The sequence below is a fragment of the Populus alba genome, chromosome 12, assembly GCF_005239225.2.
Source record: "Populus alba chromosome 12, ASM523922v2, whole genome shotgun sequence".
Classification (NCBI taxonomy): domain Eukaryota; kingdom Viridiplantae; phylum Streptophyta; class Magnoliopsida; order Malpighiales; family Salicaceae; genus Populus; species Populus alba.
The window spans coordinates 9,596,788-9,666,652 of record NC_133295.1 but is presented as its reverse complement, the minus strand read 5'-3'; the positions used below and the strand labels follow the sequence as shown (position 1 = coordinate 9,666,652).

At 32.5% G+C, this 69,865-nt stretch overlaps 5 protein-coding genes across 6 annotated transcripts; 3 read left to right on the top strand and 2 right to left on the bottom strand.

Annotated features, from left to right (window-relative positions):
• Window positions 1–446: 446 nt before the first annotated feature.
• Window positions 447–5,733, bottom strand: LOC118044578 (coatomer subunit alpha-1). 2 transcript variants are annotated; one of them, XM_035052940.2, is made up of 4 exons: window positions 5,536–5,733; window positions 5,022–5,257; window positions 4,016–4,510; window positions 447–3,782 (listed from the first exon to the last, which is right to left on the bottom strand). In XM_035052940.2, exons 2-4 carry the CDS (start codon window positions 5,227–5,229, stop codon window positions 823–825), a joined length of 3,663 nt encoding a protein of 1,220 aa, XP_034908831.1. In that variant the 5' UTR covers window positions 5,230–5,257; window positions 5,536–5,733; the 3' UTR covers window positions 447–822. The 2 variants fall into 2 exon arrangements, with proteins under 2 accessions (XP_034908831.1, XP_034908832.1); XM_035052941.2 differs by having other exon boundaries at window positions 5,022–5,254.
• Window positions 5,734–15,252: 9,519 nt separating this feature from the next.
• On the top strand, window positions 15,253–18,008 carry LOC118044581 (protein EDS1L). The gene is made up of 3 exons (XM_035052943.2): window positions 15,253–15,764; window positions 16,131–16,907; window positions 17,136–18,008. The coding sequence occupies exons 1-3, from the start codon at window positions 15,435–15,437 to the stop codon at window positions 17,856–17,858; spliced, it is 1,830 nt and encodes a 609-aa protein (XP_034908834.1). The 5' UTR covers window positions 15,253–15,434; the 3' UTR covers window positions 17,859–18,008.
• Window positions 18,009–27,633: 9,625 nt separating this feature from the next.
• LOC118044582 (uncharacterized) lies at window positions 27,634–29,451 on the bottom strand. Its single transcript, XM_035052944.2, has 3 exons — window positions 29,184–29,451; window positions 28,997–29,063; window positions 27,634–28,859 (listed from the first exon to the last, which is right to left on the bottom strand). Exons 1-3 carry the CDS (start codon window positions 29,247–29,249, stop codon window positions 27,931–27,933), a joined length of 1,062 nt encoding a protein of 353 aa, XP_034908835.1. The 5' UTR covers window positions 29,250–29,451; the 3' UTR covers window positions 27,634–27,930.
• A 6,421-nt stretch (window positions 29,452–35,872) lies between these two features.
• On the top strand, window positions 35,873–47,382 carry LOC118044583 (uncharacterized). Its single transcript, XM_035052946.2, has 22 exons — window positions 35,873–36,098; window positions 36,394–36,447; window positions 37,511–37,572; window positions 37,675–37,747; window positions 37,849–37,971; window positions 38,226–38,395; window positions 39,452–39,601; window positions 40,194–40,334; window positions 41,149–41,209; window positions 41,622–41,902; window positions 42,310–42,441; window positions 42,721–42,840; window positions 43,048–43,134; window positions 43,232–43,354; window positions 43,495–43,594; window positions 43,693–43,818; window positions 44,425–44,559; window positions 44,649–44,800; window positions 45,006–45,146; window positions 45,841–46,164; window positions 46,653–46,775; window positions 46,987–47,382. The coding sequence occupies exons 3-21, from the start codon at window positions 37,516–37,518 to the stop codon at window positions 46,746–46,748; spliced, it is 2,592 nt and encodes an 863-aa protein (XP_034908837.1). The 5' UTR covers window positions 35,873–36,098; window positions 36,394–36,447; window positions 37,511–37,515; the 3' UTR covers window positions 46,749–46,775; window positions 46,987–47,382.
• Window positions 47,383–54,332: 6,950 nt separating this feature from the next.
• Window positions 54,333–58,296, top strand: LOC118044584 (TORTIFOLIA1-like protein 3). Its single transcript, XM_035052948.2, has 5 exons — window positions 54,333–55,318; window positions 55,411–55,519; window positions 55,889–56,457; window positions 56,678–57,099; window positions 57,795–58,296. The coding sequence occupies exons 1-4, from the start codon at window positions 54,533–54,535 to the stop codon at window positions 57,083–57,085; spliced, it is 1,872 nt and encodes a 623-aa protein (XP_034908839.1). The 5' UTR covers window positions 54,333–54,532; the 3' UTR covers window positions 57,086–57,099; window positions 57,795–58,296.
• Window positions 58,297–69,865: the final 11,569 nt, after the last annotated feature.

Sequence of the window (69,865 nt, the reverse complement as noted above, 5' to 3'; positions counted from 1 at the left end):
CCTATCCTCATGCTAGCTACACCCTACTGCAGCATCATTAATAACCTACACACCAGGGAGAGCACTATTTTGCAAAAGACGTGAAAATGAAGGGATGTCTTACAGGCTCTCTCTTTTTCGCATCTAACACAGTAAAGCCATCACGTCTATCAAATCAGATGGTGCTCCGACCAGTCTAGATTCGAGATAGAAGAAGCCCAAATTAAGACTCTCACCCAGATCATGACAAAGAATTAATTCCGTAGCCAGCACAAATACGTTGGACTCCATTTATCATGTGTCAGAGATGGTTTGTTCAAAACCAAGATTCCAGCAATGCTACCATGGTGACTGGTCATTCCTACAAACAACTCAGCCACCATGTAAAGTTACGGCAAAATTTCTGCAGCAACTACAGGATGAAGCAGAGATTTCACAGGGAATAATTTTAGACCACCACCATGTGGTACTGCCAAAACCAAATTCAACAATATAAATAAGCAAATTTGCCGAATGGCATCTGACATGTAATTTGTCCTGCCTATACTAATTTAACAAAGCGCCCTTGACTATTCTTGTCTATAAACAGCTAACAAGAATAGCCCAAGTCAAAATTTTGAAGTTGTTTATTACATTTAAAAGCATAATCAACTAAACAAAGAAAACAAAGAGATAGGCAGAAAAAAAGTTGACAGCACAAGCAAATCATTCGAAGCTTAAACTCTTCTACAGTATCTCTTACCTTTTTACCTGCAACATGAAACAAAGGGCGATAATGTTTCCCGCTGCCAGTAGGATGAGGTGAAAAATGATTGAAAAAATGCTCCATTTTCAGCTTCTTGATCACCGTATCTGGGTAGGAGAACAGAGCAACCCTGAAGCATCTGCCCCAACTACTGCAAGATCACAAACAGTACACAGCTGCCCTTCATGGCTTGGTACAAATCGGGAACCACAATAGGGGCAAGAGACATCCTTTTGTCCTCGATAAATTGGTACATATGTTGCACCACATACCACAAAAGGATTTCTAAAATCATAGTTCAGCTGAGCAGCATCAGTCATATTCCTCTCTGAAGCTGCCAATACTTGCCTGGCAGACCTTGCCTGGTTCTCATTCGGGGGGTTTGTCTCCAATAGCCGTCTGGCAAAGTTAGCTGCTGTAGCAAGGTTCTTATTCTTGAAGCAGACAGTCATTGCATTTTGAAGCGCGAGCCTCAAGTGAGGAGCTTGCAGGTTGCAGTGTGTGAAGTAGGCAGCAAGCTCTTGTTGGCGTACTGGATTGTCTTTCATCTCCCTCCTCTTGAGCTCCATTTGCAGACCCAAAACATACTCTTTGACTATAATAATCAATTCCTTGACTTCATCAACTTCCCTCCTCGAGTCAACAACTATCAGAGGAATTGTGTGAAGAATGCTAAGAAAGAGTTTAAGTGCCTCGGTAAATTTCCCAGCTGTCGTGGCTTTGTAACCAGCCTTAAGCTTCTCTTCCAAGTGAGAGAAGTTGAAAACCAGAGCTGGAGGGCCCCTAACATTGGGGCTGGCAGACTTGTTCCATCCCCGTTCAACAGCCAGTGAAATCACTGGGGTAGATGAAAATGCACGTAAATAGGTATGGCTGCCTGAGTGAAGATCGAGAAACATGGGTTTTAAAGGCACAAAGTTTTTAATTCCAAGTTGCCTGTTGAGTAGTCGCATGGCAGTGTCGAAATTGCCAGCTGCGGCATGTTCAGCAGCAAGTGAAGATCTCTGAATCCAAATCTGGCTTACAGGCATGCCAGGAGTTGGAGCAACAAAAACTGATGAGCGGGCACTCACAGAAGCCCTTGGTGTGTCTGCCTCGGGAGGTAGCTCCAGATCTTCAAGGTCCCATCCTCCCTCCTCCTCTTCATTTTCTTCAGCTGCTTCCCCATCCTCCAAAATTGCTGTGACATCCCCGTTTTGCAAACCAACCGCGTCGACCATGTCCAGTTCCTCGCCCCAATCACCATCTGCAGCTTCTTCTTCATCCTCATCAGCACCACCTCTGACCATATTATCCAGCCCACCTTCAAATATACCTTTCATGACTCTCAGAAGAGGCCAATCACCACCACACATAATAGGGGCTGGGGGCATCAGAAGGGATGGTTCTTTACCCTTGGGAAAAGATGGAATATCATCTCCCAACTCAGCTGCTAGACGTTCCACAACATCCTCCAGCCCATGGACCTTAGCTGCGGCATAAGCAAGTGGCAGATGGCCAGCATTCTCCAAGATCTTAACACGTTCTCTGACATCACCCAAGTACAAGGCATTGTGAAACTGACCCATGACATCATTCTTAACTTCAGCAATTCTAAGCATCTTGGACAGCTTTTCCAAATTACCAGTTATGAGATAAAGGAAAGATAACCTCTCAAAATTTTTTGTCCTCTGGTAGGCATATTCAACTATACCTGCATTCCCTTGGCGAAGAGCTTCAACCCCCAACCTATACCAGTGGTCTTTCTCATCAATTTCCTTTGCTGAAGCCACAGCAATCTGAATATTTCCACTCTCTAAAGCCAAATTAAACCTAGTTCTCTCATCTTTCACAAAATGCAGAGCGACTTCTGGGAACCCCTTCTGTTGCAAATAAGCAATCATTGCCTGACCACAAAGCTGTGAGTTCCTTATCATGCTCATAACATGATCATATCTCTTCTTCAGCAGAGACAGTTTAAAGATGTATTCCGTAGCATCAATAACAATAGCCCTATTCTTCCCATCCCGATCTAAGCAAAAGATAGTATTTCCAGAAATCTTAGTGATATATATTGGGACATCAAGGGTTCTAATTATACCACTATCTCCATTAGGCAGGCAGTATTTGATATGATTTAAAGTTGTGTAAATGAAAACACCATTATCATCCCAAGCTCCACTCTTTACACGGATTGTTTCATGGAGGGTGCATTGGTGGACAAGCTTCTTGCTAGCAATGATGATGGCATGTTTGCTTAGCAAGGCAACACTTTCCATGTCATTGGACCAAACAACATACTTGACAAAAGGTGTCTGCAGTTCCCCGAGAACAAGCCTCTGCTGGAGATCAAATATGACCACCCTATCCTCCGCCCTGCAAAGCAAGTTACCTGTACCAGCATAGAATATAGCATCACCACTGATAGGAAGACCACTCTTTTTGACAACTTCATTCTTGAGGTTCTTAACTAGGACTTGATTGCTGCTCTTATCAAGCACAGCAAACCTATTCCGAGCCACAAAGACAGCAGATCCACCAGCACCTCTCTTTGCCTCCGGCACAGCATCACCCCTAGCAATGCTGTCTTTAGGAATGACATATAACTCATAAGATCCTCCATCCACATCCGAGCAGATAAGAACAGCATTTTCTGTGGGACTGTATGAAAGAGTTCTTGGACTTTGATTCAGGCTTGTGGTGCCAGGTCGTCGGATGGGAATTACTTGTGTATCTCTTTGAGTTGAAAACTCAAAAAACCGTAAAAAGCGATCTTTAGTATAGAACAAAGAATCACCACTTAAAGCAAAAGCAGGCCTTTCTCTCTCTAACTTAAAGACAATCATGCCACTGTCATGACCTGCAGCCAGAAGATTCATCTCAGGATGAGATGCAAGGATCCAGAATCGATCATGTTCTCGACGGAAAGTTTGAACACCAGTTCGTTTAGTTACATCCCAGACACGAATGCTTTTATCCTCTGAATTTGATACAATTATATCCTGCTTGGCATGGAACATAACACATGACACATTGTTCATGTGTCCTCTTAACGTGTCCACTTCCCAGGCCTTTGTGTCTGAAAACAAGACAAACAAAACATCTAATTTCATGAGTTTATCCCAAGCGATGCAAAGAAAGAAAGAGAAGGAGCCAGGTGGTCACAATTTCAGCTATCAAAATAGAATTTAACTACAAATCCTCTAACCACAGCAAACTGCTTAGTAGATTGATATAGATGTCTAATAAGAATGGAAGAGATATAAATCCTGATGCGAGTAAAAAAGCAGTAATTGATAATTGATAACTTACCATTCATGCGCCACAACTTTACTTGGCGATCATCTGCTCCTGAGACAATCAAAGGTAGTGTTGGGTGGAATGCAGCCCAGTTGACTCCTCTGTCATGGCCCTCCAAAACATACTTAACAACAGCATCAACACCACCGAAAAGATCAGTGTTCATCGGCGTAAGCCTCATGATGTCATCAGCAGGGGACACCGTCTTTTTTCTCAAAGCACCAATATCCCAAACACGAACAGTCTGATCCAGAGATGCAGAAACAACAAGGTCTTCTTTAGGGTGGAATGAGGCACACATCACATAATGATTGTGTCCTGTCAACACAGAAATGCAAGTACGAGACTGCCAGTTCCAAATGCGGATGGTCTGATCATCACTGGCACTCACAATCCATGGGTATTCATGATGAAACTGCACGGTACGAATGTAATCAAGATGTCCAAGAAGTGTAAACAGACACCTATGCAATTTGTAGTTCCAAACTTTAATCTTGTAATCATCACCTGGTCATCAATTTATAGACATAAGCATCCTTTTCACAGAAGCAAAGGGAAGAACAGCAATGTCTCTCAGTCGTTCTAACACAGGACTAGGCGTTAATCCTACTTGAATCTCTGATGATAGGTTTTAAGCATATAATATCTACCCACTTTCAAATACAATCAACATATATCATTGTGAGGTGGGGAGAAGGGAAGGAAACCTGAATATAAATACCAATGCCCATTTCAGAAGGATGGAAAATCACAACTATTTTAATCTAAGATACAGCATTATACTCTATCAGTACAGAAAAATTACATCTTTCATCCAATCACAATCCTAAATCCAGTACCTGGATCTTACTTCCACCATACAGGGGGGGTATAATAATTCCATAAAATCACAAGCAGATCTATCGTAATTTAAATTAAATTAAAAAAAAAAAAAACAAACATAATTGAACCAATCATTATGATAATCAATCAAAAACACCAAGACATTGCATAAAATGAGAGAAAACGAGTTCATTACCTCCAGAGACAAAAAGAGGTTGAGATTTATGGAAATGAACACCACGAACAGGGCCATCATGCTCATCAAAACGATCGATGAGAGTGCCCATACGATAGTCCCATAGCTGGATCACGCCACTGTGGAGACTAGCAAGGATCCATGGTCTCTTACTGTGGAAACTCAGCCCCTTCACTCTATTACTCTTGGTCTCAAACTTGGTCAACATCTTCTTCAAACCACCGAAAAAACTACTACTATACACATCATCAAATCAATCAAATAAGTAACAAGCCAATGTCATCACCACCATACTCACTAAAACAATAAAAAGGAAAAACCTAATTCCAAAGTATATTTCATCAAACCAAATCAAAACAGATCTAAAGAAGAAATGAGATCCAACGGTACGATAAAGAAATTGAGTTAGATCTGATTGCGAAGTGAGAGATCACATTAAGAAATCGAATTCGAATCGAATAAAACAGAGACCTGAATGAATCGGATTAATAAATGAGATTGAAGGAATATTTACCTTTAGATCTGATCAAGAGAAGCGGAATCGCATCTGCAATTTGCAAAATTTAAGTGAGAGTGTAGATTTCTTTTGTTTCACAGGGAGAGGGAGGGAGAGGGAGATAGATCGAGAGAGAGGGTTTCTGTTTTGTCTTGCTTTGTTTTGGAGCTCTCTCTTTATTATTAGAAGGGAATTTTAGATCTGATGAGCCTCGTCGAATAGTGAGTGTGTTAAAGAGGAGAAGATATGGAGGGGATTTCCGTAATTTTGAATGGTGGAAATTTGTTGTAATATGATGATGATGCTGTTCAAGGGACTGTTCACCGTCCGATTATACTCTGTTTGCTGTGATTTTTGAGACAAGGAAATGATAGCCGTTTGATTAGAAATTTGTGGGTTCTCTTTTACTTCTTTTTTTAATAAATATAGACCTGTATATTAAGCAAGATTAAGACAGCGTCAATTGGTGGTCTGGTTCTGTTATTCTTTTAGGTAGTGTTATAATATACACTTTGACTTTTTTTAATAAAAATTGTACATAATAATTATTTTGGTTTCAAATATTATTATTAATATTAATATTAGTAAATGTTATGCATATGAATAATAATAACCAATAAAGCATACTAAAATCCCATGCAAAATGCATTTAACTGGTGATCAGCAAAAAAAGTGTTTATTTGGGCAATGTAGTATTTTTTAAAATATATATATTTTTTAATTATTTTTATATATTTTTAATGTGTTGATCAAAAATAAAATTGAAACCATGTTAGCTTGCCTAGGGCTTAGAGTAGTATAATAATAATTGGCTTGGCTTGTTTAGTAAATTCAATAATTCATCAACTTAAAATCTAACCTAGAATAAATCAGTGTTTTTAATTTAAAATAACATAATTTTATGGATTTAAAAAAAATAAAAAAAAAAATTATTAACTTAGATTTTAGGTTAGATCAAGCTCCGAGTTGATCTTGTATTTATGGTTAGAGTGAAATAAAAATAAATTTTATTTTGTAGGAATTTAATGTTAATTATCAAAAACACTCTAAAAATAATATTATACTATTTATATCAATAATGAACCACGTTAATATATTTCTTTAATTCTTTAATAACAATTCCATATCATAGTTCGGTCCATTGAGGCACACATGGCAATAGTGTAAGTCACATGATCAAATCTTATTGGGAGCAGTATTTCCTTTTAGGAGATAATGGGCAGAGGCAGACAATGCATTGTTCGCTAGTTATAAGAAAAGAAAGAAAGAAAAGGCTTAGATGAGCGAGCCTTATTTTAATGGACCCTGCAAGTTAGGCCACCCAAGTCTGCCAAGCGCATGGCCTGCTTTTACCTTCTTCTTTTTTTAATTTATATTTAGATATATTAGATATATTATTTTATTAAATTCTTAAATTAGTTAAGAATATATTTGAAATATTATTTTATTAATTCCTTTCAATTTTAGTGAATAATATTAGAAAAGTCTTCTATAATATTAGTAAATGCTTACAACACATCATAATCCTTTTTATTTATTTTATTTATTAGGTTTCTGAAAACTTTTATTTTTTATCATATAATTAAGTATTTTTTTAAAAAATAATTGGATCCATAACCTAAGTTACGAGTTTGACAAATTAATATAATTTAACCCAAGTCAATTCAAGATGTCGTCATCTTAATATATATTTTTTTAAATGGTATCTATATTAAAATACTTTTTTAAGTTAAATCAAGTTTTTATCAAACATTATCAAAAAAATAACATAATGTTTTTTATATGACAATGTTAAATAGTTCCACATTGTAGTGTTATATTTTTTTTATGTTTTTTAATATACTTGTGAAACAATTTTTAGATTTTTTTTTATATAATTTAAATTTCTTTTAGAATAATAATAAGATGTTTTCTAAAAAATTATTTTGGTAAAAAAATATTGAAAAAACATTGAGCATGTTAATTGGATAAAAAAGTTTTAATTAGAGAGATTACTTTTTATATTTATTTAGCATTCAAATTTTTTGAAGTTCGTGTTATGATTGCTTTTAAGTTTTCGCAAATGAATGATACAGAAAAAAAAAGATTTTTTTATGAGATTAAATATACTAAAAAGAAAATGAAGAATTTTTCTAGCAAATTAGCTTGTTTCAATGAAATTTAAATTATTATTCTTTTTTACAAAAGAATTATTTTCATATAATTAAATAAAAATATTAAATGCCTCTTCAAAATACAAAATCAAATATCTTAATTTGCATATATTTATTAATTTCGCAATTTAATCTTTCAATAGTATTAATAATTTTTATTTTTAACATTTATTTAAACATATAATACTTGATCTATTATATTAAAATAAACATCAAATTTTGAGTTTGCAATAAAAAAAAATTATTGTTAGAAAACACATTAGCAATACATGTACATTAATACACACACATATATTATATGTTATATGTTATATACATAATTGGTCCAAACCAAACAGATCACAAGCTAATTATCTAGTTTTCTTACTAATTATAATCACTTTCATCTAAACAATTAGTAATCATAATTACAAGTCAAATGGAATAGCACAACTTTTTCATCCCTTGAACGGGTAAATTAAGGTTTTATATACATATATATATATATATCATCCACTCTGGTTGGACAATGGATCGTGATTTATTACATTTCTATGTTTAGTTGTGCAATTTTTTAAATTATAATGTACAAGTACAGTATAAAAAAAGGTTATGTGATGAATCATTACATGATTAGGAGTAATCATGTAAGGATTTAATTACAATAAAAAAAATTATAATAAGGGATAAACTGTAATTTTTATAAAATACAAGGATCAAAAAAATCAAAGAAGGCCCAATTTATACATAAAAATAAAATACAAGGACTAGAATAATTTTTAAGATATAAGGACTAAAATGAAACTTTGTCAAAGCCTTTGATGCACTATTAAAAGTCTAAAAGTTATGGAAACAAACAAAATAAGGTAACGAAGTCTTCTCATTACATAACATTACATACTTAATTACATTATGTTACGCTAAACATCCTATTAATGTCGGGATTGAAGATATGGTTACCAATGATGAACATGACATTCTTTGTGCATGCTTATGTCCATGAAATGGGAGAAATAATGATTTATTTCTTGAAATTTTAGACTAATAAATTCTTCTACTCTATTTATGCAGTGTAGTAGGGTGCAGTTTGTATTTTATCCCAATTTTAAATTTAAAAATATTTTATTAATCAACATATATCATAGTTTTACATGAATCCCATTTAAAACTCTATCTTGAAACCTTGATTAAAATAAAGCTATAATTTTATACTTTTAATTTTTTTTTTAAATTATAACTATAAAAACTACTATAGTATCAAATAAAGAACTATATCCCTTATAATCAGTAGGGGCTATTTTGTAAAGACACCCTCAAAATATCAACTAGTTTATAGTGGACAAGCTTTCAAACTCGTGCTATGCCAGGGTAGGATGTAAAATTAATTTTTAAAATAAGAATTTACCAATATCATGGATGAGTTTTATTGTATCATTTTTTTAATTGAGATATATGAAGATGCTATATATTTAACAAAATAAATTTAAAAAATAGATAAATTGATCAACCATTAAAGAGTTGTTCATCCTAACACTGAATTGTTGAGCCATTTTTTTTTTTTAAAAAAAGCAAAAGACATGTGTGTATGCAAATATTTAACAACTATTTTTCTTTTGAATTTATGCATTTTTTTATCTTATAGGTTATTTTTTTATCAAGAATAAATTATTATTTTTAAATACATTATACATATATAGTTTATTTATATCAAACAAAAAATATAAATATAAATTACAATAATTTCTTTGAAACATTATAAAAATACAAAATAATTAAAAAATAATTTCTATTAAAAAAAGTTGAACAAAACAATTTAAAAAAATTAGAGAGAGATGATATTAATTTAAATTAAAATAAAAGTTAATGTAAACTAAAAAAATACATACAAAAGGGAGGATATTTTACAAAAAGGTTGTGCATGCTGATGATTTCAACATCAACTATAGAAATGTGTTTCATTGACGATTTGTAAGTTGGCAACGACTCAGTTTTTGTCAACAACTTTTGATTCAGTAGTAACCTATTATGCGCTGACGATTTCTGTATGTTACTAGTGAATCAGTTTCGCTATCGAATTCTGTATGTAACCAGCAAACCCATTTTTGCTAACGAATTATATGCCACTAGCGAATCAGTTTCGGTGTCAAGTTCTATATGTCACCAATGAATTAGTTTCGTTGTCGAATTATGTGTAACCAGCAAATTAGTTCTCGCTGATGAATTGTATGTCATTAACGAATCATTTTCATTGTCGAATTTTGTATGTCACCATCAAATTAGTTTTGCTGTCGAGTTTTGTGTAACCAATGAATTTGTTTTCACTGATGAATTGTATGCCACAAGCGAATCAATTTCACTGACGAACTGTATGTCACCAGCGAATCAATTTCGCTGCTGAATTTTGTATGTAACTAGTGAATCAATTTTCGCTGATGAACTGTATGTCACCAGCGAATTAGTTTTGCTACCAAATTTTGTATGTAACTAGCGAATCAGTTTCGCTGCTGAATTCTGGATGTCACCAACAAATCAGTTTCGCTACTAAATTATGTGTAACCAATGAATCAGTTCTCACTGATGAATTATATGTCACCAACGAATTAGTTTCGCTGCCGAATTCTGTGTAACCAGCGAATCAATTCTCGTTGACGAATTATATGTCACCAGTGACTCAATTTTTGTTCACAACTTTCTATAATAGCAGCAGCTTAGCCGTTGATGAATTTCACGTCAGAAATGATTTAATGCTTATAACAATTTCATTATATAATTGTATAATGTGTGGAACACTGGAATGTGAACATGTGCATTTTGAAATAAGTATGACGATGAGTTATGTGTTTGTCAAATGCAAATGTGTTGATTTATGATCATTTGATGTATCAGGTGGTGCGACCAGAATCGAACCTTCGACCGGACAAGTACATCGTAGGAGGAACATGTAGGTGGTTTCCACCCCTTTCTATCGTAATGTTAGTTTTTAAAGTTAATTTATTACGAAGGATATATTGTTGTATTATTTGAAATGCTAAAATGTCATAAATGGTTATATGAGTATTACAAAGTATTTATCATTGTATTATACTAAATTTTAATTGTCACAATTGGTTATATGAGTATTACAAAGGATATACCGTTGTATTATATTGAATATTAATTGTTACGAATAGGTATAAGTATTACAAAGGATTTATTGTTGCATTATACTGAATGTTAATTGTTATGAATGATTGTATGAGTATTACGATAGATCTATCGTTATATTATGTTGAAGGGTATTTGTCACAAATGTTTATATGAGTATTGCGAATGATATATTTTTGTGTTGAACATCATGCTAAATTGTTATAATTTTTTAAATGAGTATTATGAATGATTTATTGTTGTATTGTACTGAACATTAATTGTCATGAATGGTTTGATGAGTAATACAAAGAGTTTATTGTTGTGTTATACTGAATGCTAAATTATTATAGAATGTTTGTTTAAGTATTACAAAGAATCTATTGTGGTGTATACTAAACCTTAAGCTATTACAGAACGTCTGTAAAAGTATTACGAAAGGTCTACTATTATGTTATAATGAATGCCAAATTGTTACAAATCGTTTGAATGAGCATTACAAAGGATATATTATCATGTTATAGTGATTTCATAGACCACTTATGGAACGTTTAATTGGTTAATGATTAGCTTCGACTAATGATATCCTAGAAGGATGATCGAATTGCATTTTATGATTAGCTACGGCTAATGACATCCGAGATGGATAACCGGGTTATTATTGATGATTGGCTTCGACTAATGATATCCTAAGTGGATGACCACAATAAAGAAATGACCAGGATGGATAAATGATTAGTTTCGGCTATTGGTATCCTAAGTGGATAACTGAGATGAATAAATAATTAGTTTCAACTAATAGCATTCTAAAAGGATGACTAGCATGAATAAACAATTGACTTCGACTAATGGCGTCTTAAGAGGATAACTGAGTTTGTGAGTTATGAGTTAGTTTCAAGAATTGTTGCGTTCATGTGTATTATGTTTTGTATATACCAAGTATATGAAAGAACTATGATTGTTATGCTTTAAACAAAGAATAACGTTAGTTTGGTTAACGATATTCGAAAAGGATGATCGGGTTTGAGTATTGTAATTAGTCTCGGTAATTGATGAATTATTAAGGGTGGTATTTATGTAAGTAAAGAGAAATGAGATAATTATGCTCTTTTGGCCAACAAATGAAATGTAATGTAATATTGTTTTATTATGTTTTTAAATTGCTTATAATGCTTGAAACTACCTTGTGCTGTAACAAGGACATCATACCAACATAGTGTGTAAGAAAATCCGTTTTGCAACTCACATATTTTGAAAAGAACTATATATTTGCATGTTATGGGTGATATGAATTCTATATGAACAGTGTATTAATTGCTTAATTAGTCGTCTGACTTTTTTTTGTAAAGACTTGTAATGAAAAATTGAAATGGAACACGAATGTATATGTGCGAACATGTAGATATGATGTGTATGAATATACATATATGGTATTCTTCTTATGAGGATGTTATGTTGTGAAATTACATGAGGTCAAGATAAACGAAAGTACTAGTTGTGTAACTTGCCGTTTGATACTCTTGTATGGACTTGTAATGATAACGAGACTAAAACAAGAATGTGAATTTATGAGTATGTCAATATGATGTAATGTAAACCTATGAGTATGAAAATATAATATTATGTGCATGTGTATTGAGAATCCATTTTATGAGAATGTTGATTTATATTATTCTACGTGGATTGTGTCTTGTTAATGAATTGAATGCAATTATAAATCTGCAGAATGATATGGTGAAAAACATTCAGGTCCTAACGACTTATATATAAAAAAATTTCATTAATTCTGGCTTTTAAAAGCCTGGTTGTTACAGTTAGGGGTGTTCAAAATAACCGATTAATCGAGAAAACCGATAAAACCGAAGAAAAATTAATCGAAAAAACCGAACCGAAATGAAAAACCGATTAAACCGATTGTCAAAACTATAAATTTTATCAGGTCCGGTTCGGTTTTGGTTTTGAACCAGAAACCAGCAAAAACCAAATCGGACCCATAAAAGCCAAAAGTCACAAAAATCTTTGAGATATAAATAGTTAAATTGTAACCTAACCCTAACAATTAACATAACTTCACTGCCTCTCACAAAAAATCGTTGCCTTGCCTAGAAAAATTCCCAATCTTCCTCTCAATTAATTCTCAATCTTCCTTTCCCAGTTTCCCAATCTTTTTCTCTGGTGGGTTGTTGGATGAGCTTTCAATGAGAAGATCATATTTTTCAACATCACTCTTTGCCCGCCTCCAAATGTAGAGAAAAACCAGGACAATTTGATCGTTATTGTGTCGATGCTTTTAGGTGGCTCGGTGATTGTCGTGTTCGTATTGGCTGGCCTTTTATGTTCAGGTCCTCTCTTCTATCATAAGAAGCACACAGAAAAGCATCAACAAGAAAGTTCCATGGGAATGAATTTGCGGTGTTTAACCTACAAAGAGCTAGAGGATGCTACAAATGGATTCAATACTGTAAAATCTATATTTTTTCTATGCTTGTGTTTTCTTCTTGCCATATGAAAAATCCAGTTTCCTGGTTTGAAAAGAAAATTTTAAAGCCCGATTTAATGTAAACCAATTTTAAAAAATAAAAAGAAAACACATATATAATGGGATTAGGTTTCTCGTTTTTTTGCCAAAAAACCCGGATTTAACCGAACCGGACCAGTTCGGTTTGAACCGGTTTTCGGTTCGGTTAATATTTCACAAAATTAATGTAATTCGGTTCGGTTGTTTTTTTTAGTCTAAACCGAACCGAACCGTGAACACCCCTAGTTACAGTTCATGTGATTATCATAAAAAAAAAAAAAGTTTAGTTTGTACTAGAATTCAATATGCCTACTTATTTGATATGGAACACTTGTATATGATTAGAATTACATGTTCACCTAGGTTTCACATATAATATCGATACAAATATTTCATTCAATAGTTGAAAAAGATAATGAGCTCTAGATATGGAATTTTATTCTTTCAATTTATTCAAGTTATCTTTCTTCTTGTATTTACAACTTTCATTTACTTGCTTCCATCGTAGCTTTATTTACTTTCTCGTTTTTAATCCTTTTTTTTTTTTTCCTTTACCTATCCTTTTTCTAGCGTAGTGTTGTTTGGGATAGGTACATCTTTTCTTAGGATTTGAAGTCTTGAAACATCAATATTATGTTTGATTTGAGAAGGTTTTTACCTACCTTCTCTCGTAATTCAATTTTAGTTTTAAAAAAAAAAAAAAATGAAAAATAAATAGCATAAGTGATCTAGAATTATTTTATCCATAATTTTGAAACCCGGTCCAGCTCGATGAGTCGATCTGGAGCAGGAACCGAGCCGGGTTGAAGAAAAAACAAGGGAAAGAAAAACCCGTGGTGACCTGGATTACCCAACGGATTAACCCGACAAGACCTAGTTAAAACCCAGTTGCAAACTCGTTGATTTTTATATATTTTTTTTGTTTTTTACTAAAATGATATCATTTTGATTTTTTTTAAAAGAAATTGACCCAATCAAAACCCTGTGATCCGATCAAAACCTGAAACTCGGGCCGGATCTTAAAAGTATCATCTTATCAAACAATAATCATAGTGTCCAAATATGAAAAGAATGCATACACTTCTTACACTAATAAATCTTTTAAGAGAAGTATTGGATTGGACGACTCGTACTATAATTTACATCACATAAAGCATTTCTAACTTATCATTGTATCATCATAAATTATCATATATACCAAATTGTCTACAATAATTCGTCTCATTAATTGAAAATGCTTTAAAATATGGCTTTTTTATTATTAAATATCAAAATCATAAAAAAACACATAAAAGATATCAATTTAATATTTTTTTATTTATAAAAAAACACTTTAAAAAAAAAGTTAAATCACAAAAATAAACACACCCAAAATATTACATGTTTCATATCATCATCAATACATGATGTGTTATATATATATATATATATATATATATATATATATATATTGAGTTTTCTTTTCTTTTTCTTTCCTTTATATATAAATTCTAGGATCATATTGATGATGCACGCATAGAAGTGAAAGGAATACAAGTGGAGATTAGAAAGTGTCAAAGCAAGAGTTGATCCACTGAGTCCTATTGTATGCAAATTATTTATCATCAATAATTTATTTCCTATATTCGAGTTGTTTTGATAGTTATCGCTGCTAATTATTTAAATTAAAATAAATGGCAGTTATTTTATAATGTTCGGAGCAATTATGCTAAGAGTTTATATATATATAATATATATATATATATATATTATATATTTATTTTTTTATATTTTCAATCATTTTAATATATTATTTTAAAAATAAATTTAAAAAAATAAAAAATATATTATTTTTATTTATTTTTAAATAAAAATTATTATAAAAAAGAACCGCACTTGCTTACTTTAAACGTCGAAACAGAGTTGAACTCAAAGTGGAAGTTCACAATTGCAAGTTGATTACCATATGGATGGATGCGAATACTCGTAAGCTTCCTTCCAGCATGCTTCAGTAAAAAAACTAAAAAGAAAGACTTACACTGGTCAACGACGACGAAGCCGACCATTTCTGCCTATAATTTAACGCGTGTTTCATTCTTTCATGTCTGAGAGATAACAAGAAAGAATCCAAAGCTGCAAATTCCCGAAAAAATCGAAAGCCAGTGATGGGTACTGTCAAGCTTGGAGAGAACATGGAGATCAAAGAAGTGGTTATCCAGAAAGCATGCTCAATGGCCGTGGATGCTCACAAATCTCCAGAGAAGCAATATCTTTCTAAAAAGATTAGAGCTTCATCATCTGAAGTTGTCTTTAGCTTTCCTGGATCTTGGTCTGTAAATGATTGGTTTACTGGAACTTCCTTTGGAGAAACGAAGGTGGATCCTCAGCTCTTTCCTTCTCTCAAATATGTTGGTCTTGATGTAACTGCTACTATCAACGAAGTCTTTCTCAATAGATTCAAAGCAGTTTTGGCTAATCCACAGTTCCAAATTGAGGTATCTGAATCTACTTTCTGGTCATTTATGTTATTATAATCAGTTGTGAATTTTCTTTTTTTAGGGAATATATTTCTTTCTTTCTCCCCCCCCCCCTTTTGTGTGTTTGTTCATCAATTTTTCCTTGTGGATATGATGCTAACGTGTGAAGAATTTTTAGGTTCTATAACTGCATCTGTGTTCTTGATTGAAAACCTTCTGAGAAGCTATAATTGAATTCCATGAGAAGAAGTACAGATTGATAAGATTTACATGTGTTAAATGGAAACTGATGGAAATTAGAATATAATTAACAAGAAAACATCAAAATAATTGCTTAATCATAAAAATTAACTTCGATCTGATGCTGGTTTTCAATTTTCTTAGGTGGAAAAAGCTGCGACAGACAGGAGGCAAATTGTATTTACAGGCCACTCTTCAGGAGGGGCAATAGCCATACTGGCAACAATTTGGTTCTTGGAAGAGGAAATTAGAAAAAGCTCCAACTGGATTGCGCCACTGTGTCTGACTTTTGGATCTCCACTTGTTGGTGATCGCATTATAAACCTTGCTCTTAGGCGTGAAAACTGGTCTCGCTACTTTGTGAATTTCGTTATGAGATGCGACATTGTTCCTCTGATTTCACTCAGTCCACTCTCTTCCATTAATCAAAAACTGCAGCAAGTTCTTGATTACTTTAATAAAAAAGCGCAACAACCTCCTAGTACTCCAGCTTTCTATGAAACTGTGGTGAAAAATGCATCGTCTGTTGCTAATTATGCTGCCTGTAAGATCATGGGGAGCACGAATCCTTTATTGGAGACTATATCAAGCTTCATTGAACTGAGTCCTTACAGACCCTTAGGGACCTATGTTTTCTGCACAGGAAATGGGAAACTTGTTGTCTCAAGTAACCCAGATGCTGTGCTGCAAGTACTGTACTATGCCTCCCAGCTGAGCACTGGAGAAGCAAGAGAAAAAGTGGAAGTTGCCCAAACAAGCCTAAGAGATCATTTGAACTACGGAAATGACTTGCAAGAATACTTGAAAATGTCAATTGTAACATGTTTATATCAGCATCATCCAGAAGCACTTCCGTTATCTTCAAACGTTGCAAATGTTGAGCGTGGGAGAGTTGATGTGGCCTTGAATGACCTAGGCCTGGTAAGTTCTCTCAATCCCTCCTAAGTTTGTACTCAATTTCATATATATGCTCACTCCTCACAGCTTGGTTTGATTTATCCCAGCAAATTTTATCTGGTTATAAGTTTCAGTATATAGGAAATAACAATACCAAACTTGGAATGCTTAAATTTCTGCTGAAACTGGACACAAAATTGCGGTTAGTTGATGCCCACAAATTTTATAAATGCTAAGTGTTTGGGATTCCAGAGTGAAAGAGCCAGACTGTGCATCCATGCTGCTGAAGCGTTAGAGAAGCAGAAGTTGAGGAACCAGGCATCCATTGATGAAAAGCAGAAAGATATTGAGAAATGTTTGGATAAGCTAGAAGCGTACAAAAAGAAGTGTGCACTCAAAGCTGGCTACTATGATGCCTTCAAGAGTTCAGAAGAAAAGGAGGATTTCCATGCTAATGTCGAGAGGCTTGAGCTAGCAGGTATATGGGATGAGATAATAGAAATGCTGAAAAGGAATGAGCTCCCCGATGAGTTTGAGGGCCGGAAGACATGGATAGATCTTGGTACCAGGTATCGTCGCATTGTCGAACCCTTGGATATTGCTAATTACTATCGACACCTCAAGAATGAAGACACAGGGCCCTACATGGGGAAGGGCAGGCCAAGACGGTATAAATGCACCCAAAGATGGCGTGAGCATGCTGAGCGATTGCCACATGAAGTTCCAGGATCCTGTTTTTGGGCTGAGGTAGAGGAGCTGTGCATTAAAACAAGCTGCCAGGGAATTAAAGAAAGCATTTCTCACCTGAATACCAAAGTCCAAAAGTGGATTAAAGATGGGGAACTGGGTGTTGATGTTCTGTTGGAGAATTCCACCTTTAAGAAATTGCTGAAACAACATTTCCTGACAAACTTTTCTCAGGATCTTGAGCTAAGGAAGGAGCTGCATGTGCAGGATTCGCAGATGCGTAACTAATGTTATTCCGAGCCTTGTACCCTCCTGAGCAAGAACTTTATCTGTATTAGATATTTTATTGTTATCTGTTCCACCGTGCAAAATAGTGTGAAATAAAATGCTTTTTTTGGTCAATAATAAAGGCAGAAATGGAATTTCAGCTCTTAAAAACCTGCTTAAACAAGTTCATCTACCAGTTCTGAGACCTGCACTTACTTGTTTTGTTCTAATCCTTCAGTAGTAGCCCTTCTCCCGACAGGAGAGAAGTGCAAAACATCTCAACCAGACGAGGAACTGCATTAGTGTGCTGAATTACACTCCTCTTCAAAGGGAAAATGACATCTTTGATCGAGTGATTATGGTAGATTAGCTTCGGAACCAAGAAATTCAAATTGACAACAGAGTATAAATCAATTTGTATCGATTAGTTCTGCGTGGACTTACAAGTCCTGCAACAGAGAACTGGGAGGAATTCGCTTCCTCCCATATTCCCCTGCCAACCTCGTTTGACTTCTACTCGGCAGAAACCAAACACAACATTACAGGGTATCAAAGAACCATCTCAACCCAAAAGTTTAAATTGTTAAGTGAAGTTTCAGGATATGATTTATATTATTTTCTAACACCCATTCTCAAGTGAAAGCTCTTTAGGCTTGAAACTTTCACAGGCCCACGTTACCTTGTACTTAATTTTTATCAAATAAGTAGGAATTGTGAGATTCGTACTCGTAATCGCTTTGTTATCAAAGTTCTGATACCATATCAAAGAATTATCTCAATCCAATAACTTAAGCTGTTAGGTGAGGTCTCAAGATATGATTTATATTATTCTCTAATATGGAGAGTTGTATCCCACTCAATGAAATAAAATAAAAACATAGCAAATGTCAAATATTAGAGAAAAAGAAATTTGTGATTGCAACTAAGAAATATGCTGAAATTTGCTTGATTGCCTGGCTAATAGATGCCGATCCGTCATTTCATGAGAACAATGTCTGGTCAGCGGTGCAAGGAATAAAAGAAAAGTAATTAAGTAAAAGCATCAACATTACAGAAATTATATTCCTATCATCAGATCATCCACCCACTTCCAATTTGGCTAATTCTATATGGTTATAAAGATGTGAAATTCCTAGTGGGGGATGCTAGGATTTTCGAGCTGTATGGATATTAGTCTCCAAAAACCAAGCATATTTTTGTTCCCTTATCCTCACTCAAGCTTCTAACCTCCAATTGGAATGCCTTAATTGGATCGAACTCCAACTATTTAACTTGTTGCAACCCAGTCGCCTCAAGGACCTGAAGAATTCCCAGTAGATAATATCTCAATTTCATTCCTTTAAGTTTATTAGTTTTTGCATAGGACCTTGGTGCAAGGAATAAAAACCGTCAGCTGAAACCAGCTCTATTTGGTAAAATCAGTCTTAAAACCTTACCGCATAAGACCATATCAAGTGAATTCAAGAATGTTGAAGGAGATTAGGTTCCTCACTGTTCTGTTTTTACTCTCAAACAATCGCAGATTATCATTTACAATTCATCTTCTGCTCAGCCTTCTTTGGCCTGACCTGGTTCATCCTGTTGATTATAGTTTTTATTAAGATAATTTCCATCTTTAAGACAGTACTGATCCATCATCATGAATTTAACCCCAGTCGGATTTTGCAGAAACTATGATGCTGATCGGATGCTGACGACTAGAAGATTATGAATATGCTAATAGCAGGATTAGAGCATTTTTTTTTTTTTTACAGTTCTGTCATCTGTTCACATTCAACCTGGCTAATTCAACAAGGTAAAAAATACAGTAGGTAGATTTTCAAATTGGACGTTATTTATGGATTCTTCGATTTCTATAAACCCAATGGGACACTCTTGTCGGCTACCCTTTATCTCTATTATAAAATGTTGAACACATTTATCCAAAAAAGCGAGGAAAAAAAAAACACACACACACACACGCAAAGGGACGCGTTTTGTAATCTATTCCTCGTTCAAGCTTTCCTGTCACTGGACAAAGCCAAACAAAAAGACCACGCAGAAAATGGTTTTCTTGCATAGGATTACTTGGAAGGTGTTTGCCGTGTATTATAGTTTTGCAAATTTTGGAAAAACAATTTTGCTTTAATTTTTTTAATGTTTTTTTAATTGTTTTAACATGTTACATTTTAAAGGCTTAATTAATTTTATTAAGGATTTAATGGCAAGAAAAATTGATATTTGAAGTCAATTTAGGCTTTAATTAAAAGAAATTAAAGTCCGGAGGTCAATTTGCAATTTTAAAAAGTTAATTTGGTCAAATTAGGGGATTAATTGCATAAATATTGAAGTTTGATGGGCAATTAGGGACTTGATTAAAGAAATTCAAAACCAAAGACCAAACTAAAAAAACACGTAATTGTAGTAGGGGCTGAAATTAAGGGTTCAATTAAAGAAAATTGAAAGTTTAATGATCAATTAAAGGTTTAAGTGCACAAATAAAAAACCAAGGACCAAGATGAAAATGATGTTAAGCTTTGGGGATGATAATTGAGTTTATTAGGGGTGAAATTGCATGAAATTAAAAGTTTGGGAGGCAATTACGGGTGCAATTCAAAGCAATTGAAAGAATAAAGACTAAAATAAAATTTTTCAAATCCCACATTAAAAACCCTAATTTCTAAGTTTTAACCTAAACAACGTGTCGTTCAATCACTGTTTAGCTTCTTTTTCCACAATTTTGATTGATTGAGTAGCCATTTTTAAGCGAATCAAAGTGGTGTTTCCGACCACTTTGGAGACTTTAACCACTACCATTCAACTGAGAAACACCCCCTCTACAAAGATTAGTTACTCTCATCAAACACTTATATCTCATTTTCTTCAACGAACTCAACAACATTTTATTCTCGATTAGTCATCACTACACTTTTTCATTTTAGGCTGATCAGGTTGACACTTTCAAATGAATAAATGTGAAGCTATAGACCTTTAAATTGAGTAAAGATGAATCCAAATGAAAGGTGTACACCCCCCTACCAAGATTAAATGGTTTTCAACAACGATGACATTAAAGTTGCTTCAAAGAAGCCTCGAAACTAGTCAACTCAATTATCGATGATTGTAATACCCATTTCACAAAATCATTAATATTTTTCAAGTGTTCAAACTCCAAGCCTTATCAATAGGTTCTTATTAAATGTTGTTTACGTTTCTCTCAAGATCAAAAGGCTAGAAACAAGCTCCATAGTCTTTAAAATTGAAAAACCACCAAAAATCAAGTTTGTTGCAAAATCACTATTGAAAAACCAACACGGGTATAGAACTCAAAGCTATGAAATATACTCCAGAACCCTTTCATATCAAAGGACTAAGCTTTGATTAATTTATGTTTGAACCCATCAAAAACCCTATAAATGTCTCCTGAAAAATCATAGCAAAAATAAAAGAAAAAGGTAAGAAAAAAATTGATAAAACATCTCCAAAGTATAAAGGTTTAAGAGTTTAGCATAGGGATTTCCACAACTTTGAGAGAAAATAATAAACTTGAATAAAAAAAAAAAAAAACTAAAAAGCAAGCAACCATTGTTTGAGCTTTAGAAGGTATAAATCATTCATTTATTATGGTAGATAATGTCCATGAGGCATTATATTATTTTTAGCTTTGATATTAATCAATGCATAAAATGTTTATTTTTCTTTGTTAGATTCTGATTGGAATTGTCTGTTAATGTTGCTAGATGTTTAGAATATGTTTAGATGTTTAGATTAAATGAAATAAATTGATTTAGAAATCTGGCAGTATAGTTATTGATTTTTAGGTTTGTTAGTGTGTGTTATTGGTTCCTAGGCATGATTTAAGTTCCAAGTGTTTAAAGAGTCAGTTTTGAGTCGAAATTTGATATTTTTATAGGCTGTTTCAAGTTGGCAGTTTTGAAGTCTACAACACCTTGCATAATTTTGATGTTATTTGTTAGTTTTTTTTTATTATTCAAACATGTTTGGTTATGGTTATGTAACTTGTTAGAATGAAGAAATCATGTTTTAGAAGTTAAAAAAAATGTCAATTTTGGAGGCTTGATAGTGTGTTGAGTTTCTGGGCTATTTTTGAGCAGTGTTCTTCGTGTTCTTGGAAAGAAAATTGCTTGAACTCCATGATTTTGATCGATTGTAGTCCAGTTCTTTAAATAGAATCCTTCTTGCGACTTTATTAGTCAATAATTTAGGGTTTATTTGCATCAATAACATGTTCTTAGTAAGTTTTAATTATAGGGTTTTAGTTTTGAACCAAAACTCATTTTGATAAAATTGTGGTTTTTAAGTAATAATCAAAGTGCATGAATGCTAAATTATTGATCATTGCATGATTTCCAATATGTATGTGTCTTTGGTTAGTCTATATTTGGTCTGATTTGAAATCTATGTAGTTGGGTTCATGTTGAATGTTCTTTAGTATATTTTATGTTCTTTGTTTTTCTAAGTTTTGATCCATTATGATTAAAAAAAAATTGAGCTCGTGTTTTTTTAAGTTTGATTTCATTTTGGATTCTGGTTTAGGTTTTGATTTGTTTATCAGGTCAAACTAATGGAGTTTTGTTCGGTTTATAATCGAACCAAAAGTTTCAGATCAACCCTGTTGGGTCAAAATCAAGTAAACATTTTAGACCCTATTTGGCTAGTAATGTTTTTGCTAAAGGTTTTCTTTGGGTTAAGGGTGTGTTTGGCAAACACTTCTTAAGCCTATTTTAGTAGTTTTGTCTTTAGAAAAAAAATGAGTTTTTGCCAAATATAACCTTAAAAAAAAAAAAATCATTCTTGTTGCATACAACCTAATCTTTATTTAAAAAAAAATTGCATTTTTATTTATGAAAAAAAATAGAAAAAATATTTTAGCATTTTTTTAGAAAATGTTTTGTATTTCTTTGCATTAGTTGTGGAATTTACAACAAGTTTGTAAAATTCCTCACGGATTTGGCTAATATTTTAATAACCCCAAGTTTTCTTCTTCATCTTTATTTTTGAAAATTAATAGTCAATATTCTGGTATAAATGTTGAAGCCACAAGTAGGCTAGTATTCAAATATCAGAAGTTGACTAAGAAATTCTCAAAAATTCTTTAATATTCATCAATTTTAATTGAGTATTTTTTTTCACCACAATATACGAGTTGTGGGAAAATATTTTTGCCTTTCAGGATAAGTGATCCCTATTAAAGCATATAAATGGATTCTTCCTATAAGAATTTGTTTAGATATAAAAGCCCGTAATAAATTCAAAATGCTAATTTTGTTCATAAGCATAAATCTTTATCCCGAGCCATAGATGAACCACCTGCTAGAAACCCATCAACGACTTTAAACCATATCCAGACCACACAATACAATTTACCTCGGATAAGGTGCGCTAAGAAAACTAATATCTTTCTTGGTCATAACCAATCCTTACCTTGAAATTTCTAATAAGACTAGTCTACCCGAGTCTCATAGTGACCCTAAACCAAACAATTAAGTGGCGACTCCTTGACCTCAACGTGCGACACATTAAATTGGTTGAATAAAATAAAAATAAAAAACAATTATGCAAGACTACACATATTAGAAATATTATTTTAAAATAAACATCTTTTATTTTCAAAAAAAATAGTTCATTTATACATAAGATATATATATATATATATATATATATAAATGAATTAGAAAAAACCTTTTTGAAAATTAAACGCATAACTAAAAAATAATTATCATTTAAAAGAGGATCTCTAAACAAAATAAAAGAGAGAAGGGGTTTATATCTAAATATAATTTTTTTTCAAAAAAAAGCATTAATTGAAAAACAATTAGGAAAAAAAAGCCAAGCAATGCTCGGCCTAACCCATTTTATTAAGTCTCGCGCGACTAACCTTCTTTTTTTTTTTTTTTGCTGAAGCTAATTTTCTTTGGAAAAAATCAGACGACGCGTAGTATGATCCTACCTAGGTTTCTGCCTTTATGGTGGCTGAAAAACTAGGACCTAAGTTTTTTTTTACCCAAAAACCTATTTTTGACCTAACACACTTATAAAACATCTTAATAATCATGATAAACCTATCTGTGGCCTAAACAAAACCAAAAAATCATCCTAAAAACCAAAATTAACCCGAAACTAAAAATCAACCCGAGCTCAGATATTTTTTTTATGAACTTCAAAGGTAATAAAAACACTTAATATGAACTCTTCTCAAACAAAATAATTTGACACAAATATTATCCATTTTAGTAGCCTAAATCAGTGTCAACAACATGTTTTTTTTTTCTACTATCAGAATTCAACGACATTGCTTTCTCTCCTCTCTTAACCAAGGACTAAAAAATAACAAAAATAAATTTTTATATCAAAATTGAATTTGAAAAATATCAGTGTCAACAACATGTTCATGTCTCTACCGCCGAAATCCGACGACCTTGCTCTCTGTCTTCTCTCAACCAAGGACTAACAAATAACAAAAATAATTTGTACCAAAATTAAATTTAAAAATATTGAGGTACAAAAATCATATAATCTGTGTTATTTTTTAAGTTCGAGAATCAAAATGCATCTTTTTCAAAACTTATGGCATGTCTTCCATGTTTGACGTCTTTTTTATTTAGGTCCCCCTCTTTTTTCAATCTCATATTTTCATAAGAAATTAAAATTAATTGGTCTTCAATTAAGATTAAATCACCGGGGGAAAAAAAGTTTGAGAACCAAATTAAAAAAACACAAAATTTTACACAACTCATCCACAATAATTTGTGAGAGGATAAATAATAAGATCATGCAAAGTAAATAAATAAATAAACACCTTTTAGTTTTATACTTAGTGGTGAGCTCTGTTATTCATCTTTACTTCCTTCTATATAGAGATGGCAATGGATTATCACATATTGGATTTTTTTTTCTATTAATTATCTATTAGGTAAAAAATTTAGATATTTTATAAATTATCCATCAGATTTTGAGCATCCATTGTCTTCTATTATTTATTATTCAATAAAAAGAAATAAAATAGTTAATATTTGTTTCATTTCAAATATTAAGATAAGTATATATTATATTGCATTAAAAAATATCTAAATATTCTGCAAATATATCTATATAATATAAATATATATTTCATAATAGATTTAGGTAAGTTTCATGTTGAGTTTAATAATATTCATATTCTATCGATTATTCATCAAGTAATATAATTATCTGAAAAATACTCGGTCATTAAAATCTATGGAGATCAATATCCATAGGGTTAGATTAATTTGTCATCCCTACCACCACCAGTTGCACATCCTATATCGCTGCTCTGTTCCTATGCAGTTAGGCCAATGGTAAGCTCTGATTCACCAGATTCAGCATCACTCGCAAAAACATCAAGCATATCCATACTGGCTGCAACTTCTAACCTTTATCAAAATCAAATTAAAATACCCAACTTCAATCAATCTCCAACAAGTTTAACTTGTATCAAAATCGCATTCGCCACAAGAACCTGAAGAAGTCACAATAGTTGCTTGAACTCGTACTATAGAGGGTCATCTTACACTACCAAATACCACGGCCGCGGATTACTGAATATCCCATTCATATATTGCAGGATCCAATCAAGAGGTGTTGAATCCACTTATCAAACTTCACCTCCAGGCTCCTGCAAAATTATTGCTCAAGGATGTATCCCTATCTCAGATCCTCTTCCAGTATATGCTCAAGAATTGTACTAATATTCTTGATTTGAAAACAAAAGGGTACCAAGACATTGATCAAATGAAGGACATGGTTAGGTTACAAACACGTAATAACATGCCTCGCATTAAAACAAAAAAGAAAAACATGTGAAAGCTTGCCGCCTGCATTTTCTTAGGCTGCCAGCATGCGCATTATAGGTTTCTAGACTTTTATTAGGTACAGTGCACATAATTGTCACGCAAATTTGTGGATTTTGCAATGCATCATTCATGATACCGACAAACTTCGCATTTAACATGTGAATTAGAATGCTATCTCAAAGTTATCTATTCATCTTCCAGGCTACAAAAACTAAAAGTGCGCATCCATACCTAAAACTCGACAAGTCACACAAGTTTCTAACCCAAGAATGGAAGCTATCCAATACCCTTAGAAATAGAAGAGTCCCGTGGATTACTAACTTCAGCATTATTCCCTCTGCAGTGAAAATGAAACAGCCAAGCAATTACCATAAAATCAGGTTATATCTGTATGATAAAGTATATAATTTTAAGGAACATATGACAACCACCGTCTACCATTTAACCAAAAAAATTGCAGTTGGCATGTAGAGATGTAATCACCCCACAAGCAACGAAGCTAAAATGATTCCAACTTTGCAAATAACACACATGCAGGCAATAGAACCAGCAATTCTTGAGATAACAGTACGCTAAGAATATCAAGCCCAGCTTTTCCAGCCATCTGATGTTCCTAAGACCTTCTTCCCATGTAAATCACGGGGTACCAAAGAAAAATGAAGTCGTCAGTACTTGCAAACGAAACCAACATTTTTATATATCTCCCTCCCTAGGTGTCTAAATCAGAATTAAGCCCGAAGGCTGTCGAGGAGATGCAAATGCTGTTACCTAGCAAAGGTATGTTGGCCTTACACAACAATCTTTCAACACAACACCGGCATATTAGAAAAACAGCACAGGGAAACCAATAAGAAAAACCAATTCAATAAAACAGCAACCACAAAAACATAGCATCGATTGCCTCCTGGGCAAAGGATCCTATCCAATTGGCTGTAAATAAAAGTGAAAGGTGATGCAAGAAAGTCACGCTGTAGAAACAAGACAGGGGAGACATATTGCACACATTTCAAAGAGAACCAATAATCATAGGCACGTGCAGAGACAATTACAGAACATGCATATCAATAGTTAGGAGGGGGGCAATCACTGTTTAGGAACTTACTTTCAGCGTGAGCAAGGGACAGATAAGTCCAGGCCACATATCATGTTCAGCAAGGACAGCAAAAAGGGTAACAAAGAGAAACAAGAGAAAGAACACCGTGACATGCAATTTGCTTAAGAGAAATCCAACGAGCAAACTAGCTCTCATCCGTTGGCTAGCACAGGCATTCTATTACAATAAGAGCATTATGTTAAAATGAAATAGTTTCAGTAAAAACCTTCTCCTAGCATAGACAGCCCAAACAAGCAGCACTTAAAATACTCGTGATGATATAAGTGCTAGAATGTAAAATCTTTGTAAAACAAAGAGAAACCGAAAACACCAAACATTAGTATGTTACTTTCAGTCAGGTGTGTAAAGTGGAGCTTGAACATCATCACTCGACACATGCTGGACAGCAAAAAATTACAATAAGTTACCAACATGTTCTTTATAATTAAATAAGAAACAGAAACCAGGTTTTCAAATAAGGGAACTTTTCATTCGATAAGCATTCGTGCACAAACCTCAACCGTGAATCAGTCTCAATAAAGAATCAAATTTTATATTAGGTGGCCCCAGAAAAGTGACTCCTAAAACATGTTTTTTAGCCTGAGAGGGGGTTCCTTCAATGTTTTCAGAGCTCTGCACCTTTTTTACCCAATCGCCTAAAGACAAAAATATGTAATTCCAGCTGTGAAACTGCATATAATGTAACACTTAAGTAATCACATGCAGTGCAACTATGAAAGTATCAAGACTTGCATTGCAATCAAAGCAATTAGCTAAATTAGCCCATCCATGAATTATTGGATTTTAAGGCTGTATCCTATAAAGTAATTATCAAAGATGGAATCTAAAATAGTAACATGCACAAGCAGATAGCAAACCCAATCGAGAATTAAGGAAAAGGAAAACATGGAATATTGTATTTCATGTATTGAGTTTCTATGTCCCATATCTATTCACAAACTGAACATGGGTTTTCTACATCAGCATATGCACCACACATATAAGAACCAAGATTCAAAATAAGAAATAGCTCAATTCTCGGGTGCCAAAAGACATAATGATCTATACCCCCACATCTAAAAAGTCTAAGAAATGACAACCTGATTCTAGAATAGAACACACAAGACATACGGAGAAAGAGATAGACCCAAAATTCGAAAGTTCATCAAAACAGAGAGTTCTCCTCCTATGACCTCATGCTACAAGAACGATCCAACCTTAAAGTCAGATTACTTCCGGGCACAATGGCCTCCACCTCTACAGAATCATTCTTGTACAGTTCCCTGCAGTTCGGACAGCGGCCATCCAGCTCAAGCATTTTGTTGTAGCAGAAAAGGCAGACTTGAAACCCACATGAACATGGCAGGAAACTCGCATCTGTGAAGTCCAAATCTTCTGTACATATAGGACATGCAGATGGCACATTAACACCACTAGCACAAACCCACGCATGCATTCCCCGTCCATAATGCCTATCAGTATTCGGAAAGCGCCGCTGCTTGGACAAATTAGGAAGACTCTGCGGACGAAGTGCATCATCCGGCCTCCAAGCCCGACTATTCCCAGGAGTCACTCTTGATGGGATCCTTCTCTCCCGCGTCAAATTCTCATGATTAGAACCCAAGTTGCACGAATTACAATCCAATTGAACAACAGGTTCATGCTCCGGTGAAGACTGCAATTCCAAACATGGATTGTTGTCATCATCATGGTTTTCTTGTTTATTATCATAGTCATTGGCAGCTAAAGCATCGGCCAAAGCCTCCCAATCATCCAAGCAACTATCACCCCCTTCGTCATCCTCGTCCGTTATGCTACCAGAGCAACAACCACCGCTACTTCCACTAGTACTGCTGCCACTGCTGGAAGCAGTAAAATTGGTGCTTGAATCATTTCCACATAGGACACTGCTGCCAGTAGGACTATTTGAAGGGGAATCCATATCAAAATCACGATGGATCGACCCATTTTCATCCTCATCCTCCCCCACTCCTCTTCCTTGCCGCCTCATCTGCAAGTTTTCTAACGGATTCTTCCTTCCCTCTTCATGAATTTGTTGTGGCGACCCTCGTGGGCCCATCAATTCCTCCTTGCATCCCCTATTCTTCACTGTACCTGATAAAAAAAAAAAGTAAAAATCCACCGTCTAAATAAAAAAAAACCCCACACCACATTATTCAAAACTCCAATTTACTAAAAATATTTACAAAAAAAAAAAAACATATTGAATTTTTTTTAAAAAAATACTTTACCTTGAGAGAGCCATTGCTCACGACGAGCATCAAGCTTGCACTGTTTCAATTTGGCTGACCTATTGGCCTAAATAATCCAAAAAATCAAAGCAAAAATAGACAATAAGCTAAAATAGAGGATGAATTTACGAGATTGATTTTTTTTTAAAATCAAATTCTAGTAGAAAGAAAGGAATCGTATTAATACCCTCTTCTTCTTGCCGAAATCTTTCGGGACAGAAGGAATTGAAGCGTTGATTGAATCGGAAACCATGCTTACTTCTGCAAATATCTGTGGATTTGGAAAAACCCTAATTTGTTTCAACAGGTAGAGATGCGAATTTTTTTCTAGAGAGAGAAAGGAAGATATTTGGGTTTTTTTTTATCTTTTTTTGGTGTAGAGAGGCGAAAATAGAGAGAATGGATAACGGAAACTTCTCTGCTTCGCTCTGCCCTTAATTTTTCAGATGGCCTTCTGATAATCTGTTTTATTTATATAGCGACTCCGTTGCTAAATACCCTTATTTTTCATTTTATTTGCTGATGTGCCGCGTTAGGTGTAGGTTCGTGTTTTGCATGTAATAATTGGCAGGGGTAAGCATTTTCGGTTCGGTTTGATTTTGAACTGAAAAAAACAACCAAATCGGTTCTTTTTTTTTTTGAAAAAAAACCAAAACCGAACTGAAACCGATCAAATCGACCGGTTTCGGTCCGGTCCGGTTCGGTTTTTTATTTCAAAAAACCGAGACAACCTATATGCAAACGAATTAAAAGCCAAAATCAACAGCATTGATTTCATTCCAAATCCAAAACTCTGCTATAAATCAAATCCAAAATTTCTTGCAAAATAAACATGGTTTTTCCTATATTTTTCAAATACCCAAATGCCAAAAATCATGGAGGGGGCTGCTAGGTCCTCCCAACAACAAATCACGACGAAGAAAGGAAAGCTGAGTTCTTTTGTGGGAGGTGCCATCTAAATAAATATCAAGGTGATAGATAATAAACCATGGAGAGGAATTTTGCTTTTCCAAAGCCATTAGAATCGTCCAATATTGCTTCGCCAACACACTGTATAATGTCAGGGCTCTCTGATTGTTGGGAGATGCTGAGAGTTGGAGAGAACACACAATCACACGCGCAAAGAGGGAGAGAAAGAGGGAGAGGGAGAGGGGGCTGCTAGGAGGGAAAGGGAGAGAAAGAGAGAGAGGAGGCTGCGGCTAGGGTTGGAGAGTAAGAGTGAGAGGGGGGGTAATTTTTCTATTTATAGTGATTTTTTTGAACCGATTCGGTTCGGTCCGGATTAACCGGTTCCTGCATTACAAAACCAAAAACCGAACCGAACTGTGATTTTTCCTAACTATTCTAATTGGTTTAATTGGTTTTTTTTTCGGTTCGGTTTTTTCAATTAATTTTTTTTCGGTTTTCTTGGTTTATTCGGTTTTCCGGTTTTTTTGCACACCCCTAATTAGAATCGTCCAATATTGCTTCGCCAACACACTGTATAATGTCAGGGCTCTCTGATTGTTGGGAGATGCTGAGAGTTGGAGAGAACACACAATCACACGCGCAAAGAGGGAGAGAAAGAGGGAGAGGGAGAGGGAGAGGGAGAGGGGGCTGCTGGGAGGGAGAGGGAGAAAAAGAGGGGGAGGGGAGAGGGGGCTGCTGGGAGGGAGATGGAGAGAAAGAGAAAGAGGAGGCTGCAACTAAGGTTGGAGAGTAAGAGTGAGAGGGGGGGTAATTTTTTTATTTATAGTGTTTTTTTTTAACCGGTTCGGTTCGGTCCGGGTTAACCGGTTCCTGCATTACAAAACCGAAAACCGAACCGAACTGGGATTTTTCCTACCTATTCTAATCGGTTTAATCGGTTTTTTTTTTCGGTTCGATTTTTTCGGTTAATTTTTTTTCAGTTTTTTTGGTTTTCCAGATTTTTTGCGCACCCCTAATCATTGGGGTAGAAATGTGTGCGCGTACGTACAATCGCATTCCAAGCAAGAAAAATTTGTGCCCGCCCGAATGGAATTATAAGCAAGGAAACGATGACGTTTTTCCTTCTTTTGTTTACTTGGTAAACAAGGAAGTTTGTACTATCTAGATTTTATTTTTTACTGTATTAGGAAAATAGCGTTGATTAGGCTGTTGTTTTAAGAATTGGTTAATATTATGGTGGTATTTATTGTTTTTAAAATGTTTTTATTTAAAATTATATTAAAATAATTTTTTTATTTTTAATAATAGTATATTAAAATGTTTCAAAAACATCTAAAAGAATTTAATTTGAAGTAAAAAAATTATTCTTTGTTAAAAACACAATATTACCACACAAAGAACAACTAGAGCTTAATTAGGGAAATGCGACCAAACTCCATACTTATCTTACTAATTGTTTTCTAACTTCTTTCCACCTTCGTATCTTCATGGATTTGGAATTCAATTTAGAAAAAAAATTATTTAAAAAAACATAAAATTTTATAAAATATATAATATGTTTTTCTAAATACATGTAAAATCTAAATTCTTAATAACTCTCCATTTATAAAAAATTATTTTATAACTTGATTTTATAATAATAAAAGACTTGTTGAAAAATAATAAGGACTCAAATAATATATAATCCAACTTTTATATTATTATAAACTCCCAAACAATTTGTAAATGTGGAAAGAAGAAGATACGTGGCGAGAAAATATATTAATTTTTAATAGATGGTAAAGGGTAAAAAGTTTCTTCTATTGATCCATCTACTATTGATTTTTGTTCTAGTTACTTTTATTTGTATCAATATCAGTCCTCTACTTTTAAAGATATTTTTGTTTGGTCCTTATTTGACTAGAAGACCTGTTACCTTTAAATCATTAGATTGCATTAAATTATATCACGACACTAGTCCCAAATCCATTTTTATTTTTACACTTGTTATAAAATGATAGGACGTAACCAGATAATTAAGAATTACTTGAATTTAAAGCCTTTTAAAAAAAATGATAACTTTTTAAGCCTTTTATTCGAGTTATTAAGAGAGTTATTATACCTCAAGTATTTTATTTTAACCTTTTTATATTTTTTTATATTTTATTTTTAATTAAATTATCATGTCCACGTGATCCAGTTTGTGGGATTTGCTAAATTTTTCTTAGTATGTTGGGGTTTTTTTGTTTTTTTATAATTATTATTTTTTATTTTTTCATTCTACATTTGAATTGTTAAGAATTATATATCATAGTTTTTTTTTTTTTTACTTTTTATGGGATTGTCCTGACATCATAAATTAGATCGCGGATTTGACATGTTAATTTAAATTATTTTTTTATTTTATTTTTATATTTTTTTTTAATTTTATCATTAAATATTAGGTTGTCTGGAAAACGAGCATCTTCATTGTTTTTTTTTTGGAAGACATTCTTTTTATGCAGGTTATTATTATCAGTTTTTTTTTTATATAAAAAATCATGTTCATTTATTGATATTACTTATTTGTTTATTATATAATTAAATGAAATTAACTTATTGTATATAATAAGTTCTATGATTTGAATCACAATTTTTTTCTTATTTCTTTAAGACATGCTAACAATGTTTACATATTTTTTTAACGTTAAGAAAATCTTTTTGGCCCGGCGCATGATATAGCAGTAACCACCTATCTATTAAAATCTGCAAGGAAGAAAATTAATGTTTCAACAGTTTTTAATTGAATAAATAAAATCCATAAATCTCGAAGGAGGATTTTAATACTTCAAATTTGTTCCAACATTAATTTTCACTCACAAACTATTCAAACAAGTATAAATAACTCAAATATAGTTCAAGGCTTTCACAGGAATAGTTCCAAATGATGGCTTGCCGGTGGAAAGAAAAATATACAACATGAGTAACATTTTGCTTTATCTTTTACGGGATTTGATTTGTATTTGACATGAAAGTTTAATGCTCTTCTAGTTTAAAATGTGGAAAATTATTTTTTTATTTTTTTTAATTTTATCATTAAATATTAGGTTGTCTGGAAAACGAGCATCTTCATTGTTTTCTTTTTTTGGAAGACATTCTTTTTATGCAGGTTATTATTATCAGTTTTTTTTATATAAAAAATCATGTTCATTTATTGATACTACTTATTTGTTTATTATATAATTAAATGAAATTAACTTATTGTATACAATAAGTTCTATGATTTGAATCACATTTTTTTTTTTATTTCTTTAAGACATGCTAACAATGTTTACATATTTTTTTAACGTTAAGAAAATCTTTTTGGCCCGGCGCATGATATAGCAGTAACCACCTATCTATTAAAATCTGCAAGGAAGAAAATTAATGTTTCAACAGTTTTTAATTGAATAAATAAAATCCATAAATCTCGAAGGAGTATTTTAATACTTCAAATTTGTTCCAACATTAATTTTCACTTACGAACTATTCAAAAAAGTATAAATAACTCAAATATAGTTCAAGGCTTTCACAGGAATAGTTCCAAATGATGGCTTGCCGGTGGAAAGAAAAATATACAACATGAGTAACATTTTGCTTTATCTTTTACGGGATTTGATGTGTATTTGACATGAAAGTTTAATGCTCTTCTAGTTTAAAATGTGGAAAATGATTTTTTTTTTTTTTTTTTGGTGTTTGGTTTAGCTAGTTAAGAGAGAGACGTGGAGATATTTAACGTGTCTATTATAGGAAAGTTGTATGCAACCAACATAATTTATCCTTTTTTTCTTTTTAACTTAAAAAATCTAATATTAATCCCAACTATTCATTTATTTTTATTTTTGAAGACTTAGATTACGCAAACATGATTTTATCGTGTTATTTGAAATATGAGAAGATCCCAATAGAAGTATATTAAAACGAAAAAAAATTATGTTATTACATAGAGTAATTAGTAAGAGGATACTTAGAAGTGCGGTAACTATTATGATTTAAAGTTTTTTTATTTAAAAATATATTAAAATAATATATTTTTTAAAAAATTATTTTTAATATTAACATATAAAAAAATCTAAAAATATTAAAAAAATTAATTTTAAATAAAAAAATTAAAATTTTAAAAAATATAATTTGAATCATACATTACTTGAAATAACACGAGTATGACAGTGTTAATTTTTGGTGAGTGTTGTGTTATGAAGGCTGAGTGGGCTGCAATAATTAGGTTGAGATTAGCATAGTTATAGACGGGTTGAGTTGGAAATGTTGGATTAACATGACTCATGTTGCTGCATATTAGTTTTGAGTAAATTTGAAAAATAATAAAGAGTAGCAAGGGACAATGAGTGAAAATTAACAAAAACCTAAACTCCATGGAAAAACTACTGTAGACAAGAAGTAATTAACCGTGGATTGAAATAGTGAAATTACATATTTATTTAATTGAAATCCAATATGCCTTAATCAAGAAAATCAATGGATAGGATTTGGGAGATAAATGAGTCTTTTCACATGATCTATTAATTATTTTTGGAGTCATTAGAGGTATTTTGATCTTTTTATAATTTTTTTTGCATAGTTAAATCACAATATAGCTCTTAAAAGATAAAAAACACTTAACTATGGTCTAAGTATTTTGTTTGTATTTCACCTTTACAAGCACAATGTAATGATTTTATTGTCTTTGAATCAAAATTCTCAAAGCTTGACTACAAGGGTTTATTTGTAATTTAATTACTTTTTTTGTAATAATTATTCGGTCATAAAGGCAACATGATATTTTAATAAAAAAAAATATTAGCGTTTATGTTGCACATGTCAATTGCCTTTAGGTGGCATGTGAATCTAATTTTTGATGATGCAAGTGATCCATAGACCTTTGGTTCTATTCATGAAAAAAGAAAAATTCTATTTTTTCTCTTTCCTTGTAAAAATCCACGCATGACCCTTTATATTTGTAGATAAGCCCTTCAAGTGTTTTCTATTTAGATTTGATCCCTTTTTTTTTATTACTATTTATTTTATTTTAAATAAGTTCTAAAATTAAGTTTTTTCTCAACTTGATCGTGCTTTAATTTTCTATTTTGTCATATTTGATCTCAAATTTTTTTATTGTTTTTTTTTTTACTTGAGTTAGTTTTTTTATTTGATTATTTTTCAATTTCACAATTCTTATTTTTTTTTCCTTTCAAATTTAATTCTCATTATTTTTAAAGTTTTTTTTTTTTTTTTTGCTTTGGTAAATTTTGCATGATCTTGCGTGTCTAATATGTGGTGAAGTATTGTGATGTAATATTAGAGATCAATTTTTATAAAATTGAATTTTAGGTTTTTTTTTAAAATTTAATTTAAAGAACAAGGACCAATATGAATATTAAAAAAAACCAAGCCTTTTCCCATTTACATAATTTAAAAGGCACGGAAAGGTTAGGTTTGGTCTCTCAAGTTAAAATTTTTCTTCTTTAGTCCATGTTTTTAAAGATTTTTATAATTTTGTCTTAAATTTTATATGTTAGAGAGGATAAAGAAAGCTAATGAAAAATGAAGACGAGAGAAAAAGTTCTCGGATAATAAAATTCCAACCATCAAAAACTACGAGACAGTTCCTATTTTTAATTATGTCTAAAAAAATAGATTAATATCTATTATTATTTTTTATTTGGTTAATTTTGTATTTTAAATCTGATTAAAATATATTTTACGGTTAAAAGTAAGGTTTTAGAGATTCATAAGATTTTTTCCTCGTGTTTTTTGGATTAAAAAAGATTAAAATCTAAGTTTTTAGGTTTTAAAACTTGGGCTTGATTTTTTTCTTTTTTATACAACTAGAGCTGCCTTTTTGTGACTGACAATGATTGTAGGGTTACAAGTTGATGAAGGTAAAAAACGGTAAAAACGTACCGTTTTCACGAGTTAACCAAAAGTTTCAACAAATGCAGAAATTTTGAAATGCCCTTCTGAGGCTCTGACTCAGCAGTCTCTTTCCACCCCCACCCCCACCCCACCCGTGACTCAGTGACCAACACTCCACAGTCCACAAACACTCCACATTCCACAGTCCACTCCAGTTACTCCACAGTCAAGACTCAAGACTTCGTCCCTGTCTCCCACCCTCCCTGACTCCCTTCTTCCCCCTTTCCTTAGCAGATTAAGAAAGCCCTTTCCCCCGATACGGAGCGTTCTTGGCGAGACGAAGGTAAGAATTTATTTCCAATCCCAAACTTTGTTTTTTCTGTCTAATGGTGGTGATTAGAGACAAAAATTATCTGGGTATTCTGTGAATCTGTGTTTATCTTCTGGGTATTCTACTATTAATTGGTTTGCTTCCGGGTATTTTCTCGGCGGGTAATTATTTGTGTTTATCTTACCGCTGCTAGTAATTTTTTACTTCTGTGTGTTGTAATTTCTGGTAATTTTTTGCTTCTGTGTGTTGTAATTACTTGTAATGTTCACCTATGCTCTGTTTGATCTTGCTTTCTTTGGTGTTGCAGAGTCTGCAATTCTGCATAGACAACGAAGCATTCCAGGATTGCTGGTGTAACCGTGTAAGATTATCTTTAACTAAGCTTCTTAATTATATGAAATTTTGAGAGAAAACTGAATGTGAAGGGAATTTAGGTGTAATTTATCTAGGTATCCTGTGAATTTAGGTGTAAGATTGCTGGTTCTCAATATTTTAAGGTTTTTAATATTTTGCATTTAATTCTCCAGAGAAAACTGCAAACGTTAGTAGTTATATTTTGATGGCCACCATTGTTGACACACGAGGAGATTGGATTAGTAGAGTGGAAAATGTTCATCAGACCCCATTAGTTTAGCAATATGCTTAATATAGAATAAAACACCAGTTTTCTGTGTTGATAAGATAACGTTTTTTTGTTTTGTTGAATCTATGCATCTATGCTTAATATAGAATAAAATACAGTGCTTTGTGATTCAAATTGTGCTTAATACAAATTGTGAATCTTCTATCATGTTAAGTGTTATATTTATGGTACAGCTTCTGAGAATTGTGAGTAATTGTTTCTGTGATGATTTGGCTGCAAGAAATTATGATTTGTTTGCAAGAAATTGTTTCTGTGATGATTTTGCTTAATAAAGAGTAATTGTTTTATGCTTTAAATAGTAATTAGGCATGACTTTCAATATGTCCAGACTCCATATCCTTTGTGTTTGATTTCAATATCCTTTTATTTGAATTATATATTTTAAGATGTTTGGATATTTGTATTGTTTAAAATATTTTACTTGCGTTTTATGATTTTAGTTAAAATATTTTATTTGTGATTTTATGATTTTTAGTTAAAAAATTTTACTTGTGATTTTACGATTTTATGATTCGAGCTTATATTGTATGTTCCATGTCGTGTCAAAAAAGCGTTTTTGACAACCTTGGGGTGTAGAACCTTGTGAGAGTTTTCTCTCTCAAAAAAAAAAATAAAAAAATTCAAGCTGTTTTTCTTTGTTTTTGCAGCTTCTATTTGCCTCGTACTGAATAGTTTGTTCTCAAATCCCTGTGCTCTGAATTATATTATCAATTTTAATTTATTATCAGTTAACAGAAGTGTAATTTTGATGCATAAACTTTTATTTTTCTGTAATTTGCAGTGAAAATGGCAAAAACTAAGGGTTCTTCCAAGAAGCAGCAAAAGCGTGGAATTGACTTCAAAGTGAGTAATAACAGTTTCTTTCTTTTCCCTCCTTTTTCTAAATTTCATGTCTTGTGAACTTGAATTGTTTGCTCTCTCTTTTTTTTCTTGTCAATTTTGTAGAAAATAAAGCGAAAGATAGGCAGGAAACTGCCACCTCCTAAGAATACTACCAACACAGAAATTAAATCCAAAGGTAAAAAAAATATTTCCATTTAGTTTCTTCTTAAAATTTTGTGCTTTTTATGAAGTAGTGTTACTAATGGAAGTTTCTTTTTGTGTGTGTGTTATGAGCAGCAATTGTTCTTCCGGAGCAGAGTGTGGCATCAGAGAAAGCAGGTTTAGCTGTCAGCAAGAAAGGCTTGACTTTGAAAGAGCTTCTTCAACATACATCCCATCACAATGCGAAAGTCCGTAAAGGTACTTTCTTTAAATATCTTCATATCCTGTTAGAATAAAAGGTTGTCCTTGAGAGTTTTGGGTTTGTAATTAAAAGAGAAAGAAACTATTTATTCATCAAAATGCTTTTGTTGAGTTTATCTGGTAGCTACTTCACTGTTTGTTGCTTTCATGATTATTTTTACTGTATATATTTTAGCCTCTGCATTTATTATCTTGCGTTCGTTGGAAATTTTGTTGTTGACCAGAGCCTCTTTTTTCTTTTCCTTTTGAAGATGCCTTGATGGGCATGAAGGATTTATTCCTCAATCATCCAGAAGAGCTTAAATTGCACAGATATGCTGTTATAGAAAAATTACGTGAACGGATCAGTGATGATGAGAAAACTGTTCGAGAAAACCTATATCAACTTCTTAAGTCAGTGATTTTACCAGGCTGCAAAGAGGTAATTTATCTTTTCTTTCTAGCATGTTTGTGCAGGGTGGTTGCTTGGACACTTTTAAATCTATAAGGACATGTATCAGCCTTGGCTCAATAAGTTATATTCTATAAACATTCAAAATTATGTCTATTTTTGGTATGACTTTTCTTTTGTAATGTTTGGTTTTCGATTTGTATTTCTTGCTCTTCTTGGTTTTCACAAGAGCATGAAACTATCATCATCATGATGTTAATGGTTTTTTTTCGTTAGACAATGATAGGGAAAAAACAATAGGAAGATTTTCGGCTTATCATTGCATATCCTAATGACAATTGGTAAAGCACGAGCCCTCTTGTTTGAATCTTGAGAGCAAACCCTACATGGAAAGTGGTTAAAGGGAAGAGCCATATCATACATCAATGCCATGACTATGCACTCATATTAATCAGTTATTAGTATTAATGGCAGACTTTCAAAGACTTGATACAGACGATGGAAATTTCATCTAAGGATTGGCATACTCAAAATGCCTAAATTAATCTGTCATGGTTCTTGGATATAGCTAGCTTTAGTAATTGTTTAAAATGAGAAAGAAGGATTCTTCCAAAAGTTTTCAATTTAAAAAATAACAGGGGGTCTATTTTTTCTCTCAATATTCTAATAGTGAGCTTTGAGACATTAATAGATTGATCTAGTGGTACAGTTGCTTGTATGATTCAATAACTAGCCAGAATACTGCTTATAGGAGTGGTGCTATCGGTTTCTGTTGGAGGGTGGACTGGCAAATGGAGTTTGAGACTAGGGGATAATAAAAATTTACTATTTTTTAACAGAAGATGTTAGTTTTACTTTTGATGAGATTAGAGATTTGTGATTTTCTTTTCAAATCAGATGTATCCTGTACAACATCTAAGTCACAAGGTTGTAATGGTTTGTTGTTTCCAATTACTTTTCTTTTTTTTGCAGGTCATTTTTCATTTTTATGAGGCATTCTGTCAGTTTCATTGCTATTTTATCACTCTTTATCATCATTAATTTATCCCTTCCTTGGACATTATTTCTCTATCCTTGCATGTGCAGGATAATCAAGGACCTGTCATTTCGTTAATGATGGCTTACATTTTTAATGCAATGACACATTTAGCAATTGACGTTCGACTTATGGCATTCAAATTTTTTGATCTCGCTGTTGAATATCATCCTCCTTCATTTTTCTCGTATGCTGAAAAGGTATCTTCATTTGTTCATGATATTCAAATGTTTGGAGTGCATTTCTTTATTATTGGTGTTTGAGAACCCACTTGTTTTGTATCTGTTCTACCCTTTGTTTGTTCATGGTGGCTAGCGCAATGTGAATAAGGGTCCGAATGCCATTGTCAAAGTTCTGCAGTCATCTCTTCATTGTGAAAGACTTGAACCATAGTGTTATTTGAAACGAAACTGTAATGGAGAGATTTTCATGTGGCACACAAGTGCATGATAATATCATGAGCTTCTAATATGGTGTTGCAATTGCTTATTGGACTGGGTCTTATTGGATATCCTTCTTTTCATCAAATCTTTGATGGGTTACTTGCTTTTTGAATATTCTTGATTCCCTCCCTTTATGGTTTGGTAGATGCTGTCATTTTAGGTTCATGCAAAATATATGCCGCTGAGCTGTCAAAATAACCTCATATTAAATTTGATATGAATTAAGATAATGCTATTCCCAAATGCTTACTTGCCATCAAAATGATACCTCATGAACTTTAGTTGATATGGTTATCATTCTTTTCTACTTGCATCTTGATGCTTTTTTTGCTGGACGTGTCGTTAATAGATACTTCAAAATTATGAAGATATTCTTCGGAAAAACCAGTTCTATTTAGAAGACAAAGTCAAGCTGAAGAATGCTCTTGCTGGTTTGGTGCGATGCTTGTTGCTGTTGCCATCAAGTAAAGAAGTTAACCTGCCTGCGAAGGTGCTCCCTGAGAATCACTTGCAAAACTCGTTTGTTTTCCTTTTAACATCCTAATGATTTTGGTAAAATTTCTATCAGGTACAAACTGTTAGGTCATATTTTACACTCAGCTATGCATGATTGTACCATCATACTCTGGAAGATAGTTCTCTAATTTTCCAGTTGTTATTGTGGTCATAGTAGCAGAAATTTTAAGCACTAGTGGTCTATAAGCAATTTGTGATAGATGATTTAGTTCATTGTAACAGTTTTGTGGATCTTTTGTTTGTATAAGCAGTTTAAACTGCATTTGTATGTTGGATGTCTTACATGAATCGGTTGACAATTTATGAAAACATGAGCTCTGGGGAAGTTTATAATGAAATCTGTAGTTGGTTTTCAGATCGCATATAAATACATGATTAGATAGACATGGATAATTTATTACTTTTGCAAACATGGAAGATCTCAGCCAATGACCCTCATAGTGAGTCTCCATTGGCACAAGAGATTTCTTATTTTGCACAATAGTATGTTCAATACAATACGCATCTCATAGAACTGGTGGCTCATTGATATGGTTCCGGAGCTTTGGTTAATTTGTTATTCTGCGACATGCCTATGGCATACATTGAAGATGAAATGAACTCTTCAATATATGAATTATCTTCTTCATATTGAAAAGTAAAATTATAGTTTTAAAGAACAACTTCAGGGATGGATTATTCTTGTGTCCAATTGTGTTATGAGGTTTGCTATACTTGTGTTCTTTTGCTAAGCCTCTTGCATTTGATTTGCCTAACGATTTCTGATAACACTTTTTTCAATTTCACAGAATATCCCTGAGAAGAAAATATTGCAAGCTTTTGAGCCTGATGTGCCTACAGTATTTGCAGGTATGTCTAAACACCTCGCCGTCACTTTTCTTTATGGGTTTGTAGAGTGACAGGCTCATTGCTACCAGCATTCAACTGTTGCTGCATGGAAATATGTTTATGTTACTGTACAAACAATATGCTTAATCTTGCACCAGAAGATTTTATGTTCAATTTTACTTAATATTTAGCAATGGTAGCTATTTTTTGTTTTGCTTACTTGTTAGCTCCACTTTGGTAGTTCTCGCTGCCATGCTATAGGAGAAATCCATTCATTTCTGATAATAAATAATTGTGGCTGAGTGGCATATTTTCAATATTCAATGCACAACTGTGTGACCTTTTATGCCCTTTGTTTGTGTTATAACTGTAATTTAAAATAGTAAAATGTGGCAAGCCTTTACCTTCTTTTGTTTTGTTTTTGTTTGTGTAGAATATTCCGTCATTATCAAGAAGCTGAAAGACCTTGTACCAGTTTTAGTCAATTGCTTCCAAGATTTTCTCCCTGTACTTCACGACTCACTAGATGCACAATCATTTGATTGCATGCTTAACATACTTCGGAGCATAGATCTTGCAGTCACATTCTTTATCCATGGTATTCAGCAAGGTCATCTCGAATCACCACCTCTTGATCAAAGCATCTCATCAGTACTGCTGAAGAAGTTACTAGTTGTGTTTCCCCTCAGTCCAATGCATCACCTTTCAGAAAAGGTATGACTTTGTTTCCAAGTATATCTCCTCTGTTTGGTTGAAAAAAAGGGAAAGGGATGCAAAACAAAAGGTCCATATTTTATATAAGGATAATGTATCTGCCATCAAAAACTTTATTGCCTCTTACTGATGGATAAGATATGGGGAAGCCTTCAGAAAAGTTTATTGCCTCTTTCTACATCCTCACTTCTGTTTCTTCTCAACCAAACAAGTGGAGATATAACTCAAAAAGTTTTTCCATCCCATGGTTTCCTCGCTTTCAAACACTTTTTACGGTGCATATTTCTCTGCAGTAACTTCCTGTTTGCTTCCTTTCACAAGGAAGCTTTTGTCTCAGAAATGTCTTTGTAACTGTAGTTGTTATAGTAGCTCGTGTGCCTTAACTTTTTCTTTTTGCTTGCTTGCAGGATGATGACAGATATGTTATCTTGAACATTGTAATTACAGAAATATTTATGCACTTAAGTGAATGGATCTGCCCACCTGCTGTCTTATTTGAGAAATTTCTAACGTTTGTGGAGTACGTATTGCTTGAAAAGGTGTGCTTCCTGCGTGTCAAAACTACTTGAATTAGCAGAAAAGATGTTAATCTAGGAAACCTTGGATCTTGGACCAGATAATTCAAATTAATATGTTCCTTTCCTTATCAAATTATTTCATAGTAGAACAGTATGAAGGAAAAGGAATGAGAATCACTCTGAGTTGCACCGCTGTTTGGGGAGATTTTCAGATATTTTTTAAAAAGAGTACTTTTAGATGATTTGGAAGCAGTACCTTTATTTACTTTTTGTTGATTTGTTGCATCTTTTTTTATGCAGAGCTGCAGTAACGTGCGATCTAACAAAGCAGTTCGAGAAAAGCAGATGTCCACACTGATTCCTTTTATCCCAAAACTTGTGTCACGGTTGATTGGAAATTGGAAGAATCGCCTTCTCCAGGTTTGAATCATTCTTTAAGAATTTGCTTGATAACTTGTCTTCAGTAAATTATGTTGGCTGATGTCTCTCTTGCTTTATGAGATTGTCTTTTGTCACCATGTCCGGGGTTCTTGGTTATAGTTTTCTCTTCAAAACTCTACATGTTCTGTAGAGAACTGTAAGATCTGGTGGTAATGAAGATGTTAAACAATCATATCTTTGTTGCAGGCATTTACAAAGACATTCCAGGATTGCAGTCCAGAGTCTTCAGTAAAATTAGCCTGCCTTGCTGCAATTGAAGAAATGATCATTTCTGTATGTTCAACTCCTCAGGCATTAAAGAGGCTTATTCCTGGCCTCCTTAGAAGATATCCTCATCGTTTCTATTCCTTACCTTTTGCAAAATTTGCAGCAAGAAGATCTGCTGTGCACAGATGTCAATGATTCAGGACTATTTGACTACAAGATTACTTGGATAAGAGAGCTGCCTATGTTACTCATTCTGCTAGGCGACCGGCACTCATCCTCTTCCAAGGTATTTAGAGTAGTTGTTGAAGATGAAATCTTTACTCATGTCATCAATATTTAGGTTTTGCTTTTCTTCTTGCTTTCAAGTTTACAGGCAGCTCAGTTAATGCATAAACTTGGTGATTTTTTATTGCTTTCTTCTCACAGGTTGTGTTGCATCTTCTACTTCGCCTGGGGCAACGTTCATTGTTGTATGATGATATGCAAGGCTTGCTGAAAGAGTTCTACAGCACAGATCAAGACAAAGGTTAGTGCTGATATTTCCTGATAAATTCCATGCTTGGTTACAAGCCCATGGGAGGTCCATTATTTGGTTCATTGCCATACTCGTTTTCTGTTGAGCAGGGAACATATGTTATGGTCCTTTTTTAAGGCTTGCCAAGGATTCACAAGAACTCTCTATCTGTTGTCTTTATTATTTTTCTCAACTGGATTCAACTTTGCTGAAGTCAATTGCTTCTTGCTGCTTGTGTAAGTGTGTTTCTCCCCTCACTGTAGTCCCTAACTTCCTTTAGTTTTCCCCGAATTGATTCTTTATTTTGGAACTGACATAAAACATTTTGTTGAACTTGATATGAACTTTCAAGATGTTGCATTGCTTAATCTACCAAAATTCACGTTGCTACTTTTAGCAAGGATCCAATATCTTTGAACCCATGCTTGCTTCTGTCACTCTTGTAGTGTCTTGCGTTCCCTAAGGTGCAAAAGTTTTCATTGTGGGGACAATAAAAAGACTTCTGCATGAAACCTTGCACAGAATGTCTTCCACTGATTTAGCTCGTATTGAAAGACTACTTATTTTGAAATGACAGTTTAGTTGACAATTTGCAATTTAATGATGACAACATTTTCCTTCAACATTTCTTCCCATTAGAATGGACTTTTATCATTATAAACATATTATATATTTGATCCTTATACCTCTTTAATGAGTTTTTTAAGAAATGTTGTTGCTTTTGGATGGTTGTTGTAAGCATTAAACTTTAAAGGAGGACTTGATACTCATGAAAGAGAAAACTAAGTTCTGACTGTTAATAAGGTTGTTTATCTCAAATCTTCTTTTCTGATATATTTCAGGTCACGAGTTGGATCCATTTATGTTATTCAGGATCATAGAGGTTTTACATTCAACCTACAAAGCTGGCCATATTCAGATTTCTGACTTCATCAGCTTCTTAATCACTTTGGCTTCACGTTTCAAAGTTTTTCCTGGTAAATTCAGAATGATTTCTCCCTTGGCAAGCAATTTTGGATCAATAGTTAATGTAGTTTGTGTCTGACAAGGAGATTCATGTCTGCAGAAAATATTTTTCCTGCCACGGAGAGAGATATAAAGACCTCAAATCGTGCAACTTTTAAATCATTGACCAGTGTTGTTTGCTCATGCCTGTCGCAGATGGGTGACAATTCTCTAATTTTTGCGATTCTAGAGAAAGTAATACTAGAGCAGATAGTAAGTTGGTTGACTTTTATGCAATTTTGTTATTTACATAGATGGTCCTGTTTTTGGGCTTCTGAGGTTTCTGTTGGACAATTTCATTTTATTTCAAAACGTGAACACGAAATAAGGTAGAATTTTGTTTGCAATATCTTGTTTGCTTGACTCGTGATGGGTCATTCATGAGGCGCAATGGTGACACCTTTTTTCATATTTTCAGTCATTAAAACCATTTCTGGACAATTCTTGTGCTATGCTCAGAATGCTTATTGCACTGGATTCTAAGCCCACAAGACTTTCTGAACAAAGTATTTGCTCTTTAAGCAATGTCCTTTCAGCATATCTCATTGATGTTGCACATGTAAGTATTCCTACCCTTAAACAACTGTCCTGATTTCCTTCTTCTTTACTAAGACCTTCCTCTTTTCTTTGTTGTATTTGTATCAATGTCTGTTTTTCTTTTGGAGTGCTGCTTGCAGCACTATTTCTTCTGCCTTCTCTGAGAGAAAAAAAGCTGAGTTGCCATTAGGATATTTGATGTTTGACATATCAATAAATACTTAAGGTCTTGCAAGACGATGATATGAAATTGGTTCCTTTTATATGGTACAGCTTTGTGTATCTTGAGTCTTAACCCTGGCAACCTAAATCTTTGTGAAGTCAATGATATTTGATCTAGTTTCCTTTATACTTTTTGTGATGGGAACTGGGATGCTTTTTGAAACTTCATTGTTTTCTTTATGGCATAGATCTTTGTGCAGTTCCCCTGTTTTTGTATATGATGGCCTTAAATTTTCCAATGAGGAGGGTAGAGTATTTATTGGCCGAGGAATCTTCATTTAATTTCCAGGTTTCATGGAACAAAATACATTTTAGCAGTTGTTTCCGTGGTCATGATGAAGTTTTTCTATATAGAATTCCCTTTTACTTTTTGTGAGCTGGATATTTAATCTTTCTTATTTTGTACTAAATTTTGTGAATTTGCTTCATAGACATCAAGCAACCCTCAATGATTTTTTAGTTATTGAAATGAGAATATTTCACTTCTCTAACAGTGTTTTCCAGAAGATGATGATGAGAGCATGAGCTCCATCCATGGACAAACACGTCGTTATTATCTTCTGCCTAGCTTTATCCTGTTTGATAGAAGTCACAAACTTCTCAATCTTGTGTTGAACGTGATGGGGTCATCGATTAATGGAAGAAGTTTCTCACTTCTATCTGGTGATCATATCTGTTATGCCAAGGGGAGCTCAAGTATTATAAATGCTATTGTTTCTGTTTTACTATGGTTGCAAAGGGAAGCTAAGGTTCAGCAAATTCTTTATTTATACAAGGAAGAGATTGACCATATTTCACGAAGCATATGCTCTTTACAGGTATAATTTTGCTTCCCAGGCGTTTCTTGTCCATGTTCTATGTTTCTCTGTTTTTGTATTACAAAAGATTTATCAACTAAGGAAAAGAATTCACCATTTTAAGGGGAGAGAGGAGAGATTGAAGGTCTGGCTGGCCTTTTTTAAATCAAATATGCATATCGGTCTTGCTGGATATCATGTTTAGCTATGTACATAAAGGGGCATTTCTAATAGTAGAAAATATTATTGGAAAGCTGTGGATCGAAAGCTCCTCATATCTGCATGGCTCGACTCTTTAAAGCATGATGTTTATGATTATGGATACTTGGAGACATGACTGTAAGGTCTCAGCAGAAAACTTGTCTGAGTGGTAGAAAAATTAACCTCTGTTTTTTCCTGACTTTGAGGGGTCATTGAATATACTGTCTCGTACATTGGAAATTATGTGTTGAGAATTAATGTTATTAGTTTTTAATGCATGTCATCTCATGTTTTCGTTGTTTTTGCAGTCTTTAGAGGAAATCAACGTGCCAATAGAAGAAAGACACATAATAAAGCGTGCAATTGATCGATTAAAGACTCTAACAAGTTCATTATATCAGTAGAAGCAAATGACTTATGTTATCATTGCAGTAATGACTCCGTGTTCTGTAACTTGAGTTACATCACTGTGAATTTATTGAGTTTCTGATTACTGACGTTCTGAAAGTTCTTTGAGAAATATAAAACATGAAAAAGAAAAAAAGAAATTTATCAAACCTGTGACAACTTATATTTAAAAAATATCCATGCCATTTCTTTTTTTATCTCTCTTAAGAATGCCGGCCTGTCACTTTCTTGTAGGATACTCAATTTCCCAGCAAATAGAGGGAAGTTGGACATAATAAGATGACCCATAATTGCAAGGTACAAGCTTGGAAAAGGCGAACAGCTTTGATGGTTTATGAGGATTTGCCATAGTGGCTGGGAATGTGGAAAAGAAGGTGGCTTTTTTCGCAAGTCAATGAAGGCAGCAGCTATATATTCCAAGTTTTTTGTGGCATGCGTGCACAGTTTTGAAGTCTTAAATGGCGTGTATCGCCTACAATTTTGAATTAGGTAATAGATGATTAGAGGGGGGAAATGTAAGCCCCTCATTTTCCTTTCTTTTGTGGTAAATATAGGAATGTTGTTGGAGGTAAAATTTTGTAATGGAAAGAAGTGAAGGTTCATAGGTTGTTGGATGAACACTTTTGCACAGGACATTTCTCTGCCTTCTCTGATTTTGTTTTCTTTCGTTTTGTTCAGCTAATGGATCCATTTTGTCGTATGAAATAGGCTAATAGCCTGCAAATGTATTTGGTTTTATGATAGCGTTTACATGATAAATTTTTTTAAAAAGTTAAAAATTTATATGTTTTTACAACCCAGGTTTTTAGGGTATCTTTGGTAACATGCATGTTAGAAGCATCAAAATGATGTCGCTTCCATGATTCTTGAATATATGTAGTTATATTACTTGTGAAATAATTTAGTGTTGCAACTCATTTTGACCTTTAATTTTTTTATGTTTTAAAAAATTATACTTTCATTCCAATTTATTTTTTGGCATTAAAAAAAATAAAAGATAAAAAAGACATTTTAAGGGGTGAAATAAGAAGAAGAGGAGAACAAGGGACTGATATGATTAGGGACTAAAAAATAATGGAAGACTATGCAAAAGAAAAAAAAAAAAAAAACAAGTAGAAGAATTAAACAAAATTGGAAAAAATTGAAAGAGGTTCTTTAAAAAGAGAGAATTTAACTAATTAGAAATCCACAATAAAAAAAGAAAGCAATATAAATTTTTAACAATATTTTTGCTAAGTTTAGTTTTTTCTATTTTGTAGATGATCCTAGACAATATAAATAGAGAAAGAGTAATAAAGAGAATAACAAATGTATAGATTAAATGAGAGACTCTTGCAAAAAGTCTAGCTAGACAAAACACTTAGTAAAGAGAAGATAAGAATAGAAAGAAAAAGAAACACCACTAGAATGAGGAAAAGAAGAAAAAACATCAACAACCTTGAAAAATTCAACACAGCAGGCACTTCCCAGCCTTTAATCTCCCAGCTTTGACAGAGGTTATTGACATCGCCGATACCAAAAGGAAAAGGACTGAGTCATGCACGCAGGCATATCCATGCACCCCCTGCCTTAGTTTACGGGTGCAAAGAAGCCCTATAATCTTGACTACTTATCCGACACGTGAACAATACACATCAACACTGTTTTTTTATATCATTGTTTCTCCTCGTTCTAACCTCTACAGTCCAATTCTAACCGACTCTAACAACTTGTGAAGGTTAATTTTGAATCATAATATGTGATTTATTTATTTTTAGAATAATTTGTGATTTGTTTTATTAAATTTTGAATCACAACGTATGTTGAAGTTGATATTGTTTAAATAAATTCACTTCATGATTTTCTTTTTGGTTTGATTATGTTCATTTATATTAATTGAATTGGTTGAAATATTTTTGGTGATCATGCTTTGTGAAATAATTATTTTGTGGTGGATTAATTTACATTTATGCAATTAAAATAAATAAGCCCAAACTCGAGTTTCTGTTTACCATTATTTCAAACCTCATCCCATATCTTAAAAAGAAAGGATTAGGCTCATTGTCAAGCCTATATATCAAGTCATTATCTTATGAATTTTTACCTTTAATAAATATAAGCATTTAGTTTAGGTGAAATATTATGTATGTTTATCATTAAAATCAAATAACAATGCAATTTATCTTAATTAGAATGTTTTAAGGTGATTTTTATATTTCCTTTAGCATAATCAAACCCTTACTAATTTTATTTTTTTTAATAAATATCAGTTAGGATTTCTAGTAAACACAAAACTAAGTAACAACTTCATTTTTTTAAAATTTTATCCCTTTTACATAGTCAAATTGTTAAAATGTGTCCTATAACACTTACACTTAGTGTTCATTTTGTAGTTTATTTTAAATTGTAAAGCATTAAATTGTTTTTTTATATGTTTCAATGGTGTTGATACAGATTATCCATACTTTTATAAAAATATCTAAAATAACTCAAAAGGGTAGTTAGCTCAGGGATGGCCTTGGCTCCCTTAATTTTCAAATGTTCTAAAATTCCTTTTAAACTTTTAAAATGTTTGAGGTATTCTTGTAAAATAGACCATGTATTATCAAAATTTTACTTCATTACCCTCTTAACCATAATTATTAGGTCCAACTATAGATTGAGTGGATCAACTCTTGAAATAGAGAATTAATTCGAGAATATTCTAAAAGAATGTTGTTTTGTTAAATGAAATGAGGTTGTTTCGACAAAAAGTATGATAAAAACTAAAATGATGTCATTTTGAGCAAAACATTTTAAAAAAATCTTTGAAGTTGACTTGGTCGAGTCTTATCCATGTTTTGCCAAGTCACTTGAATCTTTGATTGACCCGCAAGGTCATCCAAGTTTTGATCAAGTTAATTCTTTATTCTATTTGAAAACAAACTGGCCAGACCAAATTCAAGATTGACCTATTAGGTTAAGCTGATTTGATAATTATACTCTCAACATCTTTGAATTGTAGAAAGGCACTCTCATTTTTTTTTTTATTTATTTAAGCCATTATATGGTATTATACTTTCTATACAAAACACTTGGGGTATAACACACCTAATCCATTGTCCATATAAACACTATAAGAGGTGGCTTCGTTTCTTCTTCTTTTTTGCAATTTTTTTTTTGCATCCCCCCCTTTCTTTGTTTTTCTTTCATCTTCATCCTTTTTTTTTTTTTTTCATTTTCAACTTTCAACATATACTTTATCTTGAATTTTTCTTCACAAATTATTTCAGTTTGTTTTCTATAAGATTATCACGGTCTTAAATAAACATCTTGACATTTAATTTTTGCTTGGTTTTATGATGATCTATTTTTATTATCATATAATTAAGTAAAAAATAGTTTTCAAGAAAATTTTTTTTTTCTTAAACTCAGTGTAGTCCATCATCTAAATTGTGGATTTGACAGATTAAGTCGTAAAGTTTCAGGCTAGTCCAATGTATTGTCATCTCAATATTAAAAAACAAATATCTTGAGTTTTTTTTTTTTTTAAATCTAAACCATATTTTTTACTAATCAACCAAGTTGTCTTTGGATCCTTCAAGTTGATTGAGTCATATTATGGCAACTCCCACATGGTTTAGTTTTAAACATGGACCAGGCAATGTGTCGTGTTGGGAGGTTTCAAAGTTGACTTGTTGGGTCAGGTTTAATAATAATGTTAATTAGTTCCCTGTGGCATGAATATGTTCTTAAGTTCATTTTTGTTATTTGAGCCACAACATAGCGTGGCACAGTAAACTAATTACCCTACTATATTAAAAAACTTGGGAAAACTTGTAGAGCTTTCCTGTTCATATGAACGGGGAAGCTCCTCCAACTTTTTTTTTTTTTTTTTCAATTCAACTTTTTTTTGGCTATTTTCCTTCTTTTTTTCTCTATCAATTTTGTCCTTTTTTTTCCATCAATTTTTACATTGGATTTTTTCTACCAATTGGTTAGGTTACCTTTGGACTAGCCAACTTTCACGTGATTTATTTTTAAACTCGAGCTAGATAATAAGTTGGGTTGAAAGTGGTTTTTGTCAATTTCATTATTTTTTATTCAATTTCAACCTTAGAACTTTTTTACCGGTTAACTGGGTTCTTTTTGGACAAATGAAGTCGATGGGGTCACATTGAGCCAACTCTTATATGATTTAATTTTAAACTTATGATAGATAATAAATCAAATTAAAAGGTTTCAAAGTTGACCTGTCTAGTTGAGTTTAATAACAATTCCAAATAATTATTTATGGTCTGAATATTTTTTGTTATATTAAAAAAAAAAATTGTGAGCCTATAAACTATGTGAATCAATTTCTTATTTAATAGTTTAATCTATTATTTAATTTTTTTGGATTTAGTGGTTAGCACTCTACTCTTAGAACTGAAATAAAAAAGAAAATACAAAATAAAGAATTTAGAGGAGAGAAACTCATCATCACTCAAAATTTTAAGATTTTTTAAAATTAGCATAGTAATTTAAAAGTTTTGGCAGAATAGCACCATTTAAAAAGGATTTGGTAAAACAATATATTTTAACCTTATTGCACTTTTGAAGCACAACATTTATTAAATGTTGTTATTGATAAGCATGGCAAAATAGTTTTCGTGCTTCTTAAATATGTCATGCTTTATAAGCGCGATATGTTGTTTTTCATGTGCTTTTCTCAAATACACGTGACACACATTTTGTTTTTTTATGGTGTTTTTCCTAACAAGAATTTCACAAGATTTCCTGTCTTTTCAAAAACCTGAGATTTTTTAAAGTCATGTAGCAATGTTCATCCAACTCTTATGATTTGTATTAGCCTTTGAAGAAATGTAATTTATCATAGTGATTGGTTTAGGAGATGGTTTATTTTGCATTGGGTAAAAAAAAAAACCTTTAAATACCATTTTGAGCCCATCAATTTCTCTTTTTTTTTAGCCATAAAACTTAGCCTTTATTATGTTTATTGAAAAATTCATTCTAATTAAGCAAGCTAGAAAGACTAATAAATACACTCTCAAAATATAAGAACCATTAAAAGAGACATGATAAAGTGAATAATTATTTGTTTTTGTGGAGAAAATTCAAGCAAAGGAATTCAATATCCATCACTTCTTATCATAATTATGTTTTTTAATGAACTTGAAATGCCTACACGAGATCAAATTAATTTGATTTAACTTTTCTTGTGATCTTAGATTTCAACTGTCGCTTGCAGCCCTGGATTTACTTGTGTTTCCTTCTATAGAATTTGACTTATAATCATAAATCAACATATTTCGAGATTGCTTTCTACTGTATTTGTACTTTCTTCCTCTAGGGAGACATTTTCTTTACCAAATTATAGCAAGGTGCTCTTTGAAAGTCACTGGGCTTCATATTTTCATTAAGCTTCACTAGGAAATAACTTTAATCACCAGCTCCTTTTGAATTCAATTATGAAACGTAAAGCTCAAAACCTCATCGACGATCAGGCAGGCAAGCATGCTTATTATTTCGTTCTTTCTTTCTTTAGTTGGAATTGCTTTATTTGACAAGTAGCTTTTTGAAAAAACTTCATTGTAGTTTGCTTTCAATATTGCTGTCAAAAACTCTATTTTATTTCGAATTGATCTTTTCTGCAATAATAAAGGGTTGTCCTAGTCTTTAGGAGCTTGTTGGTCTGTTAGTTTGTTAACAGATCATGACATGATATGTTCCTATAAGTTAGCATTTTAGTTTGTTATCATTCTATGTATTTGTAAATATTGCTATGAACTATAAGCAATCTATTCCTTTCTTATTAATTAAACAGTAGCAATAAGTTGCTAGTTTAATTCACTTTTACGTTATTTCTTTATTCACCTGCACTGTTTGACCCACTAAAAAATAGCATAAAAACACAATTTTAGGAAAAGTATCTTGCACCAGCTTCATCAACAGTGTTCATTTCTTTAAAGTGAACAGTGCAGAGTGAATTAATTCACTTTGCATATAAGTGAACACGTGAATAGTACAATAAATTTATTCACCTGCAATGTTCACGTGAATAGTAAAAAAAATCAACTTTTTAATTTTGTTTTATTTTGGAGAGGGTAACTAGAATTTAATGGTGGTGCAAAGTATGAAAATTAGACTTAACATTATAGATGTCACGGCACCTACAATCAATGTTTTAGGTCCGCCTCTAAATATAGACTCATGAAAAGTAGCAATATAAGCCCCGCCCATAGACATATGTAATATCCATAAAAAAAAAATAGTCCAATTAGATATATTCAACTCATCCAAGTTGAAGAACAATTGAATGAGTCGGGTTTACAATTAAAAAATATCAGATGAATTAGATACAATAATGGGCTCAAATCTAACCCAACTATATCTATATAGTTTTTTAAAATTTAATCTTGATCCAAAAGTTTATTTTCATTACTTTTCAGTCCCTAGATTAAAAGATTAGAGAGAGTTTTTATTATTGGAGGGGTAACTAGAATTTAGCCTCAATTTGGGACCGTGATCCAAATAAAGGTTGACTAAAATTCAATTTTTTTTCAATTTTTATTTTTTTATTTTTATTTTTTTATATATGCTGATGTTAAAAATATATTTTAAAAAGTAAATTTGATTTTTTAAAATAAAAAATAATTTAAAATAAGTTTTTGGATGCAAAACAGCCTGATTTTCCAGTGTTAGAGTCTGCATTACAAACAACGTGTTATCTGCTGTCTTTTTTAAAAGAATATTGGGGCATGGTCCTGCAATGAATGGCCCACACGTTTTTTTGTTTTTGTCAAGGCCCAGATACTAAGCCTTGGCTAGTGAGCTAGGAGCCTAATCTTTTTTGTTTTTATATTTAGTATTTAATGCATTTTTATCACTTAGATTTAAAAAAGAAGACATGCCCTTTTAAAAAAAAAAAAATTAAAGGTCTCCTTTTCTATTTAACTCGAAAAAGGAATCTTTTTATTATTTAATTTTTTTTTAAAAAATAAGCATGTTTTTGCTATTTCATTCCCATACACTTAACCTGTTTGTTTTGAGTTAAATAAGGACATCCACATTATTATTTCTACCCAGTTTAGAGTTTCTTTTAATAATTGGACATTGTTCAGACATCACACAAAATCTCTTATAATTATATTTCTATGCTCATCATTTTTTCATTTATTCCCGATTACATTTTTGCTTGGATTACTGTATTTATAATCTTACTCATATTAGAGCAATAATTCAATGTCAAACAGTTTAATGTTTTTAATTTCACAGAATAATACAACAGACACTGCCGAGAGAAACAGGTATTATGGTAATTTACTATCAATAATGCCTTCCACATGCAACCAAAGCCACAATTAGAAACTTCCAGCTACTTTTATTCCTCGTACAGCTTGTTTTGATTTTTTTTTTATATAATTTATATTTAAAAATATATTAAAATAATATTTTTTTATATTTTAAAAATAATTTTTAATACTAAAACATCAAAATAATTTAAAAATACTAAAATATATTAATTTAAAATAAAAAAATTAATTTTTTTTTTTTAAACACAGATAATTAGAATTAAAACACATCGTTTTTAATCAGTTTTGCTCTCGTCACCCCCCCCTTGCCGTGACCACCTATCTACTAGATAGGTAGTACATGATACTCGGTGACAGAGCTTCACCAGAGAAGAACACACCCAACCGAACCGAACCACCAGCAGTACCTCCACTGGCAATGCTGCCACTAATTCCACCAGCACCACCGCCTGACCACCCTTGATCCCACCACCACAAACAGCAGAAGCTTAAAAAAAAAAGAAAAGATGGCACAAAAGCTGAAACTTAAAGTGCTAACGCTGATAACAAAACTAGCAGACAGAGACACGTACGCGACAGCGTCAAGAGAGATAGAAAGAATCGCAGAGTCCCTCGATAACACGACGCTTTCTACTTTCCTCTCTTGCATTCTCTCCACTGACTCTACCGACAAGCCATTTGTACGCAAACACTGCCTTCACCTTCTCTCAACTCTCTCTCATCTCTATTCCAATTCTCTCTCCAGTTCTCTCCCTAAAATCCTCTCTTACATTACTCGCCGTCTCCGCGACCCCGACTCCTCCATCATCCGCTCACAATGTTTGACAGCAATGACCTCTCTTGCTTCCAAAATCACCAAAGTGCCATTCTCTACTGCATTTTTGAAGCAGTTGAGTGAGTCGGTGTTCACGGAGCAGGAATTGAATGCGCAGATTGGATCCGCTTTGTGTCTGGCTGCGGCGATCGATGCGGCGCCGGATCCAGAACCAGGGAGGTTGGGAAAAGTGTTGCTGCCGAGATTGGAGAGGCTGGTGAAGAGCGAAGGGTATAAAGCGAAGTTTGCAGGATTGGTTGTTGTAGGGAGTGTGATTGGTGTTGGTGGAGTGAGAGGGATTGGAGGAGGAACTGGAGGTTTGGTTAAGTGTTTGGTTGGGTTTTTGAGTACTGAGGATTGGAATTCGAGGAAAGCTGCGGCCGAGGCGTTGAGGAAGTTGGCTGTTGTGGAGAGGGATGGTGTTGCTGAGTTCAAGAGCGAGTGCTTGAAAGTTTTCGAGAGTCGGAGATTTGATAAGGTTTCTTTTTTTATTGGATTTTGTTTCTGATCTGACTGTGTTAGTGCAACTTTCCGTGCATGATTTTATTTTATTTTTTAAAAAATATCTAGGTGAAGGCTGCAAGGGAGGTGATGAATGAGACAATAGAGGCATGGAAACAGGTTCCGGATGTTTCAGAGGAGGAATCCCCGCCTCCTCGATCACTGGCTTCTTCCAGAGGTAATAAGTAGTGATTATTTTCTTTTCTTTTTCAAGATTTGATCTTTTGTAGTTGTGGACATTTTTTGGAGAATCTGTTATTTGTTTTGGTTTTGTTGATTAGTATATGGGACCATAAGAACGCATTTGAATTGGAAGTTTCTTTTGATTTCAAGCCATATCTTTAATTTCTGCTACTTAATTTGCATATTTAGACTTGAATAATGGAATTTGCCCTGTTTTGGTCGTTTTGTGGTCTTTAGATTTATGGTTAAATGAATTTGAAAGTTTTAATCGTCTGCATGGCGTTACCTCGTGTTGCAAATTATGGGATTTTGTTCTTGATTGTCTGTGTAACCCTTTTCTAAATTTGGTCTTCTATGATCATAGAGGATGCAAGTGACTGGCGCCACGGGTCTGGATCCAAAAAACTTCACCTTGCGGGTTCCGAAGCCCCACAAATGAGGAAAAAATCCATTTTGGATATCAAGAATACTCCACCTGACAGTTCATTAGCAACCACAGCTAGGAAGAGACGTCCTTTAAAGAGCACTAACGAGAGAACTAGTCCAGCAATGTATGGGAAAGTGGACCAGAAGAAGATGGTGGACTGGAAAGTTGAAATTTCAGTTCCTAATAGCATTTCCTCAACTGCAGCTGGGGAAAATGATCTTAAGATGAAAAATCCTAAAGTTCCAGAAAAAAGGTTAGCAAAGCCAGAAACAAAACGATCCCTTTTTAGTAAGGACTCGGATGACAAGAAACTTAAATTTGGTGGTTTCAAGTCATGGTCTCGTGTGGCTCCTTGTCATGAGGAGAGCCCTCATTCTACTGTTGTAGCTAGCAGTGGTACAGAGAATCACCATAGTAACCACAACGAGTGTGAGGATTTATCTTTGATTCGATACCAGCTTGTTCAGATTGAAAGACAGCAATCTAGCCTGCTAGATCTCCTGCAGGTTGGTTTCACTGACTAGAAACTTGGGCTTCATCTTAGAACAACTTATTAGTACTTTGTTTGTGAAGGTCAACGTATCTAGATTTCTTATGATAAACTATTCATCTCATTGTTGAACATAATTGAAAACATTTTGTTAAACTTGCTGATTCAAGCACTAGCGTATTTTAATTATGGTTTCGGCTCATGCTTTCTTCCATCCATTCTCTTATAACGTATAGAGTTTTATTGGGAGCTCGCAAAATGGGATGCATTCACTTGAGACACGTGTGCGTGGCCTAGAGTTGGCGCTGGATGAGATATCATATGATTTGGCTGTATCTAGTGGAAGGTTGACCAACACAGATTCCAACAGAACCACATGTTTTTTACTACCAGGTGCAGACTTCTTGAGCTCCAAGTTTTGGAAGAAAACGGAAGGCCGGTATTCAAACTCAAGGATTTATTCATCCAGGGGTACTCCATTATCAGCTACTGTGCGCCATAGAGCTGATAGGAATGGCCATTCTGAAACAATTAATTTGGGGAACCAAAGGTTACGGCTTCAGGGTGGTGGTGGCTTGATTGTGAATCCCCTGGCAGAGATTCATGGTGGCTCACGGGTGAACTCAGAGGTGACACAACAATAGCCAAGGATCAGCAGGTATTTCATATTGAACCGCTATTTAAGCTGTTCTACTATCCACCTTTCTTCTTTTGATTTGTTTAGACTTGTAACTTGCATGTCTTGGTGTGAATAGGCATTTGACAGAACCTAGATTCCCCCCTTCGCCTTCCTCTACATACACTTCTGTGGAAATGCCTGCCTGATGTGCAGTCAGTTGGGCATTTGTTAATGAACATTCTAATTCAAAAAATACAAAAACCAGAATCAGCTTATCAAATTCCATGCACCACAAATCTTGGACTAAAAATTATTTAACTTTTGGGTTCATGGAAACAATATCTCCTTGTTTGTTTTTGTTTTCTTGTCTTTTTTAAGGTCGGAGTGTTGTTTGAAAACTTAGGTCATATGGACCTTCATGTTCCATTAATGGATCTATTTATGAATATTTCCTCTTGAAGCTTCCACCTAGAGAATAAAAAAGTTTCTACTATTAGTTTTTTATGCTTTCTTGCCGGATCAACCTGTAGCTCGACTAGTATTAGTGCCCCCCCTCTCCCTAAGAGGTTCTGAGTTCGAACTTCTCCTTCGTAAAAAAAAAAAAAAAAAAAAAGCTTGTGAAATTTAAGGATGCTTTTCCACGATCTCTGCTTAATAGGTTATGGTAAGTCTGCAAGCTTTAAATTTGTGATTAACTTCCGTTGTGGTCAATGAACTGATAATTTTTTTTGCAGATTTGTGGGTTCGCTGCATAACCGGGACGGTCCAGTTTCTGTGGAATCTTCATTTTAGAAGAAACCAGTAAATGAAGAAGGAAAAGCTAAAGACTATCAGTTAGGAGTCCCAGTAAAGCAGCCAAACTATCATAGCCTTTTGCAGTAACAGGGTGAAAGAAGACAATTCATGCCATAATTCTTCATTTTTGTGTAACTTTCTTTTTCTTCTGTTTCGAGCATTGCGAATGCCAACATAATGGTGAGAGACAGAGAGACACATTCTGAGGATTGGGTGAACAAGCCACCACCATACATCCCCAGCCTGGTATAGAGTTGTTGAATTTGTGTAGTAGCGAGTACTCTTGTTTCAATTTCTCTTCTTGTTTCCACAGGAATGTCAGCTTTAGAAATACTCAAAAAGACCAGGTATTGCCACATCCATCAGAGCTTTTGTCATTCTGGGCTTTATGTAGATTACGTCATGATCAAATAGATGCTATGGACTGTCGCAGTTGATTAATTGCAGAGTGTTGTAGAAGGACCATACTCCTCAAATTTAACGTTCTCTGGGGTAAACAACTATTTAACTATAACCATCTAGTAGGTAGTACAGTGGTAAGAGCTTGGGATCAAGGGGTTTGCTCCCCCTGTAGTCTTAGGTTCGAGTCATGTGATTGCTAATATGATGATCATTAGAGGTTTACATAGTCATTAACTTCAGGACCCGTGGAATTAATTGAGGTACGCGCAAGCTGGTCTGGACACTCATGCTAATCCTATATGCCTTGAAGTTAATGATCATATAAATCTTAAATAGCTTTGAGATTTATAAAATTTAAACTGATGATTTCAAGGAAGTAAATCTAAATTCTAACAAGTTGAGATATATATATATATATATATATATATATATATATAAATTTATTTATATATTAGGATTTTGATGAACCATTGTTTTTAAGATACGTTGTTTATTTATTTATATATTAGGATTTTGATGAACCATTGTTTTTAAGATACGTTGTTTATTTATTTATATATTAGGATTTTGATGAACCATTGTTTTTAAGATACGTTGTTTATTTATTTCAAAACAAAGAAGAAGAAAGGAAGGGTGGAGAGAAATGATAAGATATTGAAACATTAATAGGAAAGACAGATGTAGGAAACATGAGTTTATTTCGGTGAAAATAAAATGAAAAAAATGGAACTTTATATCTCTGCAAAGCTACAAATCTAAACAATTATTAATTGTAATTATTAATTGTTGGTACAATAAATAATGTAGCTGACCCATTAGCGCAACTCGGTATCATTCTGTTAATTAGAAAAAGGCTAGACAATATTTCAAAGGCGTGGTTCACCATCTCGGCGCACACCAATGATATTTTTATTTTATATTAAAATAATAATATATTAGATTTGTTTAAAGTAACATAATGTAAGATAATTTTATAAACAAAATAGAAATAAATTAAAAAGTTTAATCTCCAATTAACTTAATGTTAAAGGACAAGATTAATAAAAAATAATGAATTACAAAATTCAAGTGAAATTTAGTTAAATAGTTAAATTCATGACCCGGCATGTAAATAAATTGAACAATTTTATATTTTTAGAATTATTTTTTATTTAATTATATAATAAATAAAACTTATATGATTTTTTTTTTTGCATGAAATATTCTTTTTTCAAAAAAATAAAAGAGGACATTCATGAAGGACTAGAAAAAAGGCTATCTAATTTTTTCTAAGCCCAAATAAAAAAATATATTTTTTTTTAAGTTAAAAAAAATAGAATATTGTCAAACAAAAAAGGGCGAGGTGCGTGCCGGGCCAATCCATAAGAGGCTTGTCCAATACGCCATAGCTTCTTTTTTTTTTTTTTTTTTTTTTTTTTTAATTTTAAAAGTCAAACAACATGTTTTTTTTATTATATAAAAAATAAAAAAGAAATACAAAATATGTTGTCTACAACCTTAGAATCTTAGTTACCAAAAAACACTATAGAGATTTCAATTAACTTATTTGTAGTTTCAAATAACTCAAAATCAATTTAAAAATTCAAAATCAACTTGAAATCTAAAAATTTTAACTATCATTTTCTAAAATTACCCCATGTAACAACAAGATATCTTCGGCTCAAACTTTTAAAGTTTCATTGTAATTTTTTAGCCATGGTCACTACATCCTTCTAACCCTAACATACACTCCCCTGAAAAAAAGCCAACTTAACTTTTTATTTAAATCAAGTGTTGTCCAAAACAACAATTTTTTTTATATATTCAAGTTCCCGTCTTATTACTCAATTAATTCATCTTTAATCGATTAATTTTCCATCCAAATAACTTACTCAATTTCTATTTAATCAACATCTTATCCAAAAATTATCTTATTTTTATTTTTCTTTTGAATAAATCAAACAGTTCTTCATCAAAACGATAAATTTTAACTCATAATTAATTAGCCACCGTCCAAACGACTGACTTTCTCATATTACCAATTTAATATTTTTAAATCAATAATCCCCGCTCATGTAGCCAACTCTAATCTTTTTAAATCAATAGTCCCGACTAAGATATTTTAAACAATAGCCCCGTTTTGATCATCTTGTAGTGTATATCATTTACCATCAATCTCTTTCAATTTCACGAAGTCTGCTGGAACGCAACCAGGGTTTTATAATACCATCTTGATGCTTAAGATGACGACAGTGATGCCAACAAATCATTGTCTCTTCATAATATTGGAGGAGCGGTTGAAACTTAAAGTTAGCCTTTTTGTTTCTCCGCTTTAAAAATATTTTTAAAAAGATTTAATTTTTTTTATTTTTTTATTTACTTTAAATTAATATGTTTTTAATATTTACAAATCATTTTGATGTGCTGATCTCAAAAATAATTTTTTAAAAATAAAAAAACATCATAGACATATTTTAATACGAAAAGTTATTTAAAAAATAACCACAACCATAACCACACTGTTAAAACAAGTTCAGAATCATTAGCAAGGAAGATCAAGTTGATGAGCAAACAATAAGGATTTTTTGCAACTCATCGTGCTAAGGCATAGATTAGACCATAATGAGAATTTTTTAAAAAAAATGAATTTGTTTTTAAATTAATATTTTTTTAGTGTTTTTAGATAATTTTGATGTGCTGATATTAAAAATAATTTTTAAAAAATAAAAAATAAAAATATTATTTTAATATATTTCTAAATAAAAAACAATCGTAACAGAATTTAAAGGATAAGTCAAACTTGAAAACAAGACATGCTAGCCATAGTGGAAGGTAAGGGTGCAATGTACAATTTGTATTTGTTTGGGAAGGAATCCATATAAAGGATGCTTAGACAAAGTAAAACAAAAAATTTCACTCTATTTTACACACTCACACACATATATATTATCAATTCTGCAATTCAAGAACTTAATAGAGGAAAAAACAACTAAATCATCATTGAAATTTTCAATGAATTTTGAGAGATGTACAGTGCACATGTGTAGAGTATTTTCACCTGGTAACTTAGTTTTCTTTATAATTATAGTACTTGTTTTCACCTCCCAACTTGGTCTTTATAATTATAATGCTCGTATCCAAGCAATTTACCAAAGAGCATTTTGAAAAATCCACTTCATACAATACTTGATTTGATTTATTTATTTATTTTTATTATAGGCAAATTATCGGAAACTGAGAAGATTAATATATAAAAGACAAAAAATAGTTTAATCGAAGAGAAATACAGGGACATCAAATAAATCGCCTATTAGCTTTCAAAACAAGAAACATAGAAAAAATGTCTTTTATCACATAGATTGAGGATTTAATACTTTTCCAGTATTACAAAAATAAAGGGCCTTGGGAAGGAAAGGAAAAGAAAGACAAGGTAGCAGCTTTCTTTCTCTAGCAGCTGCAGTGAAAAGAAGTCCAAGACTCCCAGAAGCATTATTTTCCCAAGATCACGCGTATATTTGTCATGTTGGTTGCACAACAAAAGAAAATTGGAGAATTAATTAGCGGCCTGGAGTTCCAACTTGCTAGACCATTACGTAACATTGAAGTTACTACAAATGTTTACATAATAATTTTTCACCCACACCCTTCCTCAAAAAGGATTCACCAACACTTGTTTTGAACTTTGAAGACAACAATTAAAATTGATGTCATGCGGATTGCTCTCCCGCGTCTTGCTTGTCCATTTTCTGCAGAAAAATGACAAATCCAGTTAGAGATCAAGAATGAATTGAGATATCAAGACTTTAGGTTTCAGAAAGCATGTTACTTTATAGCTCACATTAGGTCAAAAGGAAAGGGAAAGCAAAACATAGCAACTTTAGCTAATTCAAATGAAATTGGTGAATTGTGAAACCTGGTGCAAAGAGAACTACAAACTAGACAATAATTTAACTGCAATAAATAAAACATTCTGACCACCAGATGAATTTGTAAAGCTTAACGATAGAAACCTCCAGTGACGACCATAAAGAAAATATCAGGGAACATAATTCCTGAAGCCATAACAGCACTATCCATCATGATAATGAATAGACCCCAGCAAATATTCATGAACTCAGATGGCATAACATTCCACACTTGATGAGGGACATAAAATGTACACAGAAAGGAATTATAGGGTGAACAGCAGTAGAATATATATAGAAAGAAAGAAAAATGATCAAGGCCACAGACCAATAATCAGCAAGCAAGAATGTAACAACAGACTAATAATGGATCTAGTGAAAAATTATGCAATCATGTACAGTAAAGTAAGCATTCTAATTCCATAGGAAGCAATGGCATACAAAATGCTTCGGACATTGAAAATCAAAATACCAGAAGTTGAGAGACAAGTAGGGTGTAAATTGTGTCCCATGATAAAATAATAGATCGACAAAACATAAACGTGATCATAAAGGAAGTGGTATTTATATCACTTCAACAGAACTCCCTAAGTCCACTACTTGAATTACATGCTTTCAACTGCTCTTGCATGCATCAATTTAAGGAATTTCACTTGTTCATATAAGTTACACGGTGAAGGGGTTACGATCTTTTAGACATGTCAGGATGCATCTCAAATGACATTTCTAATTTAACCCAAAATATGGAATCTGAATAGAATCAACTCAAAATACAATCTTTCCAGATACTCTCTTTCGTACTTGCATTAAGCTACAATTTTCAGAATACTGCCTTTATGATATACATGGCTTGGTGTGCAAATTCTATTGACCAGTTAGATGGTTAATGATTCATATTTTTGGTGCATAAAATGAAAAGTTATCTATTGTTCACTTTGAAGAAGAAAATTCAGAATCTTAATCTGAGGCAAAAACAAAACAAAGCCAGCAAATGGGCATCTCTAACCACCAAGAAAATCTAAATGCTAGTTAAAAACCGAAATTAGAAAAATAAACTAAGAGGGTGTCTCAATCACATTAGTGTCCGGAAATGAACCCAATAATTGCAATGATTTCCATGTACTATCAGAAAAGCACAGTAACAGTCAATTGCAAACGGAGCTAAACAAACAATATGAGCACGACCCAGATGTAAAATTCGGCTCAAAAACTTACTAGAATATATGGATCTCTTATGGTAATGAATGAATGGAAAGTTGTTAAAGCCATTGAAGAATTAGTTACCGATTGAGCGTTGTGCCAAGAAAGGCCCCTGTAGACGTTGACAGAGAAAGTGGTGGCGAGGTAAATGGTGGCCACCCCCAGGCCTGCCGTGAATGCCTTAAATGTCCAATCCCCTGCTTTGCTTGCTATTCCCATACTCTCTCCCTCTCCCTCTCTCTCTCTCTCCCTTTTTTTTTTTTTTTTTTTACTGATTGCTAAGCTCGAGCTCTGTTTAAGATACAACAGAAAACACAAACCCCTTCTTCTTCTCTTTTTTTCTTAGATAATCGACGGCAATTGGGATGTAGCCCTAATTGTATTTTATGAGTAAACTACGTTTTTTTTCTATCTTTCCTATTCTTCAACCTTGCACTTTTACCACTATTGCTTGAGATTTTTAATTTTACCCCAATAAGTTTCAATTTTACATTTTTTTCTCAAAACAAGAAACCTCCTTTTTCTTCTTTTTGTCTCACATTTTTACATCATTTTTTTCTTGTTACTTTTCTCTATTTAAAAAAATACAATTAAAGATATGAAAAGAATTCAATTCAAGATCTAGAATATCTATAGAATGATAAGAGGCAATATTAAAGTGGTGGCCTGCGCAATATCATGGGTAAAGTTAATTTTTTAAAAAATTAATAAAAATGCTTAAATAATGAGGCAAAAATGAAAAAAATAATGAATCACAATCTCCAATTATAAAAAATAAAAAATAAAAATAATGAAGACTAAATATTGTACAAAAATTAATTTAAAAAAATAATTAGAGATCAAATATGAAGAAAAGAATAAAAAAATAAGGACCAAAATTAAAAAAAAAATAAAATTAAATATTTGAAGAACAAAATAAAAAAAAAATCAAGCAAATGATAAAAATAACAATAAAAAAAATGAAGACCAAATTAGATAAAAAAATAAAATAAAATAAAATAAAATGCTGAGGGATAAAATTGAAAAAAAAATATTAAAATCAAAAAATCAAAATCAAAAAAATAAAAATTAAATTTAACATAATACAAACTGAATGATACAACTAGATTTTTAAAAGTTCAGAGTGAATACCAAAGCTCGAGAAAGAGAAAAGAGGGGGATGAAAAAAAATTCACTGTTGCCAAACCGTTATTAATATGACAATATATGATACCCCATCAGTTTCACTGCCACAGTATGCATTGGATGACACTACGGTCAACAATTTTTAGCCATTGAAAGGCTCCTTAAACATCTCTAGAATGGTGCAGGGGACAAATCACATGCTAACACATGTTATACACACTTCAACTTTTTTTTTTTAATTGATTTATTAATAATTTAAGTTAATAAACATCTCCTAAAGACATCTGAATATATATATATATATATATATATATATATATATATAAAACAATCACACTGCAAACACCAAAACACCCTCCCAAGCCAATCTTAGAATTTTTTTTTTATTCTAAGGTTAAATTTATCATTTCACGGTATAAAAAATATAAAAAGACTAAAAAACCCTCTTTTCAATGTCAAATTTTCTGAACACTTAAGAATATTTGTGTTATTTTACTATGCAAATACAATAGAAAAAAAAAAAAAAAAAACTCTAAATAAAAGGCTAAATTTTTTTGCTTGTACGGAAATAATGTAATTTGATTGTGCAAAAAAAAGTAAACTAATTAAAATTTTCCCCAATTAATTTATAAATGACCTTTGGATCCCTTATGAAAAGGCAATTTTACCCTTATAAGCTAGACAATTGTTTTGCATAAAGAAGGGCAAAAAAGCCAATTTATTATGCTAATCCAAAGCGAATCACCTTATATGCCACAATACATCATTGATCTCTTTTGATATTTTTTATAATTAAAATATATTTGAAATTGAAAGGAAAACAATAAACAAGTTATGAATTAGAGTATTGGTAAATCTATTAGGATAACAAAAATGATGAAGGTTTTTAGATTATATATTACTAGTTATTTGACCTATTCTTTACTGGGTGCCAAATGTTTTTTTCTTCAACAAAAAAAATTATATATGTAAGTTTTTTCGATTTGTTTTTTTACATAAAAAAATCTTAAGTGTAAATCGAAAAACTCATAAATATCTGTAATTAAATAAATTGAGAACTATGTGTTAATAAACGGAAAAAAAAAGACACTAATGATAACTAAAATTAAAATTAAAAAAATCAAGAGACAAACATAGATCATAATATTTAATCTCACAAGATGAGATATTTTCTTCTGGCTGTGTTTAGTGAATTGGTTTATTAAAATTATTTTTTATTCAATTAAACGATAATATAAATAGATATACATATTAAATTGAGTGAATAAAATAAAAGATAAAAAATATTATGCAAAACCGCACATATTAGAAATATTATTTGAAAGTAAATATTTTTAATTTTCAAAAATAAAATTTATCTATAAAAATAGTCAAAACAAAATATAGATGAATCAGAATAATCTTTTTAAAAATTAAATACACTGCACCACTAAAACAAATCTTTATAAAAAAAAAAAAAGTTAAATAAGAAGAAAAATCACAAAAAAAAGATATTAATTGAAACATATATTTACAAATTATTTTAAAAAAAAAATATATAAAAAAATATCAATTAAAAAACAGATATTAAAAAAATAATGATAATTTAGATGTTATGACTTAACTTGTTAAAGCTATGTCCACCATGGAGTTGATTGAATTCAGTAGTCTTTTTTTCTTGTGTGTGTGTGTGTTTTTTTTGGGGGAGGGGGAGGGCAAGCTTGTAGGCTTATGGCCCAAGGTGCCTGACCTACTGTAATGAAGAATCCAAACATGTAAGTGAGCCTTCAAGTCCAGGCTCGTGAGCTTAGGTTTTATTATATTTTATTTTTAAAAGTCGTTTGCCTCTTTTTTTAAAAAAGAAAAATAAACAAACAACACATCATTGCTAAGACAGACGACATATTCTCTGCAAGCTTAGATTTTACCACCACTATGGTAGCTTGAAAATGAGAGATAATCATTTTTTATTTGGTTTGATTTTTAAATATAAAAACAACCAAACCAAATTTTTTTTAAAAATAATAATAAATAAACCAAAACCAAACCAAAACTGAATCCAACTATCTGGTTTTGGTTCGGTTCGGTTTGATTTTTTATGTCAAAACCCGAAAAAAACCTATATCGTTTTTTTGAGTTTTTTTTTTATTATTTTCTAATAGGTTTTTAATGGACTTGTAATTGATGTTAATATTGTCTAATTTTTTTTTTATAAGATTTCAAAGTATATGCCATTGAATATTCATTTGTATTAAATTGTCAGTATCAATTTTATGTTTATTAAGTTTTTTTGGCACTTAATATTCATTTATATGAAATTGTTAATGACAATTTTGTGTTCAATTTATCTTTTACCTTTCTAATATTTTTCTGTTGTTTTGTTTGAGTGAACAGGACTCCTGCTGCATAAGAGTTGTTGTGGTGTAAGCCCTTTTCTCCTCAGGACCTCAGTACAATTCCCTTTCTTTCTTACGAGATACCAACAGAGGGAGAGAGAAGCTGACTGGTGCACTGAAAATTGCTTTTAGCTCAACTGATTTCTAATCACTTACAGTCAGCATCTCAGCAATATGACCTGTAACCAGCTCGTGCCTCTACTTGAAGATGTTTTAAACTAACCAACCCAGTTTGTCTCATTGCCTCTCCCATCTGGTTTAGTACATAGTTTTTATGGCTACCTTTTATACTGATCTCTCCTAGTTTAAGTGCTATGCTTGGCTTTTCTATTGTTGTTTGAGGTCAACCATCTTGTGTTTGTGCAGATCCAATGGGCCTCATTGCTAGGACAAAAAGATCTTGAATAATCCTTTTTCTTCTGAATGTTACTCGACTCATTTGGACATCTGTATTCCCCATCTATTTTGGATTCTAGAGAGATCAATCTGAGATCAGTCCAGTGAATGCGTTCATGGCGAACCTTAACAGTCGAATTATGCCAGCAGGAAGCCTGCATGTCGTCGTCATAGGTATTAACAATCAGTGAGATGATGATACTATAGTTGCCAAGTCACAGCTGTACAAATATACTATAGATTACTCTTTGCTCTGTTACTTGGGTTTGATTTTCTGGTTTGGATGAAGCTTTTTTGGTCTATACCATATTTTTTGGACTTGAATATCAAATAATTTATAGACCTGTCAATTGAATTGTTTGAAGCTTTGCCGTATGATGTTTTTCTTTTCATACGAGCCAGACAGGGAGGGAATGTTGGAGAAAAGCTCAGTTGCTCGAGATTTTCCGATTGGGAAGGCTGTATATTCGTTTATGCAAGATTTTGTGCCATCATCATCTTCTTTCCCTGGACGGAACACAGGTCGATTTACCTGCCAGTGTTCCCAGCTCAAGAGCATCATGTCAGGCACAGAATCATTTTCCGATGGGACTGCAAAGGATGAACATCAGATTCCGATGAGAGTAGTGACCACAACAAGGCCAATTCCGGAACAAGAACTGAACTCATGACAAGAACAATTTAAGTTGATGAGTTTTCAGGGCTTGGAAAATCTTCGTCCCCCTCTTTCCCTTGATTTGGACTGTACCTTTTAAAATTTTCTTCTTTATGAAAAAAATTCTTTTTTAATATTCCTTGAGTTGCTAACATAAAAAATAAAAATAAAAATATTATTTCAATATGAACACCATCCATGTAATCCCAGGACCCTTGATTTGCTTTTGGTTTCCCGACGTGTCCACACGTGAAAACGGACATGTACTGTCTGCAGAGGCCGGCATCCACCAGCGGCTGCGTGTCCACACGTGAAAATCGGCATATACTGTCTTCTGAGGTCAATATCTACCAGCAACTGCATTGGTGTGGTATTAAGGAGTGGGACCTGAGGCTTGTTGGTTCGAGAGTGGGGAGAGCTCGGATGGTGAAAAGGACTGTGGTTTTGTAGCTGTAAATAAGATCTTCACTCGTAAAAAAATAAGAGATTTTACAGATCCATTATTTGAAAAAAAAAAAAAAAAGGTAAAACTGTAGGTTCTGCTAGTGTTTCATGATTTTTTTAGCTTATAACAACACATGATTTGATTGTTTGTCGTATGTTTTCTTGTGACATCTTTCCACATGTAAAGGGAATTTAAAAATATAGTACTTATTGGTTTTTAAAGTATTTTTATCTAAAAATATATTAAAATAATATATTTTTTATTTTTTAAAATTATTGTTGACATCAGAATATTAAAACAATATAAAATAATAAAAATAAAAAATAATTTTAAATAAAAATTTAAAAGTTAAATAAAAGTCATTTCAAAATGAAATCACAGTGTTTTTTGATAACTTCAAAAGCATTTTCTCACTTTAATGAATGACAATTTGTCTCTTGTGCTGAAAGGGAATGCTGAAATACTCCTGAAATACTCCAATTTCATGCAATTTGGTAATATTTATCTTTTATATAATGGAAAATATATCAAACTAGTTATGTGATCTGTGTTATACTATGGATAAGATATTTTTACTTCTTATAAAAAGCTATATATACAAGTTTTTTCAACAAATTTTTATAGTTTAAAAAAGCTAAGTTCAAATAATATATATATATATATATATATATATATATATATGTAATCAAATAAATCAAGAACTATATATATGAATAAATGAATAAAAAGTCATTAACGATACCTAAAAATAAAACTTAAAAAATTAAGAGATAAATATAGATCAAGATATTTAATATAAAAAAATAAAATATTTATTCGGTTATGTTTGCTAGATTTTTTTATTAAAATAATCTTTTTATTTAAGCAAATGATAACAAAAATAGAGATACAAATTAAATTAATCGAATAAAATAAAAGGGGGAAAGATGTGATTGGGCCCTTAAGTTTTTTTGTTTGCATGTTGTTTGCCCCAAATTCTTTTGAAAAAAAATGAAATGACTTGCTGTCTAATTTGTCCAAATTTCAGCCATTATGGTGGTTGAAAAATCAGGATTTATGTTTCTTTAACCTAAAAATCTATTTTCAACCTATTTTGACCCAAAACACCGTAAGAATCTTGATAAATCTATCAAAGACCTCAAAAACCCAAAAAACCGCCTTAAAAACCAAAATCAACTCGAGCTTAAATATGTTTTTTTCATGAACTTTAAAGGTGAAAAAACATCTAATATAAATTCCCCTCATCAAATAGAACCATTTGACATAAATATTATCTGTTTTGGTAGCCTAAATCGATGTCAACCAAACTTTTCTCTCTCTACCACTGGAATCCAGCAACTTCTCTCTCTCCTCTCTTAATTAGGAACTATAAAATAATTAAAATAAACTTGTGTACCAAAATTGAATTGAAAAAATATTGAGGTACTAAAATTATATAATTTGTGTGATTTTTAATGTTTAAGTACCAAAGTGCATCTTTTGTGAAACTTATGGCATGCCAACCATGTTTGATCTTTTTTTTTTCATT

Coding starts and splice junctions, on each gene's coding strand:
- LOC118044578 (XM_035052940.2), bottom strand. CDS start 5,229: ATGTTGACCAAGTTTGAGACCAAGAGTAATAGAGTGAAGGGGCTGAGT. Junction 4,511..5,021: donor ACCTCTTTTTGTCTCTGGAG/GTAATGAACTCG, acceptor ATTGATGACCAG/GTGATGATTACAAGATTAAA. Junction 3,783..4,015: donor AAAGTTGTGGCGCATGAATG/GTAAGTTATCAA, acceptor TCTTGTTTTCAG/ACACAAAGGCCTGGGAAGTG.
- LOC118044581 (XM_035052943.2), top strand. CDS start 15,435: ATGGGTACTGTCAAGCTTGGAGAGAACATGGAGATCAAAGAAGTGGTT. Junction 15,765..16,130: donor ATCCACAGTTCCAAATTGAG/GTATCTGAATCT, acceptor CAATTTTCTTAG/GTGGAAAAAGCTGCGACAGA. Junction 16,908..17,135: donor CCTTGAATGACCTAGGCCTG/GTAAGTTCTCTC, acceptor TTGGGATTCCAG/AGTGAAAGAGCCAGACTGTG.
- LOC118044582 (XM_035052944.2), bottom strand. CDS start 29,249: ATGGTTTCCGATTCAATCAACGCTTCAATTCCTTCTGTCCCGAAAGAT. Junction 29,064..29,183: donor ATTTCGGCAAGAAGAAGAGG/GTATTAATACGA, acceptor TGGATTATTTAG/GCCAATAGGTCAGCCAAATT. Junction 28,860..28,996: donor TGAGCAATGGCTCTCTCAAG/GTAAAGTATTTT, acceptor TTTTTTTATCAG/GTACAGTGAAGAATAGGGGA.
- LOC118044583 (XM_035052946.2), top strand. CDS start 37,516: ATGGCAAAAACTAAGGGTTCTTCCAAGAAGCAGCAAAAGCGTGGAATT. Junction 37,573..37,674: donor AGCGTGGAATTGACTTCAAA/GTGAGTAATAAC, acceptor TCAATTTTGTAG/AAAATAAAGCGAAAGATAGG. Junction 46,165..46,652: donor GAAGCATATGCTCTTTACAG/GTATAATTTTGC, acceptor TTGTTTTTGCAG/TCTTTAGAGGAAATCAACGT.
- LOC118044584 (XM_035052948.2), top strand. CDS start 54,533: ATGGCACAAAAGCTGAAACTTAAAGTGCTAACGCTGATAACAAAACTA. Junction 55,319..55,410: donor AGAGTCGGAGATTTGATAAG/GTTTCTTTTTTT, acceptor AAAAATATCTAG/GTGAAGGCTGCAAGGGAGGT. Junction 55,520..55,888: donor ATCACTGGCTTCTTCCAGAG/GTAATAAGTAGT, acceptor CTATGATCATAG/AGGATGCAAGTGACTGGCGC.